Source organism: Hemiscyllium ocellatum, chromosome 2 (genome assembly GCF_020745735.1).
Source record: "Hemiscyllium ocellatum isolate sHemOce1 chromosome 2, sHemOce1.pat.X.cur, whole genome shotgun sequence".
NCBI lineage: Eukaryota > Metazoa > Chordata > Chondrichthyes > Orectolobiformes > Hemiscylliidae > Hemiscyllium > Hemiscyllium ocellatum.
Genome location: NC_083402.1, coordinates 108,231,610 through 108,303,698, shown reverse-complemented (window position 1 = coordinate 108,303,698; position 72,089 = coordinate 108,231,610). Strand labels below are relative to the sequence as shown.

The window sequence follows — 72,089 nt, the reverse complement described above, 5'->3', positions numbered from 1 at the left end:
TGTGTCTGTCTACATCAGTAACAATTAGATCAGATTACTTACAGTGTGGAAACAGGCCTTTTGGCCCAACAAGTCCACACCAACCCTCCGAAGAGCAACCCATCCAGAACCATTCCCCTACATTTACCCCTTCACCTAACACTATGGGCAACTGAGCATGGCCAATTCACCTAACCTGCATATTTTTGGACTGTAAAAGGAAACCGGAGCATCCGAAGGAAACTCACTCAGACTGTGCAAACTCCGCACAGTCAGTTATCTGAGGTGGGAATTGAAGCCGGGTCTCTGGCACTGTGAGGCAGCAGTGCTAACCACTGTGCCACCGTGCTGCCCACTAAAATTTATGTTCTGTAGCCTTTTGTGAATATTATTTACATTTTTTGTGCCCATGCTTGTGACAGCGTTGCTGGCCTGTTAGCAAAACTGAACTGTATTGCTTAAGATATTAGATTCAGTTGGAAACAGGCCCTTCGGTCCAACAAGTCCACACAGATCCTCCAGAGAGTGACCCACCCAGATCCATTTCCCTCTGACTAATGCACCTAACTCTATGGGCAATTTAACATGACTAATTCACCTGACCTGCACATCTTTGGACTATGGGAGGAAACCCACGCAGACATGGGATGAATGTGCAAACTCCACACAGACAGTTGCCCAAGACTGGTATTCGAACCTGGAATCCTGGTGCTGTGATCAGAGAAAAATTGTCAGCTTGGGAGAAATAAGGGGTCCAAAACCAACACAACTTGAACTAGCAGAGAAACTCTACTGGAACAACCAACAAGTCACCAAATTCACTGTACCTCATTGTTTACATACCAGACATCTAAAGTGATCATAGATTTACAGATAATAATTACCAAAAACACTCTCGGTTCTAGAATGGACTGTTCCAACTGAAGTTTGGCAACTGCAATCCCACTATTCAGTAGAGGAAAGAGTGAAAAAGTACAGACCTACTGGACAGTTAGGCTGACATCATAGGAAAGTTCTGGAATCTTGTATGAGTCAGAATAAAGTAGCGAAAAATGGGCATAACTGGTGGGGAATATTGAAACATGTTTACAATTATGTGGTTACAGGAAGATCAGGACTGGGAGTAAATGTCCAAGGGTACTCTATTCCCAAAAAGATAGAAAAGGAGGAGCAGGAGGTGGAGTTGCTTTATTAGTTAAGAATGACATCACGGCTGTATTAAGAAATTATGTTGGTACTACAGACCAAAAGGCCGAATCATTCTGGATGGAAATAAAAATCAAGCAAATAAACTTCTGAGGAATGAGTATTTTACAGGGTCCCGAATAGTATTTCAGAAAAATGGCAAGGCATAAACCAGGAAATAATGAGGGCTTGTGAGAAGGGCACAAAGATAATTGTGGGTAATTTGAGCATGTTCAATGACTGAATTAATCAACTTGGCAAGGGTAGCCATGAAGGTTTATAGACTGTTTGAGGAATTGCTTTTTAGACCAATATATCACGGAACCAGTCAGACAACTGATTACTTTAGACTTAGTATTATGTAAAGAGGATGGATTAATAATGGTCCTATAGTTAAGGATCCTCTTGGAATGAGTGACCGCAACATGCTAAAATTTCAAATTCAGATGGAAGGAGTGAAGACAGAGTCACACACAAGAGTTCTAGTGTTGTGCAAAGGTAATTATACAGGCCTGAGGAAGGAGTTGACCCGAATAGGAAGGAAAAGAATATTAAAGGGCAGGACAGTTTAATAAAAAGTGGCAAATGCTTAGGGAGACACCAAATACTGCTCAATTAAACTGTATACCTGAGAGGAAGAGGAATTGTAAAAAGGTGAAAAATCATTCATGGCTGAACAAGGAAGTCAAAGGACAAATACTAGGGCATAATACAGTGCAAAATTGCATGGCACTCTGGAGCTTTGGGAGAACTTTAAACATCAGCAAAGAGTTACTAAAAGCAAAATCAGTAGAGCTAAGATGAACTACGATAGGAAGCTAACAGAAAACTTAAACACTAATTCCAAAAACTTCTATAAGTGTGTAAAAAGGAAGAGAATAGTGAAAATAAAGCTACCACTGGATTGGAAATATGCTAATGTGAAATCCGTATTCAAAAAAGGAGACAGGCAAACAGTAGAAAACTATAGACCAGTTAGTTTAACCTGTGCAGTGGGGAGATTGCTGGTGTCAATCATAGAGGAGGGAATAACTGAACACTTGGAAAAACAAAGCTCAATTCGCCAGTGTCAGCACAGATTTATGATGGGCAAGTTTTGCTTAAAAATTTGCTGGAGTTCTTTTAGGATGTAACCGGCAAGGTGGATAATGGGGATCCGGTGGATATAGTATATCCAGATTTCCAAAAGGCATTTGACAAGATGCCACTTAAAAACTGATCTAGAAGGTTAGATCCCAGGGGGTTAAGGGTAGAGTATTGGCTTGGATAGAAGATTAACTTAGTGATAGAAATCATAGGATTGGGATAAACAAGTCCTTTTCTGCATGGTGTACTCTAACTAGTGGAGTGCCATAAGCATCAGTTTTCGGAACTCAACTACTTACAACCTATATAAATGATCTGCAAGCAGGGATAGGGTGGAACAAAGCAACTTTTGCTGATGATTCTCAGCTATGTGGGAAAGCAGGCTGTGATGAGCAGATGAAGAGATAATAGATGGATATTGATAGGCTAAGAGAATGGGCCATAATCTGGCAGATGGAGTTTTTAATGTGGATAAGTCCACTTTGGCCAGAAAAAAAAGAGCAAATTATTTTTAAGAAGGAAGCAGATTCAAAATGTGTAAGTGCAGAGGGATCTGGGCATCTTTGTGGATGTATCGCAGAAAGTGGGTCTGCTAATGCAGCATATCAGAAGAACAGCAAATGGAATCCTGGCATTTATTGCAATAAGACTGGATTGTAAAAGTAAAGAAGCGTTCTTGCAAATATATAAGGCACTCATGAGACCACAACTGCAGTATTGTATACCGTCTTGGTTTCCTTACTTGAGAAAGGATGTGGTGTTCTGGAGAGAGTTCAGAGGAGTTTCATCAGGTTGACTGCAGGTCCGAAAGAGCTGTTAAATGTAAAGTAGTTCAATAGACTGGGCTTTTACTTGCTGGAGTTCAGAAGAATGAGGAGGGGTTTGATTGAGGTATATAAAATGCAAAAGGGATTAATCATGTGGATGTAAACATATGTTCCCCCTTGTGGGACAGTCTCAAACAAGAACTCACAAATACAATGTGAGAGGAGGTAGATTCAAAAGTGAGATGAAGAGAAAACATCTCTCTCAGAGGGTTGTGAATCTGTGGAACTCACTGCCCCACAGTACAGTGGAGTTAGAATCAATCAAGAGACTCAAGAAAGAAATAGATACATTTCTGATGAAAAGCAGAATAAAGGGCGATGTGGAGCAGGCAGAAAAGTGGAGCTGAAATCTGGATAAGATCATTCTTGATCACGTTAAATGTTGGAGTGGGCTCAAACAGCTGAATTGCCTACTCCCGCTCCTAATTCCTATGTTCCTATGAAGTAAATTTGAATATTTAATTCATGAAGTTAAAGTAAAACCTGAAAATGAATTGGGTGGAGAAACTATTTGAGATGTTTAAGGATGCAAATATTAGGGCAGACAAGGAATTGCAAGTAAGTAAAATATGCTGGGATTTATAAAAAGCAAGTTTGTGACAGGTGGGCCTGCTCTCCTGCATTACTACTTGATTTGAAACGGGAAACAGACCTTAATAAGATCCACCCCAGAGAAACTATACCAATGCTCATTCTGCTCCCTCTCTATCCAGCTGAGAGGCTGCTGCTCTGAGCACATCCTTTGCACACAAAGTGACATTTCACTGCCTGACAGCAGACTCCCAGCTTCTTGGAAGCCAGTTCTCTTGTCTTGCTCATCACTTGCACAGATCAGCCCTTCCGCGTTGTCAACCTTCACCATAGCATGGGAACAGCTGCTGTATCTACACGGTGAACATCTGATGAGGAACAAGGTAAGCAGCAAAAATAATACCAACAGCAGGAGCAAATCCGGCAGAAGCACCACTGTCATCCTCAGCCACATGGCACTGCACAGGGTAGCCCTGATGGGCATTGAGATCCAGCTGGCAGGAGGTCAGACCCAAAGCATGGTCTACATGCAGAGGGTCAGCTCTCTCAACATGCTAATTCACACTATGTCAGGAGGCTCAGTCTTTCAAGGCAGGTCAGTGCTGGCATCTGCAGCTTCAGGGAACAAAGCCTCCTTCCCAGCTGAACATGTATTGCCAATGATGGTCAAGGTGCCTGTGATTGAAGTATCAACCCCTGGTTCTCAGTTTCTCCCTGCCATTCTGCACTCAGTCCTTTACAAAGAGAGAAAGCAAACACGAGAGTCTTCAAAATGGATTTTGGAGAGCAGAGAACTGCTGCCAGGGTGCATTACTGTCCACATACTGCAGATGTCAGCAGCGAGCTGCCATAAGGTCCTGGGCACACGAGAAATTTTTGACAATTTCACTGTAATATCTCAGACAGCCTCACTGAGTGGTTGGTAAGTCAGAAGTCAATCCCTTGTCTTGCTCCTCCATCACACTGATTTGTCCTCCCTCTGTCAGCATTCACCACCATGTGGGAACAGCTTCTGCAGTCCCACCGTGAACCTCTGATGAGGAACAAGATATGTCGTAAAAACAGCACCACACAACACTAGCAGCAGCAGGGGCAAAGCCAGCAGGATCAGCAGCTGCCTCCTCCTCAGCCACATGGCAGTCCAAAGGGCAGAGCTGATGGACACTGAGATCCAGCTGGTAGAAGGTGGGACCCAAAACAGGGTCTACACACAGAGGGTTAGCTTCTCAACATGTGTGATTCCCAATGTGTCTGAAGGCTCAGTTTGCCATGTCTCTCAGTCCTTCCAGGTCAATGCTGATACCTGCAGCTTCCAGGAGCAAGTCCTCCTTCCCAGTGGACCAGCTGGACATACGTTGCCAGTTGAGGTCAAGGTGCCTGTGATTGAAGTATCAGCCCCTGGTTCTCAGCCTCTCCCTGCAGTTCTGAGGTCACTTCTTCTGCAAAGAAAGAAATCAAAATTTTGGGTGTGAGAAATGGATTGTGAGGAAAGGAGAACATTCTCACCCCAGCCAGAGAGTATAGCAATCCAGATACTGCACATGTCAGCTATGACCTGGCATGATTCCTGATTAGGGGTTTTGCCCAAAACATCGATTTTCCTGCTTCTCAGATGCTGCCTGGCCTGCTGTGCTTTTCCAGCACCACACTCTCGACTCTATAACCTCCAGCATCTGCAGTTCTCACTTTCACCTGGCACGAAAGGCTGACCCTCCTGAAAACTTTTTGACAAGTCCAATGTTTCATCCAGGACATCCTCACAGAGTGGTCAGGAAACGTGACAGCAGGATGTTACTGCCTGGCTGAGTTAGAGTGTTAAGACAAAATCCCCTCCGGTATCAAAAAAGTTCCCAAACTGCTTTTGACCTTCCTGCTCTATGCAAACCTATCAAATGAAAACAGCATACAGCATCCCATTTGTGCTTGAATCCGGGAGGAAGATTCCTGGAGCCACATTATGTATGTGGGGAACACAATAGTCAGGAGAATCAACTGCTCCTTAATCTAGCCTGTATAGTTGATGATCTATACTGAGTTTGTCCTGATGCTTTTGTACATTGCAGCAAAACATGCTTCTACCTCACCATTTACCCTCCCTGCAAACTGTGCTTCTCAGACACCCCTGGTGTTGAATACTGTCAGTCTGAACTCATGGGCACACTGCCGATTGCCAAATAATTTAAGAGCAACCACTTATTTTTATTCTCCCAAACAATTTCCAAATATTACTCAGGGAGACAAGAGTTGGTGATGCTCAGTCACCACTATGTATGGATCAACTGATTGTAACTGATTGGAAAATTCAACTCAATTACTTAGAACTGGAACTTGCCAGTTTCTGATTGCTGTTGAGATGGGTTAACACCATCTGTATTATAATAGTGATGGCAAACACATTGCATGTCTTCCAAATACACCCTTATATGGCATAAACAAGGAAATAATGAGGGCTTGTGAGAAGGACACCATGGTAATTTTGGGTGATGTGAATATTTACATTGCCTGGATTAATCAATTTGCTGAGAGAAGCCTCACAGAAATGCTAATAGAGTTTATGACGGGTTGTTTTTCACAGTGACATGTCATGGAGCCAACCAAAGAAGTGGCTACTTTAGATTTGGTATTATGTAAAGAGGAAGGATTGATAAGTCATCCTGTGGTTAAGGATCCTTTTGGAAGGCAAGAGCACAACATGCTAGAGTTTCAATTTCAGGTTAAAAGAGTGAAGACAGAGTCACATGCAACAATTTTACTGTTGAGCAAAGGCAATTACACAGGCCTGAGGAAGGAGTTGGCCTGATTATACAAGGCAAGAATATTAAAGGGCAGGACAGTGGCAAATGCTTAGGGGGACACTGAAATATTTCTCAAATAAAGTATATTCCTGAAAGGAAAAGAAATTGTAAACAAGTGAAAAGTCATCCATGACTTAACAAGAAAGTCAAGGATAACATAAAGAGAAAAACTAGGGCATATCACACTGCAAATATTAGTGGCACTTTGGAGGATTGGGAGAACTTTAAACATCAGCAACAGCTTACTAAAGGCAAAACCAAAAGAGCCAAAATGAACTACGAAAGGAAGGGAATAATGAAAGTAAATGCTAGCCCTTTAGAGGAGCAAGTTAATGGAGAGGTAATAATAAGAAACTCAGAAATGGCAGAAACCAATATACTGTCTCTGTTTTGATACTGGAAGATAATAAGTTGTTCCCAAGAAGTTACGATAGAGGAACTTGGTGAAATTACTCGAACTAGGGAGAAGTCATTAGGTAAACTGATGAGATTAAAGACACATCAAGTCCCTGGAACCTGACAGCCTGCATCGTAGATTATTAAAGGATTCCACAATTCCCTGGAATCTGTAAAGGTAGATCTGGATTGGAAACATGTAAATGTGAAACCCTTATTTAAACAAAGAGATCAGCAAAAAGTGGGAAATTCTAGACCAGTTAATTTAACCTCCCTAGTGGAGAACTTGTTCATGTCAATCATAAAAGAGGAGTAGTCTGCATACTTAGAAAAACAAAGCTCCATTCACCATTGGCAGCGCGGTTTTATGATAGACCTGTTGTTCTTTGAGGATGCAACCAGCAAGATGGATTTTGGGGATCTGGTGGTTGTGGTATATCTAGAATTCTAAAAGACATCTCACACAACGCCACATAAAAAATTGATCTAGAAGGTACGATCCCAGGAGTTGAAGAACAGAGTTTTGGCTTGGATAGAAGATTGGCTTATTGCTAGAAACCAAAGGATTGGAATAAATGGATCTTTCTCTGGATAAAAAACTGTAACTAATGGGGTGCCACAGGATTCAGTTTTCAGACTTTGACTATTTACAAGCAGGGACAGGGTGCAACAAAGGAAAATTTGAGGAAAGTAAGATACGTGGGAGAGGAGGCTGTGATGGGAGATACAGCAGTTACAGCTGAATATTGAAAGGCTAAGAGAATGGGCCAGAATTGGCAAATGGAGCTTAACGTGGACAAGTGTGAGGTTGTCCACTTTGGCCAGAAAGATAAAAGGTTGAATTATTATTTAAATGGGGAGCAGATTCAAAGTGTATCAGTGCAGAGGGATCTGGCACCTTTGTGCACGAATCACAGAAACAGGGTTTGCTGGTGCAGCATATAAAATGAACAGCAAATAGGATCCTGGCATTTATTGCAAAAAGGCTGGATTGTAAAAGTGAAGAATTATTGTTGTGATTCGATAAGGCATTGATGAGACCACGGCTGAAAATGTGTTGCTGGAAAAGCGCAGCATCCAAAGAGCAGGAGAATCGACGTTTCGGGCATGAGCCCTTCTTCCTCCCTCTACAACTTTCTCCTCATTGATGAGACCACATCTGGAGTATTGCCTCTGGTTTTTGTCTCCTTACTTGAGAAAGGATGTAGAAGGCAGTTCAGAGGAGGTGTATCAGGTTGATTGCAGGTCTGAAAGGGCTATTATATGAGGAGTAAAATCCAAAAGAGGATTGATTAGAGGGACATTAAACATATGTTCCCCATTGTGTGATAGTTTCAAACATGGGTTCACAGACATAGAGTGAGAAGAGGAAGATTAAAATTGAGATGAAGAGAAACCACTTATCTCAGAGGGTTGTGAATCTGTGGATCTCACTGCCCCAGAGTACAATGGAGTTAGAATCAATCAAGAGATTCCAGAAAGAATTAGATACATCTCTAATGAAAAGCACGGTAAAGGGCAATGTGGAGCAGACGGAAGATGGAATTGAACCTGGATAAGATAATCCATCATCATGTTAAATGTCAGAATAGGCTCAAATGTTTCTGATTCAGAATGTGGATGTACGTACTAGAGAAGGTGCAAAATTTGACCTAATCTTGGGAAATAAGGCAAGGCAGGTGACTGAGGTGTCAGTGAGGGAGCACTTTGGGGCCAGGGACCATAATTCTATCAGTTTTAAAATAGTGATGGAAAGGATAGACCAGACCTAAAAGTTGAAGTTCTGAATTGGAGGAAGGTCAATTTTAATAGCATTAGGCAAGAACTTTCAAAAGCTGATTGGAGGCAAATGTTGGCAGGTAAAGGGATGGCTGGAAAATGGGAAGCCTTCGGAAATGAGATAACAAGTGTCCAGAGAAAGTATATTTCTGTCAGGGTGAAAGGAAATGCTGGTAGATATGGGGAATGGTGGATGACTAAAGAAATTGAGAGTTTCATTAAGAAAAATGAGGAAGCATATGTCAGGTATAAACAGGATAGATCGAGTGAATCCTTAGAAGAGAATAAAGGCAGTAGGAGTATACTTAAGAGGGAAATCAGGAGGGCAAAAAGAGGACATAAGATAGCTTTGGCAAATAGAGTTAAGGAGAATCCAAAGGATTTTTGCAAATACATTAAGGACAAAAGGGTAACTAGGGAGAGAATAGGGCTACTCAAAGATCAGCAAGGCAGCCTTTTTATGGAGCCGCAGGAGATACTAAATGAATATTTTGCATCAGTATTTACTGTGAAAAAGCACATGGAAGATATAGAATGTAGGGAAATAGATGGCGACATCTTGAAAAATATCCATAATACAGAGGAGGAAGTGCTGGATGTCTTGAAACATGTAGAAATGGATAAATCTCCATGACCTGATCAGGTATACCCTAGAACTATGTGGGAAGCTAGGGAAGTGATTGCTGGGCCTTTTACTGAGATATATGTATCATCGATAGTCACAGATGAGGTGCCAGAAGACTGGAGCTTGGCTAATGTGGTGCCACTGTTTAAGAAGGGTGGTAAGGGCAAGCCAGGGAACTATAGACCGGTGAGCCTGACCTTGGTGGTGGGTAAGTTGTTGGAGGGAATCCTGAGGGACAGGATGCATATGTATTTGGAAAGGCAAGGACTGATTATGGATAGTCAACATGGCTTTGTGCGTGGGAAATCTTGTCTCACAAACTTGATTGAAGAAGTAACAAAAAGGATTGATGAGGGCAGAGCAGTAGATGTGATCTATATGGACTTCAGTAAGGCATTTGACAGAGTTCCCCATGGGAGATTGGTGAGCAAGATTAGATCTCATGGAATACAGGGAGAACTAGCCATTTGGATACAGAACTAGCTCAAAGGTAGAACACAGAGGGTGGTGGTGAGGAAGTATTGTTTTTCAGACTGGAGGTCTATGACCACTGGAGTGCCACAAGGATTGGTGCTGGGTCCACTACTTTTCATCATTTATATAAATGATTTAGATGTGAGCATAAGAGGTATTGTTAGTAAGTTTGCTGATGACACCAAAATTGGAGGTGCAGTGGACAATGAAGAAGATTACCTCAGATTACAACGGGATCTGGATCATTTGGGCCAATGGGCTAAGAAGTGGCAGATGGAGTTTAATTTAGATAAATGTGAAGTGCTGCACTTTGGGAAAGCAAATCTTAGCAGGACTTACGCACCTAATGGCAAGGTCCTAGGGAGTGTTGCTGAACAGAGACCTTGGAGTACAGGTTCATAGCTCCTTGAAAGTGAAGTCGCAGGTAGACAGGATAGTGAAGAAGGCATTTGGTATGCTTTCCTTTATTAGTCAGAGTATTGAGTACAGGAATTTGGAGGTCATGTTGCAGCTATACAGGACGTTGGTTAAGCAACTTTTGGAATATTGTGTGCAATTGTGTTTGGAATGTTGTGAAACTTGAAAGGATTCAGAAAAGATTTACAAGGATGTTGCCAAGGTTGGAAGATTTGAGCTATAGGGAGAGGTTGAATAGGCTAGGACTTTTTTCCCTGGAGCATCGGAGGCTAAGGTGTGACCTTATAGAGGTTTTTAAAATCACGAGGGGCATGGATAGGATAAATAGACAAAGTGTTTTCCCTAGGGTAGGAAAATCCAGAAGTAGAGGGCATAGGTTTAAGGTGAGAGGAGAAAGATATAAAAGACACTTAAGGGGTAACCTTTTCATGCAGAGGGTGGTGCGTGTATGGAATGAGCTGCCAGAGGAAGTGGTGCATGCTAGTACAATTGCAACATTTAAAAGGCATCTGGATGGGTATATGAATAGGAAGGGTTTGGAGGGATATGGGCCAGGTGCTGGCAGGTGAGACTAGATTGGGTTGAGATATCTGGTCGGCATGGATAGGTTAGACCGAAGGGTCTGTTTCTGTGCTGTACACCTCTATGACTCTATGACTCTGAATGGCTGAATTGCCGACTCCTGCTCCTAATTCTTATGTTGCTTTGAAGGAAATTTGAATATTTAATTTATGAACTCAAAATACAATCCAAAAAAGATAAAATAAACTCTAAAAGGTGAATTGGGGTGGAGAAATTATTTGAGATATTTAAGGTTGCAAATATTAGGGCAGAAAAGGAAATGCAAGCAAATATATTGGGATTTATGAAAAGCAAGATGGGGACAGGTGGACTTGTTCTCCAGCATTACTACATCAAACACCAACTTGATTTGAAACTGGAATCAAATTTAATAGATCATCCCCAGAGCAACTGTGCCAATTTTCCCTGACAGTAAGATGCTCATTCTGCTCCCTCTCTATCCAGTTGAGAGACTGCTGCTCTGAGCACATCCTCTGACAACAGACACCTAGCTTCTTGGAAGTCAGTTCCCCTGTCTTGCTCATTGCATGCACAGATCTGCCCTTCCCTGCTGTCAGCCTTCACCACAGCATGGGGGAGGAGAAAGTGAGCACTGCTGATGTGGAGCTCCTGATGAAGACTTTATGCCTGAAATGTCGATCCTCCTGCTCCTCGGATCTGCCTGACCTGCTGTGCTTTTCCAGCACTTCACCACAGCATGGCAACAGCTTGGCAGTTCCAGTCTGATTAGGAACAAAAGGAGTAGCAAAAGTTAAACCAACAGTACCAATAGCCACAGGAGCAAAACTGATAGCAGCACCATCTGCCTTCTCCTCAGCCACATGGTACTCCACAGGGCAGAGCTGCTGGACACTGACACCCAACTGGCAGGAGGTGAGACTCCAAAATAGGGTCTACATACAGGGGTCCAGCTCTTTTGACACGTGTGAGTCCCACTCTGTCAGAAGCTCAGTCTTTCATGGCAGCTTGGTGCTGACACCTGCAACCTCTGGGAGCAAGTCCTCCTTCCCCGTGGATGAGCTGAACACACATTGCCAGTGAAGGTCAAGGTGCCTGTGATTGAAGCATCAGCCCCTGGTTCTCAGCCTCTCCTTACACTCTATTCTTTGCAAAGAGCAAAAGCAAAATTGAGAGTTTGAGAAATTGATTGTGAGAGGAAGAGATTCTAAACACAGATAGGATATGTTACTGAACAGGCATTGCAGATGTCAGCAGTGAGCTGCCATGAGGATCTCATTCTCTGAAAAATCTTTAACAAATTCACAGTAATATCACAGCCACCTTCACTGAGTGGTTGGGAAATATGGAAGCAGGAAGTTAACTCTGTGATTGAGTTAAACAGCCACAGCAAAATCTGTTCAGGAATCAGATTCCCAACCTGTTATCGACCTCCCCATTATCTGTAGGTTGATGAGGATAAGATTCCACACATTGCTTCCCATTGATTTTGAATCATGGATTCCCGGTGCCACGTTGGGTCAGAATGGGGAACACAACAGTCAGGAGAATTCACTACTCTGTAATCCATCCTGACCAGTAGATGATCCAGACTGAGGTAGGTCTGAGATAATTCCTGTATATTGCAGCAAAACATGCTTCTCAAGATAACCCTTTTGTTTAATTCATTTCTGGGATGTGGTTGTCACAGGCATTTGTTGCCTATCCCTAGTTGCCCTTGAGAAGGTGGGAGTAAAATGCCTTCTTGAAGGGCTGCAGGCCACCTGCTTTGGGTTGACCACAATGCTATTAGGGAGAAAATTCCAGGATTTTGACCCAGCAACAGCTTGGAGGGAAACTTGAAGTTGGTATGTTCCCATGTACCTGCTGCCCTTATCCTTCTAAATGGAAATGATTGTGGCTTTGGAAGATGCTGGCTGAGGATCTTTGGTGAATTTCTGCAATGCATCTAGTAGATAGAATACGTTGCTATTATTGACTTGTTGGTGATGGAGGGAGTGGATGCTTGTGATTGCAGTGCCAATCAAGCAGACTGTTTTGTCCTGGATGGTGTTGAGCTTTTTGAGTGTTGGGGCTGCAACGTCCAAGCAAGTGGGGAGTATTTGATCACACTCCTGACTTGTGCCTTGTAGATGGTAGACAAACTTTGGGGAGTCAGGCGGTGAGTCACTTGGCACAGTAGTCCGACTGTTGTAGTCATTATGTTTATGTTGCCTGTCCAGATGAGTTTCTGGTCAACTTAAACCCCATGATTTTGATTGTGGGGAATTCAGTGATTGTAACACCATTGAATGTCATGGGGCAGTGGCTAAGTTAACTCTTACTGGTGATAGTCATAGACTAGCATTTGTCTAGCATGAACATTCCTTGCCACTTGCCAAACCAACCCTATACGTTGTCCAGATCTTGTTGCATTTGAACATGGATTATTTCAGTATACAAGGGGTCATAAATGGTGCCGAACATTTGCAATCATCAGCAAACATCCCCACTTCTGATCTTATGATAGAGGGAAGGTCATTGATGAAGCTGCTGAAGATGTTTGGGCCTAGGACACTATCATGATGAATTCCTGGATTTGAGATTACTAATCTCCACCAACCACAATCATCTTCCAATGTGCCAGGTATGACTCCAACCAGCAGAGTGTTTGCCCTCTTATATCCACTGGTTCCAGTTTTGCCAGGATTTCTTGATGCCATACTTGATTGAATGCAGCCTTGATGTCAAGAGCTGTTACTCTGACCTCACCTCACCTCAAGAATTCAGGTCTTCTGTCCATGTTTGAACTAAGGCTGTAATGAGGTCAGGAGATGTGTGGCCCTGGTGGAGCCCAAACCGGGCGTCACTGAGCAGGTTATTACTATGTAGGTGCTGGTCACTAGCACTAATGATGACACCTTGCATCATTTTATTGATGATTGAAAGTAGACTGATGAGGCAGTAGTTGGTTGTGTTGGTTTTGTCCCACATTTTTAAGTATAGGACATATCTGGGTAATTTTCTGCATTGTCTAGTAGATACTGGTGTTGTAACTATACTGGAAGAGCTTGGCTAGGGGAGCATCAAGTTCTGGAGCACTAGACTTCAGTATTTTTTGCCAGAATGTTGTCAGGGTCTATAGCCTAAACAACATCCAGAGCCTCTAACTGTTTCTTGATATCACATGGAGTGAATCAAATGGGCTGCAGACTGGTCTCTGTAATACTGGAGACCACTGGAGGAGGCTAAGTTGAATCATTCACTCAGCACTTCTGGCTGAAGATTGTTTTAAATGTTTTGGCCTTATCTTTTGCACTGATGTGTTGGGCTCTTCCCTCGTTGAGAATGGGGATATTTGTGGAGTTTCCTCCTCCAGTTGGTTGCTTAATTGTCCATCACCATCCATGACTTGATGTGACAGGACTGCCATGCTTAAATCTGATCTGTTGGTTGTGGGATTACTTATTTCTGTGTATCTCTTGCTGGTTATGCTGCTTGGATTGCAAGTAGTCCTGTTTGGTAGCTTCTCCAGGTTAACACCTCATTTTCTGGTGTTGTTCCTGACACGCCCTCTTGCACTCTTCATTAAACCTCTTCATTAAATCAGGGTTGATCCCCCTGGCTTGTTGGTAATGGTTGAATGGAAGATATGCTGGGCCATAAGGTTGTAGATTGTGCCGGAGTACAGTTCTGCTACTGTTGATGGCCCACAGTGCCTCATGGATGGTTAGTCTTGATTTGCTAGATCTGTTCAAAGTCCCCATTTAGCACGGTGATAGTGCCACACAACATGATGGAGATATGTGAAGGCCGAACTTCTTTCTACAAGGACTGTGCAGTGGACATTCTTTCTGATACAGTCATGAACAGATGCATATGCAGTCAGCAGACTGGTAGGATGAGGTCAAGTATGTTTGTTTCCTCTTATAGGTTCCCTCACCATCTGCTACAGATCTTGTCTAGCAGCTATGGCATTTAGGACCTGACCAGTTCAATCAGTAGTGTTGTTGCTGAGCCCCACCCAGAGTACATTATGCACCCATGCCATTCTCAGTGCTTCTTCCAAGTGTTGTTCAACATTGAGGAGTACTCAAAGAGAGAACAGTCCATGGTAATCAGCTAGAGGTTTTCTTTCCCATGTTTAACCTGAAGCCATGAGATTTCATGGGGTCTGGAATCAATGTTAATGACTCCAAGGGCAACTCCATCCTGAGTGTATAATCAATGTGCTGCCACCTCAGCTGGCTCTCTCCTGCCAATAAGACAGGAATTATCGAGGGGTGGAGATCCTAGTGTATAGGGACATTATCAGATATGATTCCATGAGTATGAATATATCAGGCTGTTGCTTTGACTGTTCTGTGAGACAGATCTCCCAATTTTGACACTAACTCCTAGATGTTAGTAAGGATGACTTTGCAGGATTGACAAGATTGTTTCTGCTGTTATCTTTTCTGGTGCCTCGGCTGAAGCCGAATAATCCATCCAGTTTTATTTCTTTGAAACCTTGTAGTGGTTGATACAACTGGGTGTTTTGTTAGACCATTTCAGAGGGCAATTACGAAGCCAGCACATTGCTGTGAGTCTGGAGTCACATGTAGGCCAGACCAGGAGAGGGTGGTGGATGTCCTTCGTGAAGGGCATTAGTGAACCAGGTTGGTTTTTCCAACACTTGACAATGGTTTCATGGTCATCAATAGATTCTTAATTTTTTGATTGAATTCAAATTCCTCCATCTGTCATGATGGGATTCAAACCAGGGCCCCCAGAGCATTTGCTGAATTTCTGGATTATTAGTTTAATGATATTAACCACCAGGTCATCACCTTCCCCAGTATTGAATGCTGCTAGTCTCAACATATCAGCCGACAGCCATTTAAAGAGCATTGACCACACTTCTTTAATATCAAGATTCGTTAGTTTCCAAAATGCTGCATATCAATTAGCCAGGGAGACAAGAGCTTTGCTATTTGGTCAAATAAGATCAACAAAGTATTATTCATGGTTGTCAGATCAAGATATCTTTAATCAACCTGTTCAGACATGTTATGACATACTTCTGGAAGCAGGTGAAACTTGAACCCAGGTCCCTGGCCAAGAGGTAGAAACAATACTGCAGCATTACTAGACCCTGGTGTTAGATCCAGATTTTATGGTGGGATTTGAACCTATGTCCCCAGAACATTCACCTGGGAGCCTCAATTGCTTGTCTTGTTGCATTTCGACAATGCCATCAGCTCCCTTCCATTGTCAGATCCAGATATTTTTTAACCAGCCTGTTCAGACGTGTTATTACACAAATCTGGAACAGGTGGGACTTGAACATGGATCTCCTAGCTCATATATAGAGACGCTACCACTGCATCACTACCACCCAAACCCAGAGTCAGATCCATATTCTTTTATCTACCTGTTCAGGGATGGTTTTTACACACTTCTGGAGCAGGTAGGACTTGAATCTAGGTCTCCTGGCTCAGACACAGGGAGACCATCACCAGACCATAAAAGTCCTAACCCAGTGTCAGAGTTAAACCAGCGAGTTAAACTGAATTGCTTTCATCTGGATCTTGTCCGTGACGTTTTGCTGATCAGGCTATTGAGATGGAAATTATTAGATTGGTGGATACAAGCTGTATAAAAACTGTCATGATAGTCACATTATGTGTCTAAAAACACCTGCAAAATGCTGTTGCCTGAACATTTGCAGATACCACCAATCACACTGAAATTTATGGAGAAGTTCTTGTCATTTAAACTTCATTTGCATACATTTTTGACTATTATCATGTCTTCAGTGTCATTTGGATAGTTCCAGTATTCTGTACTGATCACTTCTCTAAAGCATTATGAACTTTACTCCATTCTGCAAGTGACACAATATTGTCCTGTTACCTGATTGTCTCCTGGCAGAACTATTTTCTATGTTTCATTTCCTCATTCTGGGTTTCATTCCAACATTAATAATCAAATGTCAAGAATGAACAGGAGCTGGACAGATTGGGGAAAATGTGTAGGTGTGCCCATCAAAGTCAATGCATTTTAGAAGAAAAACCTTTTTCATGCCATCAGAGGATGGACTCTGATGATCAGGCCCACATTCTGCTCCTTTCCGGCAGTCAGTGTTCTGGAGCTGAAGTTTTCCAAATGGCACCTGGTTCAATAATTGGAATCTGAAACACTGAGGCCAGGACAGCCTCAAGGATTGAGGTCAGCTCCCAAGGAATTTCAGGAACATAATAAGATCCCAGTGAACTAAATGAGTAAGACCCAATTCCAGAGAATTAATTAAATGGGAACAGATATCAGATAATTAAGGTGTGGATTCAATTCCCTTTTTATTTATTCATTCGTGTAATGTGGATCTTAACTTCAATGAGCACTTATTGAACATTCCAAGCTGCCCTTGAGAAGTTGGTGTCAGATAGAAAAGGACTTGAAACATCTGTCGCTCAACAGATACTGCCAGACTTGCTGAGTTTCTCCAGGACTTTTAAGTTGGTGTGTGGTTTGTGGGGGGGGGGCTGGTGGGAACCAGGATTTCCTGGTGTTACTGAATCTGCCGCTCTTGCCCTTGTCAGTGATGGAGGCGATCCAAATGGTTACTTTGGAGGAGGCCTTTAGTTGTTGGGGTTGGTACATACTGCAGCTCGATTACACTACTGATGAATATGTGTGAATGTTTAAGGTGGTGATCAATGTGTCAATGAGTTGCTTTGTACAAAATAAGTATTTTATTTTAATTCACCCATGGGACATGGACATTGCTGACTGGCCATCATTTATTGCCCATCCCTAATTGACTTTGAGAAGGTGGTGGTGAGCTACCTTCTTGAAATGCTGCAGTCTGTGTGCTGTTAGCAGACCCACAATATCCTTAGGGAATGAATTCCAGGACTTTGTCCCAGTGACACTGATAGAACAGCTGTATGTTTTCAAGTCAGGATGTGAGTGATTTTGAAAAGAACTTGCAGGTGGTGATGTTCTTACGTATCTGTTGCCCTGGACCATCTAGATGGAAGTGGCAATGAATTTAGAGGGTGCTGTCTAAGTATCTTTTGGTGAATTTCTGCAGTATACCTTGTAGATAGTACATACTGGTGATGGATGAAGTGGATGCTTGTGGATGTGTGTCAATCAAGTGAACTCCTTTGCCCTTTTGGATGTAGTTGGAGCTGCACCTATTCAGGCAAGTGGGGAGTATTCCATCACACTCCTGACTTATGCCTTATGAATGGTGGACAGGCTCTGAGGAGTGAAGATGTGAGTTACTCACCATAGTATTCCTGGCCTCTATCCTGCTCTTGTAGCCACTGTGTTTATGCAGCAAGTCCAGTTGAGTTTCTGGTCAATACAACACCCAGGATGTTGATAGTAAAGGATTCAATGGTGGTATTTGAATGACAAGGGGCAGTGGTTATATTATCTCTTATTGGACATTGTCACAGACTGACATTTGTGTGGTATGAATGTTACTTGTCATTTATCAGCCATAGTCTAGATATTGTCCCAATCTCATTGCATTTGGATATGGACTGCTTCAGTATCCGAGTAGAAAACAAATGGTGCTGAACACTGTTCACCAATGATCGCTCATCACCTTTTCTGTATTTATGATGGAGCAAAGGTTATTGATGAAGCAGATCAATTTGTTCTATCACATGCCAGATTTTTGTCTTATAAGTGGTGAACAGGCTACAGGGAGATAGGGAGTGAATTACAAAACACCTAACTTCAGAACTGCTGTTGTGACCAGAGTATTTTTGTGTGTTGTCAAAGCTGGATGTTAATGATGGAACTTCAGTAAAGTTAGTTACAGCTGTTTCAAGTCAGTGTCATACGTTTTTAAGGAGGACTTTTCAGGCTTAAGTAGGTTGCATGTGCCTTTGTCATGCCCACATCTGATACCCAAGTGAAACTCCAGCGGCCGAGCCGATATAATTGATTCTGTGATTTCCTGAAGTGCTTTTGGTACAAAAGTGTGAATTTGTCAGGCCACGCAGAGTGGGTGTGCAGTCACATGTGGACCAGATTGGTTTAGGGAGCAGATTTCCTTCCCGAAGGTCTTTCACCCAAAGAGTTTTCACAAACCTGCTCACTTCATGATGAACATTACTGACACATGATTTTATCCCAAAGTTTTATTAATTAGCTGAATACAAATTCGCAAAATGCCATTGTGAGAACTGAAGTCACATCACCAGATTGATTATTTACCCTGGACCCCAGTAATCTAACCACTAAGGTTCTATACCTGAGAGTAAAGTAAAATCAGATCCCTGTGAATTAAAGGATGTTACAACTGGCACTTTTAAAAATAAATTGGATTGGTTGTGTTCAAAGTAGAGTAACACAGAAATGATCCAGAGCTGAAGTGATGAATGTTGGAACCCACAACAGTGTCTGCGGGGTTGGCATGGAAAAGCAATCACCTCATAATGCATGATCTTAGAACCAGAGTGAGCGCCTGGATTCATTATTCATCACTTCAGGAGGTTGGAGAGGAATTTTCAAGAAGTAGGTTTATTGAAATTAACCCTATTTTATTGAATCTCCCATATTTTTAAAACTATTTTGGTTGAACTGAAATTTGTGTTGTGTGCTGATTAAACCATTGTAAGTACATGGAACAGGCTGGAGAGACAACAACATTTTTTCATGCCTGTCATTTCCCTATGTTCCAATGATTTGTTACAATAACTTAAATATGAGAACTTTAATATCTATAAATGAACATGGAAAGAAAATGAATGAACTTTGTGTGGTCTGATTTATGTACAAATCATAGCAAAGAACAGAAAAATAAAATGTTGAGTTCTAGTGCAGGGGAATGCAATCTCAAAATTGTTACATGGTTCAGCTACAGACAGGTAAACTCTCTGAGCCATTTACCAGACAGGGTCCAGACACAATACACAGTCTGCACAAACATACAAATGATCAGTGAGTACAGGTTATCAAGGTCATCAAATATAATCCATCCTGTAGACAGTGTTTACTTGCGTACCCACCAACTAGGAGAGCTGTCTCTTAGAAAATGACCATTTCAAGAAAAACTGAGCAAACATTCCCATATTTCCTGAGGCTCCAGGAAAGCTACAAAGCAACCTAGCCATTAACTCTCTATCACAGAAAATGTTCTCTCAGGAACTTGTCATAATAAGGACTGTGGTGACCGTATTCTCACTACATGTTGCTTACATTTCTTCCAGAACATGGCATTCCTGTAACAAGTTACAGCATTTTGTACCTTTCAGTAGAACTGTCAAAACTCATAGGCAAAGAATGACAGAATGCTAAAGTCTTTATTTATTTAATCAGTTTTTATTTACAAAGATATACATCCCATACCAAAAGAAACAACACTATCAGAATCATTACATATTATTACATATAATAAATACATATTTTTATCCATCTGTTTGGGCATGTCATGACACTCCTCTGGCAAACACTTGAACCTTCTGACCCAGAGGTCAGGGCTCTACCACTGCACCCTTTTATTTGTATGGATCTTCTCACAAACCTGAATATCATCCTTGCACATGGACCATGCTAACCTTTTCTATATTGTTCCAATTTTATTATGTGTTTCTTAAACAAGCACTGCATATAAAAATATGACCCCAGCTGAGACCTAAATAACTTCCACTTGAATTATAATCAATACAATCAAAATTCTTTCCTCTCTTAAAAGTAACAGAAATAGTAAATGACCAAAATGTCAAAAAGTTAAAGGCCTCTATAACCTTTATGAAGCATTATGTTTCATTAGCTCTTTGTGCTGTCAGTTTTTGATAAAACTAACAGTTTATGATTGGTAACTATCCATTAACATTTAAGACTTCTTCTATAAGAATTTGTTATAATGGAGCAAAGTCAATTAAAAATTTTTCTCACCTCTCAAGTCTCCATTCTTCCATAATGAGTGATCATCCACATAACACTGTGTGTATATGATCTTCCATACTCCACTGAACAGAATAATATCTCTGAAGATGTTTGCCACATTGCATCACAAATCCATCATTTCTCTTTAGATTGTAATGCTTTCTGTCTGTAAATCAGGATGGACAAATTACCCTCTAAAGAGGCTATTGATATAATGTTGCTCCACTTTGCTTAACACTTGAATAATAGCAAATAGGCCAGGCTCCAAATGTTAAATTATGTTCTTATCTCATCAATGACAATGTTCTCAAATTCCACTGTGTTACCTATCTATAATCACGAAGATGTCTGAATGGTTGAAATACCAATAAATAATTGCAATCTCCTAGTAGTTGAACATGTCTTTTTCAGTAAAACAGATCTCACAAAAAAAAAATCCTTTGGAACAGATGTCTTATATGTGTCCAGTAAGAAAATTGTTTAGTGGGTGTGATAGCCCTACTATGAGTGTCATGAGTATTCCCATCACCACATTCAGTTCTTGACCTATTTCATCTCAAAATAAACATGAGCATTTGTGGCACAATGGTTGGGTTAGTGGCTAATTAACTAAATAAAGTGGCACAGTCAGTCAGCCTATAGGCTAGTCTGTCCTCTCTAACTCTCCATTCAGCTGACTTTCCCAAAGATGGGGAGAGAGCAGGAAAGTTGCCATGTCAGAAATTGGATTTATGGAGTACATCAAGATCTCATTTCTGATTTCACAGATGTTCATGGGGATAAGCAGCCATTAGGAGCTTGGTGAGCCTCAGCTTCTGGAACAGGGATAGGAATGCTGAAACAGTTTAACTTAATGAAAAAATATGAATAGTTAAAGAAAAAAATCAGTAATGACATTTTGACATCTATTCCCTACCCTTTCGCAGATTCCACCTCTCAAATTAACCTGGCTACTTTGAACATTTCATCTTTCTTTTAAAAATCCATGGACATTACAGTATGCACAACAACTCATGATTCAGGCCAGAATGTGACCTAGTCCCCTGATGCCCTTCTCCATTCCCACACATCACTCTCCAAACCACTAACTAGCCAGCAGGCTTGAATCTAGAATGTTTAAGATCCTGGCCACATGAAAATTGCACTTGAAGGCAGTGTGCTAAGGGAGGCAGGAACATACTGCGAGATTGGTCCTACCTCTTGTTTTCAGTTTCCAATGGGAAAATCCAACCCTCGATCTTGATGCTTGTATGAACTGCTCAGAACCATTGATTGTGTAATTTATTCCAATTAGTTGTAATTGTTATTTTTGGCATGTACAGTGTTGTCATCAAGATATGTTTCATCACCAAAACCTTTCCATTCTCAATGACGCTCTCTTTTACAGTGTACGCAATCACCCAACTAGAAATTTCTCTTAGGTAGGTTAATAGAATGAATTATCTCTGATGCTGTAGCCCTGGTAAAAACTTGTTTCCACTGCCTTCCCAGTTCTTCCCAGATTGCTTTCCCATGGTTGCTGCCAGTTGAGGCCCTATTGTGGACAAATAATAATCACCATTTACCTGGCTGAGTGCAGCTCCAACTGCATTCAAGAAATTTGACACCATCCAGTACAAAACAACCCACTTGATTGATATCACATCCATAAACATCCACTCCCACCACCACAAATGCTTTGTAGTTGAAATGTGCACTATCTGCTGCACTGCAGCAACTCAACAATGCTCCTTTCACAGACCCTTCCAAGACCTTGTCCTGGTCTTGGACAGCACATAGAAACACCATCAACATCAGATCCCCCACCAAATTTCACAGCATCCTGGTTTTGAAATATATCGCCGTCACATCACTGTCATTCTATCAAAATCTTGGAACTCCGTATCTCACAACTGTTTCTGTACCAACATCACACGGACTGGAACCCTCCATAAGACAGCTCACCATCAACTTCTCAAGGGCAATAAAATAGTCAGCTTACCGTCGCTGTCAACAGGTCGTGAAAAAATAAATTAAAAATTCATGATTAAACTTGGATATTGTGATTATAGAACAGTGAAGTGTGCAATTAGTTTTTTTTTATTTGCAGAATTATATGTCATACAGCATGCTCCTCCGAGACCAACGCTTCAGAATTGCTGCTTTGAGGACAAAAATTCAACCAAAACCACAATTAACAAAAATAATTAAACCTTCATATTATTTTCCTACGAATTTGCAAAGCCTGCCTCTAACACATAATTAACTCTTTTGTTTTTGATCAAAACCTCTCATGTTTTCTATAACTTCTTTTGTTTCAACACCCATGCTGCATTTACAATAGTTTCTTTACATTTGATTTATTTGTTTCTGGCACACCCCCTCTTCCTTTACAAATACTCAGTTTCCTTTCGCCGTTTACTCGGTCATAACGCACATTGCTTCTCACGATTCACTTCCTTCCCACAAATCACTTAATGATTTAAAAGGATACGGTGCGGGAAGCGGATATCGGACCTGTGTGTATCCTCCCCTCCGCCATGAATTTTCATGACCAACATCAGAACAATTTACCTGAAGGCAAATTGCATATCTCTTTACTGACGAACTCTGACAAAGCACGACGTACACTCCCCTATCCTGTAACATTGGGCTAGTTCCGTGTAACCCTCGGGATTGCTCTAGTTTCAAGTGACAGCACTGGAAATTTCTCGAGGCGGCGCCGGACACCGAAAAATTACCGTGACTACACACAGTTGTCAGGCAACAGTTTTTTTTTCCTCAAAACGGACCTGCAATCTGAAATTCTACGTTGGGGGAAGTGATCTGTTTGGTCACATGTCAAAACGCAAGGAGTTGCTTATTATGACAGCTGATGTCAGCGTGGGCGGATCTTAAAATTTTTCATCATTAGAAATTGCAGTTTTGGATTTCCCATTCTCTACTTGATCAATTACTCCAATTGTCTTGCCTGCCATATTCCTATCAATAGAATATCACTGTCCTTGTGTCTCAGTGGTAGTGTCTCTAACTTTTTATTTCACAGAGTTCTTCTGTGAGTATTAGGAACAGCATCCCGAAAAATGGCCGAGTTTGAATTTTGGTGCTAAGTTTCCTTGAACTGGATTTCTACAATAGTAGATATAGCTTCTAACTGTCTAGTCTCACAACTTGTTCTATCATCTTAACATTTCAATTAGATCACTCCTTACTCTGCTGTATTCAAGGTAATATAAGGTGGGTTTAGGAAAACTGTCCCCATAATTTAGTGGACCAGGTTGTAAGGATGCTGAAAATGTGTTGCTGGAAAAGCGTAGCCCGCTCATGCCCGAAACGTCGATTCTCCTGCTCCTTGGATGCTGCCTGACCTGCTGCGCTTTTCCAGCAACACATTTTCAGCTCTGATCTCCAGCATCTGCAGTCCTCACTTTCTCCAGGTTGTAAGGATGGTCCTTCATTAAAATATTAGTATACAGGTAGACTCAAGACCACTTTGCCCCTTGATACACAAGTTTATAATGACATGTAGCAATTCTTAGAAACCAAACCAATCTCTTCCCCACCAAGTACATGATGTAGGTTTATAGGGTAAATACTTGAAAAGCAAAAGAAGTTCAGGTAAAAAAGAAAACCATCTCAAAACAAGATGCAAACATTAATTCAATTCACTTTTGAAATACCATTTTTCTTCAATATTTTAATGATAAAAACCAACCAATCTGTGCATCAATGATGGCAACTGATAATTTAAATTTGTTACACTAATTTTGCAGGGTTATCTCTTAATCTCTCTCTTTTACCTTTGGTTTGAACTCTATGTGTTATTGTTTTTTTCCTGATCTTTAAGCCCAGGACAAAGGTATTCCATGTCCTGCTAAGGAATATTAGCCCCATTAAATTTGTAAGACCCAGTACCCCATAGCCTCATTGAAGTAGTTAATATTTCTATCATGCGGCAGTCATGCAGTCAGATGCTCTTTTAATTTTGCAGCTGGGGCAAATCGCTTGTGTAGTCCATGGCAAAACACATACTTCTGCACACTTGGATCAGTATATTGTTCAAAACATGTTTACCCATGTACTTTCTAAATCAACATGAGACTCAAGTTGAATGCCAATAAAACAGTTGCGCCTTCATTAAACAAATAATCAAAAATAAGCAAGTTGTTCAAAGTTACTCAACTCTTTTTAACTAGCCGAAGTTCCAAGAAATAATTCCCATGCCCATTTGAAATTGAAGATTGCTGTTAAACTCTCTGGGTAGAATATTATTTCACCGTGAGCACCTTCAGTCAGTCAGTGCTACTCTTCCAAAGCAAAGTCCAGAATTATATACCTTTCTGGCATATTTCCAGAAAGTTTTGCCAAGTCCTCTAATCAGAGTGCAGTTCTTACTCAATGGAAATAGTTTTGATGTTCCCTGCCAGGGGGTAACAATCCAGATACTATTCTGAAAGGATAGGCCCTTTGTATCCACTGATACCAGGTAACATTTGTGCCCATTAGTACTTAGGCTCAGAGGTCCTCATTCACATCCTGGTGGGGTCACCTGATTACATTTGTAGATTGCCTGGAGTTTGCAGAGAGGTTACTCAACAAATCTTTAATCATTTATACTCAGACCCCTTAATTCCACTTTGTTGGCCAGTCTTAGGCCTGGGTGCCCAGCAGCCTCCTGGCTACACTTGTATGTGTAAAAATGCAGTGATACACCAGAAAATGTGCTTCAGGAAAAGTGGCCTACATTTGCTCCTATTTTATATGCTCATGTATAGGTTTAGTCTGAGTGATCTTATAGGGAAAGAGCTAGGATAAGGATACTATCAATTTAAGGCCAATCACTTTATTATAAAAGAAACAATTCAGAACCAAAAGGGATATATGTACTGAAGCTCTTGTCATAAAATCTGGCTGAACTTTTCACATAATTAAATGGGGGATAATTTACTTCAAACCTCATCCATTATAATAAGCTCAATATTAATTCCCAGTGAGGTGCAAGATAAATTTGCACAGCATGAAAATCTAAGATTAATTCTACTCTGTCAGTGTCCTACTCAGCTGGTTAGGTTAAACTGACTGTTATGGTAGTCACATAAGGACAGATTGATGTTGCCCAGATCTGTCCTGTCAGCTGTTAGCAATATACTTGACTGAACCAAACAGATATCACAGACCAGATTTCCCAAAAATCTACCCAAAACATCGATTTTCCTGCTCCTCAGACGTTGCCTGAACTGCTGTGCTTTTTCAGCACCACTCTAATCTTGACCTGAACTGACCAACCAATATTACAACTCAATTAAATCCATTTGATGGACTATATGGAAACAATAGAGTATTGTCAGGTCTGACTCAAAAGAAAGACTTACTTCGCAGCAACATCAAGCCTCTCTGGTGGAAGCACAGAGCCAGTGTCAGTCAAGGTCACTGCCACTCTCAGCTTATGTGCCTTTATCTTCTTCCAGTCCACAAAAGAAGTTATCTGCACTATGAGTCAAATTGGTGTGAATAGATGTATGAAATAGATGATAAGTAGACAGATCTGCCCTGTGAATATTCTGATCTTTTTCCTTTTCCATAGAGCTGCCACAGCCCTTTGAGAAACCTGAAGTCTTTCACTCAGACTGCAAGCCATCAGGACCATCTGCTTAAATGATGAGAAAAAGTTTCACCCCCATCTATGACCAATATGTCACAAGGGTCAGTGTCCACTTTCAAGCTAGACATTAAGCTTCTAGGAATTAAAAGACCATCTTGCATGAGTGGCTGAGGTGGAAGGAAGGTCTCTGGTGATGCATAAGAAGCCAGAGTTAGATGACTGGAATATTTTAAAGGCTTCTGGGAGGAAGGAATTTACAGAAGTGGGAGAGTTTTAAACAAACATTTTAAGTTTGAGAAATTACTGTAGGAGAGGTGAATGGCCAGAACTGGGGCAGGAATAGACAATGTTACAATGCTGGAATCAGCTACGTTTTGTGATGGCAAGGTTACATGACTAAATGTCATCCCAAAGTCAAGTGTTTCATCTTGTTTTTCATACAAAAATCTAATTTTTTACTACTTCTATAATAGCCCCTCAATTTCCTATATTTCCAATCATACTTGTAAATCTTACAATGTCTCTTTCAATTTTATGTTGTGGTGACCAAAAAAAAATTGTTTACAGTATTACGAATGTTCAATAAAAATTTTAGCATAATTTCTCTACTTGTCAACTCCATTCTACTAGAAATAAACTCTAATGCATTTTTAAATGGCCTTTTAACCTTTACCTCTTTTCAGCTTTATTTTCCATATAATACACAACCTTCTTTTCTTCTTCCCAAAATATACCTAACATTTAAGTGTTGAAATTCACTTCTCAAATATATGCCAATTATGCAAATTTAAAATTTAATTTAAAATAATAATTAATCCCACTGATTCTTCCTTCTTTCTCAAACATGTGGCTCCAGGCAAGTGCAGCAGGTATCACCTGGAAATATTTGTACTGTTCAAAGTTTGTGCGAAGATTTGTAGCTCGGGTGCTTGTTGTAGTGGTTCTGTTCGCCGAGCTGGAAGTTTTTGTTGCAAACGTTTCATCCCCTGGCTAGGAGACATCATCAGTGCTGTGGAGCCTCCTGCGAAGCGCTTCTTTGATATTTCTTCCGGCATTTATAGTGGTCTGTCCTTGCCGCTTCCGGGTGTCAGTTTCAGCTGTCCGCTGTAGTGATTGGTATATTGGGTCCAGGTCGATGTGTCTGTTGATGGAATTTGTGGATGAATGCCATGCCTCTAGGAATTCCCTGGCTGTTCTCTGTTTGGCTTGCCCTATGATAGTAGTGTTTTCCCAGTCGAATTCATGTTGCTTGTTGTCTGAGTGTGTGGCTACTAGGGATAGCTGGTCGTGTCGTTTCGTGGCTAGTTGGTGTTCACGTTTGCGGATTGTTAGCTGTCTTCCTGTTTGTCCTATATAGTGTTTTGTGCAGTCCTTGCATGGTATTTTATAAACTACATTAGTTTTGCTCATGTTGTGTATTGGCTCCTTTGTTCTAGTAAGTTGTTGTCTGAGCGTGGCTGTTGGTTTGTGTGCTGTTATGCGTCCTAGGGGTCGCAGTAGTCTGGCTGTCAGTTCTGAAACGCTCCTGATGTATGGTAGTGTGGCTAGTCCTTTTGGTTGTGGCATGTCCTCGTTCCGTGGTCTATCTCTTAGGCATCTGTTGATAAAGTTGCGCGGGTATCCTTACTGTATTCAGTTGTAAAACAATTACTGTAATTTGAGGATTTACCCTTTTGGTATTTTCCATTACTTTCCTATTATTTCCTATTAGTTTCCTATTCAGGACTCTTGAAACATTGACTTCCCCACCTTTTGATGTTGCCTGGCTTGCTGTGTTCTTCCAGCCTCCTGCCTGTCAAACTTCATGGATTCAGCAAGATTCCCACATGTAAGACTATTATTCCTGATAGCAAACACAGTACTTTTTCCCCTCTGCTGATACAACAAAACTACAAGGAATGCTGCTTGCATAGATATCTTTAACTGAGTTTTAATTTAATCATGTAGAATCATAAAACTGAATTAAATTTAAATTCAGCTCAACCAAGTTAGCCTTGAACATGCTTCCAGTTCAAAACTCCACAGCTGGTGCTTACTGCTACCTGAAATAGCCTAGTGAAACATGCCATTGTCAAAGAAACTAGCAATGGGAAATAAATGTAACCTTAATCGCCTAGTTTAGACTGAAGAAGAAACAAAATATTTTGCTTCCATTTTTTTTTCTGTAAATGAAAGACCAGTTGTGACTCTGTTATTCAAAATGTGTTGGAAGAATGCCAGCATATTATGAACTATACAATTCCTGCAGGGTAACAAGTAACTGAAAATGGGAAAAATATGGGATCCTCCAAAAATGTTTTTTTTTAAGTGAGCAGAGAAATAAAAATAAATACATTGCAAAACTCAAATGATTATGTGTTAAAGTTCATGCAATAGTGCACATTACTGAGGCAATATGCACTTTTACATACATGTTGTAGAGTCAGAGCAATGGATTGTGACAGTACGCACTCCAGTCTCTTTCATGATGTGGCTGAGCATGAATCTCTCCCACTCTTATCAGCTGCTATTGGCATGTGCTAAACAGATTTGCAAGTTGAGACTCATCCTGTTTAGTCAATGGTGTAAACTTGACCATCAAGGTCCTAAGATGGAATTTGAGGCTGCAGATTTTGCTTTGGCTGGGACATGCCCAACTGTGTCAGAAGATCTCCTCAGAAACTAGACATAGCAATGGAAAATTCTGTCAATGTAGCAACAAGTTTTTTTGTAAAGCATATGTGTACCTTAGGAATATAATGTTCTGAAGAGGTAAAAAAAAACACCTTTAATTGCAATACTTTGATTTTATCTGTGTAGATTGTTTGACTGATTAGTTTAAAGAGTAAGTCTATTGGTGGGATTACTTAGTAGATGGTGCCTGGTGCACAAACAGACCCACCTACAGCTGCTCACAGTTGAAGACACTGGAGGGTGGAGGGTGATTGTGGTGAGCAAAAATTACAGAATGGGGTCCCAAAAACAAAGTTACCCTGACTGAGGAGGTTGCTTCTGTGAGGGATGGGATAGAATTGATGGGAGGAGAAATGGAGTGAGCAAGAGTATGACAGAGATAACATGGAAGAGAGGAATGGGATCGCAAAGACAGAATGGCATGGAATGAGAATGACATGGAAGGGGTGACATGGCAGTTGTAGACAAAATGAAGGAAGTGATCCTGTGTGTCAAAATGGTAGGGACAATAATTTGATGTAACTCTTTTTTTAAAACTCTCTCTTGTGGTAAAATGAAGATTCACAGGACTGAAATGTAAATATATTGATTAAGCTGTCAGAGGAAAGAGCATTATGACATTGTTCCAAAATATGGATACTAACATGGGAAAAGATTGACAGCTGGGAAGCTGTTTCTTTCTGATGATTGATACTGAAATGGTAACAGGTAGATTTCAAGATAATCAAGATCTGCATTTTCAAAGTTGAGGCAGGTGTTACTGAACTGGGGACAGGCTAGAGTCAGGGTGACCATCTGTCCTGCCAGAAGACAGCACAATCAGTGGTGGAAACTGTTTCGGGTCCAGAGATGGATCCATCAAAGTCAGATTATTGATTAAAATGGTTCCTTTTTCAGCTCCTATGCACAGTCTTTAAATCATCTGATTATTTTCTGGTATCAACTACAGGGCAAGCAGAAATTTCCTCTATTTCCAAATTGGAAAATGTCCACTGTTTGAAATGTTTGAACCACAGATATCATTCACTAATGACTGGTTCCATTCCTCTCCCTGGCAATTGTCTGACACAGACCCAGCCCATTCAGAAATCAAGTGACATATTTTATCCCATGTTGAGTTTCCAACCATATCCATATCATCATTAAGACCACAGAGTTCCATCTTCATTACATTCATCACCTCTGACTATCCCACCCCCAACTCAACTCTTTTGCTGCTGAAGTCCTCATCCATGCCCTTGTTATCTCTACCCTTCGTCATTCTACTATAGCCTTGGCAGATCTGTCATATACTGCAATACCTTTGCTCCTTCATGATGCTCCTCAATTGCTACCTAAGTTAACCACACTTTTGATGACCTTTCCTAAAATCAGTAGTGGTAGTTTGACCAACTGACCTCTATACCTCTGAAGCCAGGCGTCACCTCGCAGACACCTCCTCCTACTGCACCATCAACCATGACCTCATCTCCCATCACCAAACCATCCTCTCCCAGACTATCCACAACCTCATCACCTCTGGTTATCGCCCATCCACAGCTTCCAATCTCATTGTCCGTGAACCCCACACCTACCAAAGATTCACAAACCTGACTGCCCCAGTCAACCCATTGTCTCAGCCTGCTCCTGTCCCACTGAACTCATCTCTGCATACCTTGACACTGTCCTGTCCCCCTTAGTCGAGGAACTCCCCACATTCAGGACACCAAACCTGGTTGAACTGGTCCTCACCCATAACAACCTCTTCTTCCAATCATCCCACTTCCTCCAAACAAAAGGGATAGTCATGGGCACCCGCATGGGACCCAGTTATGCCTGCCTCTTTGTCGGGTACGTGGAACAGTCCATCTTTCGCATTTACACTGGCACCACACCCCACCTCTTCCTCCACTACATTGATGACTGTATCGGCACTACCTCATACTCCCATGAGGAGGTTGAACAGTTCATCAACTTCACCAACACGTTTCACCCCAACTTCAAATTCACCTGGACCATCTTGGACTCCTTCCTTCCCTTCCCAGATGTCTGTATCTCCACCTCCAGCGACCAACTGAGCACGGATGTATATTACAACCCCACTGACTTCCAGTGACCTAGACTACACCTCCTCCCACCCTACTGCCTGTAAAAGCATCATCCCCATTCCCAATTCCTCCACCTCTGCCGATTCTGTTCCCAGGATGACCAATTTCACTTTAGAAAATCCCAGATTGCCTCCATCTTCCAAGAGCGCAACTTCCCTTCCCACATGGCCGACAATGCCCTCCAGTGCATCTCCTTCACTTCCTGCACCTCTGCCTTTGGACCCCACCCCTCCAAATGTAACAAGGACAGAAACCCCCCTAGTCCTCACCTTCCACCCCCCCAACCTCAGCATACATTGCATCATCCTTTGCCACTTTCACCACCTACAAACAGACCCAACACCAAAAATATATTCCCCTCCCCATCCCTACCAGTGTTCCGGAGAGACCATTCCCTCCATGACTCCCTCATCAGATCCACGCCCCACCACCCCCACCCCCAACCCCACCCAGCCTATACCCACTCCTGGCACCTTCCCCTGCCACCGCAGGAAGTGCAAAACCTACACCTACACCACTCCCCTCACCTTTGTCTAAGGCTACAAAGGATCCTTCCGCATCCAACAGAAATCTACCTGTACCTCCACCAATGTCACCTACTGTATCCGTTGCACCCAATGTCATCTCCTGTACGTCAGGGAGACAGGACACCTACTTAGGGATTGTTTCAGAGAACATTTCTGGGATATCTGCACCAACCAACCCGTAGCTGAACACTTCAACTCCCCCACTCACTTTGTCAAGGACATGCAAGTCCTGGGCCAAATCCAGCGACCAGGAGCCTGGAGGAAGAATGCCTCAGGATCCTGGACCAATGTAGATTTCAACAGTTGCCTCATTTCCCCTCTCCCCATATGATCCCAGTCCCAAGCCTCCAACTTGGCACAACCCTCCTAACCATCCATCACCTTTCCCATCTTTCCGCTCCACCGTCCTCTCTGACCTATCACCTTCTCTCCTCACCTTCATCTACCAATTACATTTGAAGCTATTTCCCCCAGCCTCACCCCCCATTTCCCCCCCCCCCCCCACCCATAAGCCTCATTCCTGATAAAGGGCTTATGCACCGAAATGTCAATTCTCCTGCCCCTCGGATGCTGCCTGACCTGTTGTGCTTTTCCAGCTTTTTCAAACAAAGCTCAGTGTCAAGTGTTGCATTGTAACATGTCTGTGATGTGTTGGAGTACTTCATTTTGTGAAAAATGCTAAATAAATCTGGGTTATTGTTATTGTTGTAAGGATCAATTGGTACTCATCCTAGTGCCCTTACTGTAAACACTAGCTGAATGACAACCACTAGACACTTTACTGGATGAGTGGATGGAGCTAGATACCACAGAACTTCCAGATTCCTTTTTGAAAGCTTCTGGAGAAGGGAACAAGGCAAGAGGAGACCAAACAGTGAAACGTAATATTCAGTGGAACCAGTAACTGGAGAACATCATTTAAAAAAAAAACAAAATATACTAGATGGGAGAACTCAGATAAGAAAGAGACAAAGAAAAGGCTGGAATAATTCAGAAGGTCAGGCACCATCCATGGGGTGAGACAGAGTTAACATTTAAGATCGACTACTTTCGTGGTTGTATTTTTGCAGCTTTTGCTTTTGGTCTTATCCTGGAGAACGTCAGCTTGATTTGCTTATTACCGAAATTGTCGTCCAAACATTAATTACATTTTTCGGGGGATTCTGCGAGTCTACATGAACTGAAGATTGAGTCAGACGGCGCACATCTACTAAATTATAAGCCCGTGGAGAGGGAGGGGGCAATGTGGGGACCGGTGGAGAGGGGGCTGAACCATTCACTTACTGCCGAGAAATCGGATACTTCCCAGAGCCACTCGCAATAAGGCATACATACAAGTTCCAAATGAAGTCAGATTTCGAAGAACCGCAAAACCACCATTTCATGACATGCAGAAAGCAATGATTTTCCTGGCACATTGAAACCGGAAATGAACACGTGAACAGTTAAGCCGAGGGAATTTCTACGCTTCATGTTACATATAAAGAGAGGTAGAGAATCCCAGTACACCTACACTGGAGATACAACTGGTGACATACTGATAAGCATTAAGTGGAGAGCCTGGTAAGTTAGGTTAATGTGCCGCATATGTCCTCAATGTATATACTTCAGAGTGACTTTTGTGCACTTTCAAATCAGAATTAGTTGCTGATAAAGGCACACTGTTTCAGGGGATCATACTGGAGATGGAAATGTGTGATTATGGAGGGAAGCGTAATCATTTTACGATTTCAATGAAAAGTCTAGTGTGCAATTCTGATGCTTTTCTTTAAATACAGATAGGGGCTGAAAGGAATTAACGCAGGGAGGAACTGTTGAGCTTTTTATTGCCGTCCGTGTTATATAACTAATGTTTGATGATAGTTCCTTTGCTCCAGCACTGCAACTGAGGATGCATACTAAGCCTGGAAATGCAGTCGAATACCCATTCCCAAAATTAAACGACTGTTCTTGTCGAAACGAAATTGTAATGGATCTTGGCACGGTTGATCGCCACATAGCATAAGGCAGTAATTAATGATATTATATGTATACTACTGTAGGTACAACTAAGTGTTCAGATAATGTAATTCAACATTTGAAATTTGATGGAACAAATTATATATTTCAAATTGACCGAGGTGTTTAAATCTGAGATTGAGTGTTCTTGCTGTACTAAATTGCGAATTTAGTTTCTCCCAATGTGAAACATGTACTTTGGTCATTATAAAGTAGTAAAATAACAGTGACAGTTGGACTTCTAATAAAGGGTCCAGTCATTTTGTTCTGTTAAGCTTCAAATTTCTATGGTGTACAATGTTGTCCAGTACAAAACCGACCTGGGTGCATTGCACTCCCAACAATGCACGCCCCCACACCCGTTCATCCTCACATGGATGGGAAAAATTACCAGGACGTAATCATATTCTCGAGCTCAGTCTAGGAGCGCCGGGTGAGGCGTGGGGGATAATGTTCGTGGTTGTTGATGTGCTAGCCAGAGCAGTTTGGAATATTTCCCCATTCTCAGACTTGTAGCTTTCTCTGCAGAAAAGGGGATACGTTCTCGGAATAAGATGTGTCAGGGAACAGTTGGTAATAAGGAGGACGAGGATTGAAATTTGCAATGCTATTCGCATGAAAGTCTACTCCTCTGTGTTGAGATAGAAATAGGTGGATTGAGTACCTGTGGGTCCCATTCTGGTCACATTGTGCAATTAATCACGCCCGACTGTGACAGAATTAAGCTGGACTTGTGTTTCTTGGACGCTGGGCGCAACTATCGGCATCATCAGTTAGTGACTTGTAGGGCAACAGCAGAGTTCAAGTTTGTTTAGGACAGTAAATATTTGGTGTATTTTTCTAATTTTTAATGATGATTCACGAATACAGCAGTTGTATTTTTGCCGCTGTATTATGTACTAATGTAGTAATAGTATCTGGTGGTAGAAAATGTTAATCACAGAGTTGATGTAACAAAGTAATTTCAATAAGTCACAGTTGTAACAATGTGCAGAAACTCAATGACACTTTGCTACTTCTGGTTACAGAGCCAGGTTTTATTTTGCACTATATCATAGCACATTAAAATAAAGCCCGAAAATCAAACGCCATTGTTTCAATTAAAATTGATGATCATCTAATGCAAACACAATATGCAAAGACGATAGTATCTTTAGATGTTTCTCCATGTCTCACAGTTTGACATAAAAATTGAATGAGTTCCAGTACGATTTGGAGCATTGAAAGATCTGAAAGTTGGGTTTGTTGTATTTCACGCTTCGCAAGCAGCTACATTTCCGCGTAACAAAGTCTGCTTGCACCGCCTACTGTTTTTCACGTTTCTTTAGATTTATCTCCTTTTCATTTCTAATTTTACATAGAAATGAAACGGTACTCCTGGTGGTTTCCAATGCAAATTAAAACGCCCGCCTGACTTGGGTTTGGTCTGGCTAAATGTCACATCGTATTCCTGACATTCTGTAGACCATTGATTCTGAAAGTTCTATAGATTTCATACTTGCTTTCATTTCCAGGCTTCCATGGAAAATTTGTTTGGCACCCCTATTCATCCCCACTCCCAGATCATGTGGCATTGGCTCAAAGCTTAAAAATTGAGGAAACACTTTTTTAAATATTCTCTGACAAGATACAACTCTGACTCACCTTTCTTCCCCGCTAACCAGTTGCTCGTAAACAGCTGTTTTGGAAATTTAAACCATGTGCTGAAGCGCCTGAAAATTATGATTCATTCTTGCTGTAAATGGTGCAGGACAAAAGTCCTTACCCTTCAAAAGAAAAGCCCACTTAATTTACCGTGAAATTGCAAGTGAGCTCAAAACACTGTTCGTTTGATAAATGGTTCTGACTTCCTGCATGCGATGCTAAATTTATTATTGTGTGAACTTTGACAGCAACTTTACAGTCCATTAACAATAATGAAAACCTTCATGGTCACAATGAAATCAGACACAATTAAATAGGTTTACTACGCTGATTAGATCAAAAGGGGGGATTTTTTTAAGTCTTGTAATATCGTAGATGTTAATCTCGGTAGTATAGCTGGTGACTTTGTACAGTAAAATTAAAATTGTTGCAGAAAATGATGTTTTCGAGGAAATTGAAACTGCTAAAGTTAAAATACGCAACTCTGTGTGGTAGCAATTTATCTACTCCAGTCACATTAAGGAAGTTAAAAATACACACTCTGTTGTTAGCAATGGGCTATTCACTGACCAGTCTGAAGTATGTTGTACAAAATGGAAAAGACATTTGCATGATTGCATATAGCACACAGACAGCACAGCCAGGGCCAAGATAATTTGGGGAATAGTCTTGATACTTTTTGTGCTGCTGGGATAGCAATATTCCGAATTAAGTGCAGCAGTGAACTGTGAGACTGGGTTAATGTCATTTGCAGACCTTTTGCCTTGTGCAGACGTTTGCTCAAAATTTGCTGACCACATGGTATTTCTGAAGTTCCAGAAAGAATCTGTATATAATGAAATTTACTTATCACTGGTTTTGTTTGCTGTATTTAATCCTTTAAAGGTAGGATTTATAGGGTGGATTATAATGCTAGATTTCTATTCAAGACTGCAACATTTACATATTTTGATTTCGAGGAGCTGCTGAATCACTTTCTATTTTCATGATGATACTTACAGTGACTTGTGTTGAACATTTTAAATATTATATCAGTTTGATAGGGCAAACATAAGACAATGATGACATATAAACACAGAACGGTGCCCCTCAACACATAGACACTGTACACAGCAAGGGGATGGGAAGGTGATCAAAGTGCAGAGTGATAGTTAAGCATTTTTATTCTTCATTCTCCTCTGTTCCAGAATGTAATCATTCCTTTTCTCCATGGTAATCATGAGATAGGTCAGCAAGCACAAGTTGGACCAAAGGGTCTTAGGTTAGATTTAGATTAGATTACAGTATGGAAACAGGCCCTTCGGTCCAACAAGTCCACACTGACCCCCGAAGCACAACCCACCCATACCCCTACACTTACCCCTTACCTAACACTACGGGCAATTTATCGTGGCCAATTTACCTGACCTGCACATCTTTGGACTGTGGGAGGTAACCGGAGCACCCGGAGGAAACCCACTCAGACACGGGGAGAACGTGCAAACTCCACACAGTCAGTCGCCTGAAGCGGGATTTGAACCCAGGTCTCAGGCACTGTGAGGCAGCAGTGCTAACCACTTTGCAACCGTCTGTTCCATGTTGTACAGCTCTATGACTCTATAACTATCCAATTAACTGCTATAACCCATCAAAAGCCATAGCATCAGTTGGCCAATTAAGTATGTGGGATGGGAGTGTTTAAATAGAACTTGATACTGTTCAGAAACCAGATAAATTGAAAGTTAATGACTTATCTATAAAATAGAACCTAACTAAGAAAAGCATGTTTTTGTTTCAGATCATTTAAGAAATATGAAAACTCTATCGGTATTGATTGTACTGGGAGCTCACTTACCCTTGGTGACAGGTAAGATTTTGCACACTAAATTCGATACGGGTTTTGCCACTTCAGCAATAAAGTGCAAAACACAATTGTATGTTGGGACCTTTAGATCTTGGTATTTCCAGGTAATAAGTTAATGAACCATTAGAAGTTACAAAGAACAAAGAAAATTACAGCACAGGAACAGCCCCTTCAGTCCTCCAAGCCTGCATCGATCCAGATCCTCTATCTAAATCTGTTGCCTATTTTCTAAAGATTTGTATGCCTTTGCTCCCTGCCCATTCATGTATTTGTCTTGGTACATCTTAAATGAGACTATCATGTCTGTCTCTACCACCCCCGCTGACAGCGCAGTGTATCCTACTGTTGAAGCACCAGTAGATAATTGATTCAGATTTTTCAGCCAATTGCTGGTTAACCATAAAAACATAGAAGTAGATTACATAGGAGTAGGAATAGGCTATTTGACTCTTCAAACCTGTTCCACCATTCAATATGACTATGATTGATCATCAAGCTCAATATCATAACTCCATCGTCCTCCCATATCCATCAATCCCTTAAGGCACAAGATCTCTATCTTCCTCCTGCTTGAAAACACAATGTTTTGGCCTCAACAACTTGTGTAGCAGTGAATTCCATAGGCTCACCACTCTCTGGGGGAAGAAGTGTCTCCTCATCTCAGGGCTAAAGGTTTACTCCTTATCTCTAAACTGTGATGCTACATCTGGACTGCCCCACCTTCAGGTACATTCTTCCTGCATGTAACTTGTATAGTCCTGTTAGAATTTTATAGGTTTCTGTGAGGTCCTCCCTCATTCTTAACTCCAGTGAGTGCATTCCTAACCAATTCAATTTCTCCTCACACATCAACCCTCTTATGGGCTTCAAAGCCAACAAACACCAGATGTCACAAGGGTCAATATAATATGCTGTGGCAAGAATACTTCTCAATGTTCAAAAACTTTTTTTTTAAGAACAATGCATTTATCTCACTACTTGTGATTTTGCCAATTCAGATGTCTACTATCTGAGTCATACAGAATAAAAATTAATCTGGGATTGCTTTCCAGTGAGTCCATAATTAATTCATTATTCACCAGTATTTGGGTAGACTTCAGCACTCCTTGTGTCAGTGATGGGTGAAACATGCAATGCTCCTGGTACAGCATGTCTGCAGGTCAGATGATTCCTGCAGGTCAGGTGATTCCTGCATGCTCAGCCCACAGCAATGGATGTCACTAACACTCAACTGTCTTATGCTGAAGAAAAATTAATAAAAAAGGAAAGATGGTGAGAATATTGTGCACTTGTTTGACACACTTCTCCATGCTAAGTTGCCATATTGGAGTGGAAAGACAAGATACAGAAAAAAATGTGACTTGCTTAGCTGGATGTTCTATTTAGGACAAACGTTAGCAAAACAGAGTAGCCTCAAAAATAGCTTTAAATACCAAACTATAAACACAGGCAGAATTAGTTTAATTACATTTGCTGATATACAATTAGCTAGGACTTGTATAGGATCTAAATTATCCTAACTGATTTAAAATATGTCTAATTTAATCAATGTCCCTGGCTTCTGTTTTATATCTCTGGCACTCCTTATTCTCCAGGACAAATGTGAATTGTTAACTTAAATTAATCAATGGGGTGAATTTCCACAGGTTTTTCTCCTAATTATCTACTGTGGAAACCTTGGAAAATATTGTGTATACAATGTTAATGCTGTTTCTCAGGGAGCTGATTATTATGGCAGCAGTCAAGAAAACTATGACAAGTTCAATCCCTATATCTATTTAAAACCATTGAATAATTCCACATTCTATCATTTCAGGTATTTTTATGGTCACTGCTCCCAGAACGAACTATATTGCATCCTATGGAAATAACATTACAATGGAATGTCAGTTTCCAGTTGAATCCAACTTTAATGCAAACCAGATAAAGGTGTACTGGCATTATGTGCTTGATGATGGAACTTCTCGATTAGTTTATCAGTTGATGAACGGGAAACCAGTTCTTGAGGCCCAACCCCAGGAATACCGAGAACGAGCATTTCTGCTGTTGGATGAACTCCGCAGAGGTCGTGCAGTGCTGGAGATTAATCAAGTTAGAGTTTCTGATGCAGGGATCTACCGCTGTCTTATTGATCTCAATGGAGTGGATTATAAAGAGACTGCACTGGAAGTCAGAGGTGGGCAAACTTTTAAAATTAAGATTTAAATTGTTCTTAAGTGTGAGGCTGTGTCAGTAAGTCCCTACGCAAGGAGCTGTTGATCTCAAGTGTCCTGTCACATGGAGGCACAGGACTCAGGCAGACTTCAATAGAGGCCAACATATGTGTTGTGATGTTAAGCCACAAAGCTGTAACTCAGGAACAACCTAAGCATCTCAAAGCATTAGTGCTTGAAAACTATAAAAGTGGAAAAGTAAGAAAATGTAGCAAAGAAATAAGTTTTGTACTGATTTTAAATCAAAACACTTAAACTGTACACAGTGAAAGTAAATCTTCCTGTAAAAATACAATAACTTCAGAATGTTTAAAATCACAGCCAGTTTAAATGACCCCATATCTTTTCTATTTTACAGCTTCTTACAAACACATAGAGACCATCAAAACAAAAGAAAAGAAAGAGACAGAGTTTGTCTGTCAATCCATCGGATATCCTTTAGCTGAGGTTATCTGGTATTATGCAAATGGATCTGACATTAATGAAACAGCAAATACTACCCACTTTACTGGCACCGATGGATTGTACAATATCAGAAGTGTACTTAGAATAAAAGCAGAGACTAATGATGCTTATTTGTGTATGTTCTGGAATAAGGAACTTAATATGAATACTTCAGCTATTTTACACATTAAAGGTAGGTCACTTTTATTACCTTTGTTTGATCAATGTATTTCAAGCAGAATGTGAGGAATTTGTATAGCTAGCAATTTCAATCTACAGTGACTAATATTTTCATGCAAAGTTGTACAGCCACACTTGAATCTAGGAAGCTTTCCTAGTAGCTTATCTTTGCATTCTAATCTTATAAACACCACGTAATGATAGATTCTTTGTTCACACACACACACAATGAAAAACTGCAGACTAAATCTGATTGTACAAAGGATAGTTTATTTCTTCCCATGACATCATGTAAGCCCTTTGTCACCTCTTGTCAGACCTGACTGACTGCTTACCATTGGAAAATCTCCAATGCAATATGACTGGTGAGAGATTAATTAGGCTTCCTGATTCCAGCATTACAGCTTTTGCTGGGTGCTTATGAATATTTGTCTCAATATCTACATTAAGGGAGAAGACTTGCGGCAATAATGGAGAAAAGGTTACTAGATTGGAAATAGTTCTGACCACTACATTTTCATCAGGATTATTAGAAATCCTTTTTGTGTAGCAATATGGTGAATAGTTCACTGGTTATACATAATGTAGTCTGTTACATGAGAGCAGAATGCTAGCTAGGAACCAGGAATCCAGAGCCAGTGAGTTTCTGATCTCAACAGACTTGTCAAAATGACAGTTCCTTGTATATACTAACAAAGTGAGGCAACTAATAGAATAAACATTACATAAATACAAGTCACCCTATTTCACATTGATAAATTAAAAACACCAACAACTTGTTATTACCTAATAAAGGTAAAATGGCAATAGTCCTAACTATATAGGACTGCTTTCTCACTGGAGAGGGAGATAGATGACTGATGATGGTTTAACCTGAGGGTCACCATTCCTCTGGGGACGGACAGGTTAAGAGGGAGAATCCTTCCTGGTGATTTCAGCAGGTGCAGGAATTGAAGCCAGGCCCTCAGCATCACTCTGCATCACAGATCAGTTGTGAAACCAACTTCGATGCAATAAGGTCTCCCAAGATACTTCAACAATATGAACAAAAACAAATTGATAAAGTTTAGATAAGATACATATCCCATTAGTTATGTATGTATACAAGCTGGTAGTATTTCTACTAGCTACAGTTACTGATTTCTATTTTAAATGGGTTGCAATGTTTGTTTGTAAACTAGGCTGCTGTTTTAATTACCAAGTTTTAATTACCACTGCTTTTAACTTTTAGAAGTGGAAAAGACGGATGAAAATTTTGATAAGTTCCCTTCAAAGAAGAGGAGTTATCTCATTGCAGCAATTGTTGTTCCCGTGACAATTCTACTTGGATTCATTATGATTGTGTCCTGCATCCTAAAATCAAAACAAAGTGAGCAAGGTAAATCCCTCTGTACATGATGTCATTATCACTAGAATACATGCAAGTGAGCATTCAAGAACTTTAGAATTATGAACCGTGAAAAATGCTCAACCTGTATTTCTGAATTTTCATTTATGCATTGATGCTATCATTCAAATCAGTTGAAACATATTTCTTAATTGTGTTCAATTTTGCTTTTATCCATCAAACAGTAAAAATAGGAATGGGGTGGGAAGAAAAAGTTAAAAATACAAATGTAGAATTTGCTGTTGCTTAGTTATATTTTCCCACTCTCCTGTGGGAAGTAAAACACTGCATGAGAAACATAAATTTGAAATTGAAAATATCAACAAACCCATGAAATTAATTTTTCAAGAAACCGTCATTTTCTTGGGAACCCCTTCCAGTGCCCTCCATATATTTAGATCACAGACTAAGGAGCAATGTGCAAAAATCAGTCAAGATTCCTACTCCTGATTGCTTCCCAGTGATCACACCCCCTTTTTTTTTAGGAAAGTACACTTGTGAGAATTTTATGGGAAGACAGGATTATGTTTTTCTGTGATGCTTTTAACAGTTGAAATTTGCTGTCTGTGTTATTACAACATTAAAAAATGGCAACTGGAGGATTGTAGGTACTAGTGCAATCAACTGCTAACCTTCCTTAACTTTTGGTCTGAGTTAGTTCCTGTGACAAAGATCAACCTTGGTAGAGCAAATGGATAGTAGCAGATCAACTGCCCATGTGCATCCACCAATGAGCTCCCAATGGGTCTGTAGCAAGTGGTCAATCAGTGAACACATTTTTCATCATCATGAAAATTTGGCTTTTACTTTCCCATTCCCTCCATTTGGAAGAGATTTATCTCATCATTTTACAAATGGCATTTTGTTGTTTCTGCCCTTGCAGTTGTCATCGATCCAATGATTACACCTGCAGAGACGGAATGTGAACCCCCTTAAAATAGGCAAACAAAAAAGGTTTTAGAATGGCAACTTATTGAAGCCAAAGGTAAGGTGGGCTATTATTCTACTCTGGGAATTAAGTAGCCTGGTAGAAAACTATAGCTAAATAACTTTGCCATCTGTCAATTGACTGTTTTGACATTAGAGCACTGAGGGCTTTGTATGTGAACTAATCAAACTAAATTATCATTCTTGATGTTGCAGTTCATTCTGAATCTAGTGAAGGACTGTAAATATCTTTTAAACCTTGATAAAAGGACGGGCAATCTACAAGTAACACAATGTAAGAAATAAGGTGAACTACTGAGAAAATAAGAGTCAAAATGTGGCACTGGAAAAGCACAGCCAGTCAAGCAGCATCCGAGGAGCAGGAGAGTTGACATTTTGGGCATAAGCCCTTCATCAAGAATGCCATTCCTGATGAAGGGCTAATGACCTGAAAGCAGACTCTCCTACTCCTCAGATGCTGCCTGAGCTGCTGTGCACTTCTAGTCCCACACTTTTTGACTCTGACTCTCCAACATCTGCAGTCCTTACTTTCTCCTAGTTACTGAGAAAACAAGACAGCTAAAGTGGATTAAATAATATATCTTATTTTATTTGAAATCTCTGGTATGTCTAAGTTTAGGAACAGACTGTATCAATTCAACATATTCAAGTAAAATCTTCCAGTTGTTTATACATGACCTTGTCTGACAGATTGGTTTGTATGACAGTCAAAGGTATGTTAAATAATTACTTGTGTTTGCATGTTTCTTCCATATGTTTAGGTATCAAAAGAATCTCTGACACCAGCTCATTAATATGAAGCCTTCACTATCAAAATTGGGAAGAATGCTTTCAAATCCTAAAGTATGTGATTTGCTTTTGGAAACAGAATTGTGTATTTTTCTACAATACCAACTGACTGTTCAATACCATACAAACTCTCAATTTTATTTTGGCGGTGCAAAGAAAATGCAAAATTATCCATCAACCACTTAATTAGCCAGCATTCTACTTGCTCAGCACATTGACTGATCTGCTCTTCAGATGCATTGTGAAAAACTACTCCATGTTTGAATTTGACTCTGCCAGTATGGTGACAATTGGCTACACAATGCTCTGAAATTGGTAACTTAACCTGTGGAATTGGAGCCAGATATAATGCTCTTTGGAGTGGTTTCCAGAAGTTTCAGAAATCCAGGCTTCATGTATGGCCTGCTTTTCTCCTACTAAACTATCATGGTTGCCTGGAAATATGTGAGGAAGAAGAAGTTCTGCAACATTATTAAATTCAACTCAATTTTACTTACAAGACAAAAATTCCAATTAGAATGATGTCACCAATGTAAAGAGTCAATGTAAATTCTTGAAACCAGGCAGTTGGGAAAGTTTGTTTTGTAGGGATTTATGGAAGGGGACTTTCTTGCTACTTGTTGAAGCCACAGCCAGCATGTGGAGTTATTTTATCAATGTGACTCAGTTCAGAATCTGAGGAATATCTGAGCCAAAAGCCAGTGGTCTGTTGTGCTGGTGCATTGGACTGTTGGGGATTTTTGTGAGCAGTGTGTTCAAACACAATAAGAAGAAGAGGAGCAGAAAAACATCTGTTCTGAATTCTTGGATCTGCTACTGCATTTGCAAAATCTCTGAAGTTGGCAATCAATTTGAATGTGCCTCGTATATATACCTCCAGATTTTTGTTACTCTTTCTCCCTTCCAAAGTTCTGTGTGACTATTCCCAGCCAGGGGACTTTGAGACTTCGAGCCTTTTGTTCTTAGTTTGGGCCACAGTGAAGCTCATGGCTGCTACACCTTTCAGAGGCTTCTCTCCTTCTTCAAGTGAATATCAAAAATATTTATCTGCTCAATTGCTAAACCTGACTATCGTTGGAAACCACTGACTCAAACAGAAAGAGACTTCAGAAGAAGACCCAGAGCCAAAGTTTGAAAGAGAACAAAAACACCTGTCATGAGGCCACTATTCAAGTTTTCAATAAACAAAACTTCAGCGCTATGAACCAAAGTCTGATTGTTTTGGCAGAGGCAGAGTGAAACTTTGTTTAAAAAGGTTAGAAAAAGTAAGTGACCTATTCTCATGCACTGAAATATTTATGTAAACATGTTGAAGTTTTTGAAAGTACTTTTTTTTTAAGATGTAGAATGAAGTAAACTAATATATGGTCATATGTAGGCATATTATTTTGCCAGACAGCAATTCTGTTTTTTGACTTTCATGACGTTTGTAGTTTATCCAAACTGAATTGTTTGTTTTTTAAATTATCGGTTTTATTTGCAAGAAGATGGTTTGAACTTTCTGCCAGTGTTCTTGTATGATTTAATAATTTGCAAAGTTTGGATTGAGTTTTCTGCCTAGAAGAAGTTAAGCAACTTTTTTTTAAAGCTAACCTGCCTCAATTCTGCCTTGTGGATTCTATGGATAAGCTTGATTTGTTGTAAATTATTAATGACTGTGAATTTTTTGACTTTGTGTTTAAATAGATTTTATTTATATATTTTTGTATGATTCTGTAAATATATTAAGAAAAGTAAACTATATTTTCAAAACCTATAAGAATACATGTTGAAAATAAATACGTAAAATCAATTGGCTTGAGTATTGCACTCAGTGTTCATATTGAAGGGTTTTATATATATACTGAAGATTATATTTATCTAAAAAATTGCTTTCTCAAAAGTAAGGCCTGATTACTCAACAGGGAACACATTCAGAATTGTTTAACACTTGATTAGGTGCCAGTTTGCTCAAATTGGAACTTCTGCCTCTTGTCTGGAGAGGATGTCCTGTCTTAGAGTCCTGCTGGTCATTCTGATTGGCTATAGCACATTTCTCATCTAATAGTATCAGGTTTCAGTGGTGGCTACTGCTGGGACTACAGGCAGTCTGAGGAAGACGTTGTTATGGAGGCCAGATTACAAATTGGTACAGGAATTTGGCAGGGTCTGACTAGTCAGTCCCAAGAAGGAAGTTTTGAGGGGGTGAGGTGTGTGGTTTGAGAGTCTGGTGAGAAGGTTTAAGAGGTCATGAGCTTTTATGGAGGGTGAGGTCAGGAATGCCACAAAAGAACACAAAAAGACCCAAAAGGAAATTCTTCCACTGAAAGTTGCTGGGAACCCACCTGGTTTCAATGTTCTCTGCTGTGGGTAAGTAGTGACAAAGGTGGATTGAAGCACTCAAGTGGCCCATACTTGGTTACTTAAGGACTTCAATAGGCTCCAGACTGGGTAGGACACCCAGCACCTCCTCTGGCTCCTGCAAAATGTGTGATAGGCCAGAGCAGGTGAACAATCCACACATCTCATTCTAGAAACCTTTCTCTTATGGGCCGTTAAATACTGTCCATGCAATAGGCAACTATTCTATGCCTGTTTACTGGAATGAAGACAGAAAACCAACTTCATGCCTTGGTGCTAGGGACTCGTGTGGCAGTGATTTGTTTTTCAGCCTCTGAACTATGAAGGCTCACTTTTAAGTCTCATCTACTCTGGAAATATTTTATAATGCATCTGAGCAAGTTGATAAAGCAAGATCCAGCAAGAAAGAGTTTGGGTGATGCAGTAGTAATGTCCTTGCCTGTGAGCCTGGAAGCCTGAGTTCAAGCTTTAACTGAGTCCATGGTGTATAATAACACTTCCAAGCAGGCTGATTAAAAAATATCTACCAACTCTCCAGGTTGTGGGTCATGGAGTCTAAATCCCTCTATACTCATTATGATGACTTCTGGTTATCATCATCACAGCCCATACTGTTCATTGGCTGCACACATCAGAAAATGCTCATTATTTTTAAGTTTAAGTACTGCAGAAAAGTAATATGCACTTCTTAAAGGGAAGTTACACTGTGGCTGGCTGCTAGAGGTGCTAATACACTGAGATAACTGCAGCGCATTAATCTACAATGGCTGACAGTGGGATGGCATAAACACCAAGATTTCCAAAAACTATTCTGAAAGTCTTGTGGAAGAAGATGAATAATGGTGAGATGTTCTACATCCTCAGGAACATATGCTTAGAAGGCAGTGACAGGAGATCAAGATTTCCAAAGTCAGGAATTCAGTTTCATGGAACATGGTTGCAGCCCAGGAAGAACCTGTGGTCATCTTCAAATGCTATGTCCTACCTACTCCAACTTTTAAGCACTGCTTAGTACACCCAAATACATATTCAGTCCATCAAATGCTATTACTCTGCTAGTAACCAAACAGCTTTACCAGTCCGGAATTCTGCTCAATATTCAGAGCATCACCTTGTTCTCTCACTCTTAGCATTACCAAATGCCTCAAACATACATCTCTGTTTAAACACACACTTATCGACTATTCAATCATGATATATACTTCACCCAAACATACAGCACTACAATCACCTCCACATTTTCCCCTCTCTTTCAGGAGAAAATGTCACACAATCAAAGGTAGCGGGATCAAAGAGGGGAAATATCACAATTCAATGTTTTCACCTCAATGGAGAAGGCAATGGTGATTACTCTAGAGAAGGGAAATCCATGCTGACAATCCCTAATCAGATCTTGACTATCCAGTTGTTGATTTATCCTGTCTCTCCGTATCCACTCCAACAACTTGCCTACATTGATGCCAGCCTCACTGGCCTGTAGTTCCCTAGCTTGTCTTTGCTACCTTTTGTAAATAAAGGAAAATTAGCCACCCTCCAGTCTTCAGAAATTTCACCAGTGGCCAAAGGTGAAGCAAAGATCTTTGCAATTTCTTCCCTAGCCTCCCACAACATCCGAGATGGACGTGATCAGGCCCGGGGGATTTATCCACTTCAATGTGTTTTAAGGCTGCAAACACCTCTTCCTGATAATATGTATATAGTCCAAAACATCCCCATTTGTTTCCCTTATTTCCTTAGCATCCATGCTTCTCTGCTCATTCATTAAAAATCTCTCTCCATCTCATGTGGCTCTACAAATGGACAGCCATGCTGATCTTTAAGGGGACCTATTCTCTCCCTAGCCACCGTTTTACTCTTAATATAGCTACAGAGTGTCTTGGGATTTTATTTAATGTTTTCTGCCTGATCAATGTCCTACCTGTGTTTACTCTTCTGATACTCCTACATTTTTTATAGTCATCTAGGGATTCACTTGAGCCCAATACTTTTACCCAATGTATGCCTTCTTCTTTTTCCTGACTAGAGCCTCAATATCTCTAGTCAGCCAGGGATCCCCAAACCTGCCAGCTTTTCCCTTTTCCCTAACAGGGACATACTGTCCCTGGACTGTTGATATCACACTTTTAAAAAGCCTCCCATTTGCCGGTCATTCCTTTTCCTTCAAACAGACTCACCAAATCGACCTCTGCTAGATTCTGCCTAAAATTGGCCCTGCTTCAGTTTAGCACCTTAACCTGTCCTATTTTATTCATAACTATCCTAAAACAAAGAGCATTATGGTCACTGAACCCAAGTGCTCTCCGGGTGATGCTTCAGTCACTTGCCCGACCTCATTTCCTAAGAGGTCCAGTGTTGCACCCTCCTGAGTAGGGCCCTCTACATATTGATTTAAGAAACTTTCTTTGACACATTTGACAAATTCCACCCGGTCTGGGTCTTTCACACTGTGTGTGGCCTCGTCAATAAAGGGGAAATTAAAATCTCCAACCAAAAGTACTCTACTATTCCTACATGTATCTGCAATCTCTCTACACACCTGTTCCTCTAGTACCTGCTGGCTATTTGGGGGTCTATAATACAGTCCCAACAAAGTGACGTCTCCTTGTTGCTAATTTCTAACCACATGGTCTCATTTGATGACCCGATACGAATATTGAAGAATAAGACTTCTTCTCAAACCCCATTACAATCCTACCATTTTGCATTTTTCTTTCAGATATCTAACAATAGAATCAGCCCAGGCAGTGGAAGAACTGGCTGCTTTCATAACCCTCAACCCCACTGTTCTGCCTTTTCCATGTGACTCGTGATTTCCTGACTGATTAAAAATATCTCTATGTCAGATTTGAATATATCCCAATAATAAAGTTTGATGGTCCTTTGTGAATCATTCCACAGGTTAACCACCCTCTGAAAGGAAAGAGATTCCTCTTCCTCAGTCTTAAATTGGCATCTTACTCTGGAACTTTGCCTCCTCGTTCTAGATTCTCCCACAGGAGAAATAATATCACCACAGTCAATGCCCCCTCTAAGAATCTTTGAAAGTTTAGAAGGGTCAACTCTCACTCTTCCCAACTCTAGTGAGTAAGGTAAAGTCACCATAGTCCAACTGGACTGCTCTCCCATTAGAGAGGGATGACTGGTGGTTGTTTAACTTGAGGGTCACCTCAAGCAAAGGGAAAAGTCAAGAAGGCAACACTTTTATGGTGACCTCAGCCAGTACAGAAATTGAACCTGTATGTTGGATGCTATGTATGTTAGACCAATGGTCCAGCCAATTGAGCTTACAGAACCCTGAGCTACAAGGCAAGGTTTTCTTTACCAAAGTGGATATTGGTGGGCTTTCAGATTCACATATAACTCCAATATTTTAGTTACTTCATTGTGGTCCTATTTAGCTACTTTGGTATTTGCAGTAATTTGTGCATTTACAAGAAATGCACTCTGAAGTTGTTTTGCAATTAAATGTTAAATTTGGATTACATAAAGAATAAATCATTCCAAATTTGAATTATACCTCTTCCATATTTAATGGCACAAGTCCTATTTTGTATCACATGGTGCATACATTTAATTACTTAGTTCATGATCAGTTAAACAATAAATTTTCTCCTCAGCCAGAATGTTTCAACAACAATATTCTTTAATACATACAGCTTCCAGGAAAACAATTGGTCTGACATGCTTCCTAAGATTTCATTAGAATCAGAAGATTGGCTAATACTGAATGATACAAAATGAAACTTTGAAATAAAGTCTTCAATTGCCAAAATTGAAACAAGAGAGAAACTAGTGATAAATAACGAAAGTAGGGGAATTATATTCATTCCATTAGCTTAGTTGAAGTGTTTGATGAAGAAACCAGATCATTAACTCTTAATAATAAGGACAAGTCTGTTAAATTTTCATTACATGGAATTGGATTTTAACTCACGTATAATGATAGAATCTCCACAGTGTGGAAGCAGGCCATTTGACCCTTCGAGTCTACGCTAACCCTCTGAACAACATCACACCCAGATCCATCCACCTGTTCAATTCATGTAGTCCTGCATTTCCCATGGCTAACCCACTTAACATGCACATGTCTGGACACTATGGGCAATTTAGCATGGCCAATCTACCTAATCTGCACAGTTTTGGAACGTGGGAGGAAACCAGAGCACCTAAAGGAAACCCATGCAGACATGGGGAGAATGTGCAACACCACACAGACAATCGCCTGAGGCTGGAAGTGAGCACAGGTCCCTGCCACTGTGAGGCAGAAGTGCTAACCACTGAGCCACCATACCACCCTTAACTCAACATATGCCTTTTCAATTAGAAAGGTTAAGAGAAATGAATCATGAGTGAAGTTTGTAATGGCTGTTAGGAATTATAAAGACCCATAGAGGAGATCTTGTGATGCTATGTAATGAGGGTAAAAAATGAGGTCTGCAGATGCTGGAGATCACAGTTGAAAATGTGTTGCTGGTTAAAGCACAGCAGGTCAGGCAGCATCCAAGGAATAGGAAATACGACGTTTCGGGCATAAGCCCTTCATCAGGAAGCCATTCCTGATGAAGGGCTTATGCCCGAAACGTCGAATTTCCTATTCCTTGGATGCTGCCTGACCTGCTGTGCTTTAACCAGCAACACATTTTCAAATGCTATGTAATGACCTTGCCACTGAATGCGAAACTCTGAGTTTCGTTCCCACTCCAGCATGTGACGGCCAAACAGGTTGAGTTTCAACTTATAAATACATGCAGAATATAGGAATGAAGAGATTCCTGGTCAGCCACATGGTAGAAAGAAATGGGAGACTTTACCATCATTATTCATAGCTACACCATGCAAGTAAAATTATATGTTACCACAGTAATGCAGAATCCACAGGGAATCAATTGACCAGAAAGTTGGTGTGGGTCAGATTAATGCCATTTTGATCCCCATTCTGGCTGAAGTGCTGTCTGGGATGTGCTTTCTTGCTGCATTCATGATGGAAATTTTGGCTTTGTGGTTCGGTCCTATCTTCAAGCAGAGAACTCGATGGCGCAAAGCAAGACTGAAGGTACAAGCTTCAGAACTGCAATGGTTCAAAATTTTTGTCCAAACCATCAGCAGGTGTGCTTGTAAATCTAACTTTTTACATGTATTTTTAAGTATTGTTGTGTATTGTATGCTTTATAAACCCAAGACACTTTACTTGAATGTTCTGCAATGTTTGAAATCTAGCCATAAACAAAGCCATAATACGACATTTAAATGTCTTAACAAAGCTGAAGGTGCATATATGGCAAAACCTTCCCCTTGTCTTTTAACACAATGTGCAGAAATCTGCCATACCCTCAACATGGGCCATAGAAGAAAGTTGGGAAAATCATTTAAGATGGTCAACAAGGAGCTTCCCGATGGTGAGAGTGAAATGTCTTAATTTCCAGCCATTTGTTGAACCCCCAAGATGATTTTTGTTTTGCATTCATGAGTACATCATTGGTTGGGTAGCATTTTCTGTCTGTGCTTAGTTGCTCTTGAGGAGGTGCTGATGAGCTGCTGCCTTAAACAGCTGCAGTCCATGTGCTTCAAGTGAATCCATAATGTTGTTCAGCAGGAAATTCCAGGATTTTTATCCACTGACACTGAAGGAACAGTGATATATTTCCAATATGGTATGTGACATGGAAGGGAACTCGTACATGGTGATGTTCCAATGTATTAATGGGAACTAATTGCAGAACGTTAGTTTGCACTTGCAGAAAGTAATGAAGAAAGTAAACAGAATGTTATGTTTTATTTAGAAGGGAATTGAATGGACATCATGCTTCAGTTATACAGGGCATTGTTGAGAACCCATTTGGAGTACTGGTCATTATGCTTACAGAAGAATATAGTTCAGAGAAGGTTTACTCGACTATTTCCTGGAATGAACAGATTGCCTTATCAGGAAAGGCTAGACAGGCTGGGCCTGTATCCTCTGGAGTTTAGAAGGGCCCAAAGTGACATAATGCAGGGATATAAGTTCCTTAAATGGCTTGACAGGATGGATGCAGAAAAACATGTTTCCTCTTGTCGGAGAATCTAGAACTAATTTATAAACGTAGAGTGCCTAGGTAAGGCAGCGATGAGGAGAAAACAGTTCTTTCAGAGGATAATGAGTATTAGGTATCCCCTTCCTCAAAAGTAATTAATTTGGAATCTTTAATTATTTTTAAAGGAAAGATAGATAAATCCTTGATTACTAAGTGAATAAAAGATTATTCGGAATATGCAGGAACGTAGAGTTGAGGTTAAATTCAGATCAGCCATGATCTCATGAATAAAAGGATGACTAGGGTATGTATCGGTCCAGTCAAGGACAGTAGTGGGAAGTTGTGCGTGGAGGCGGAGGAGATTGGAGAGACACTAAATCAATACTTTTCATCAGTATTCACTCAGGAACAGGACACTATTGCTGATGTGAATATTGAGTCACAAGTGATTAGAATGGATGGCCTTGAGGTATGTAGGGAAGAGGTCTGGGGAATACTGGAAAGGATGAAAATAGATAAGTCCCCTGGGCCTGATGGCATTTATCCTAGGATCCTCTGGGAAGCTAGGGAGGAGATAGAAGAGCCATTGGCCTTGATTTTTATGTCGTCATTGTCTACGGGAATAGTGCCAGAAGACTGGAGGATAGCGAATGTGGTCCCCTTGTTCAAGAAGGGGAGTAGGGATAGCCCGAGTAACTATAGGCCAGTGAGTCTCACTTCTGTTGTGGGCAAAGTCTTAGAGAAAATTGTAAGGGATAGGATTTATGAACATCTGGATAGGAATAATGTGATCAAGGATAGTCAGCATGGTTTTGTGAAGGGCAGGTCGTGCCTCACAAACCTTATTGAGTTCTTTGAGAAGGTGACTAAGGAGGTGGACGACGGTAAAGCAGTAGATGTGGTGTATATGGATTTTAGCAAGGCGTTCGATAAAGTACCCCATGGTAGGCTAATGCAAAAACTACGGAGGTATGGCATTGAAGGTGCATTAAAGGTTTGGATTAGGAATTGGTTGGCTGGAAGGAGACAGAGGGTAGTAGTTGATGGAATAGGTTCATCTTGGAGTGCAGTTACTAGCGGTGTTCCACAAGGATCTGTTTTGGGACCATTGCTGTTTGTCATCTTTATAAATGATCTAGAGGAGGGGCTTGAAGGCTGGGTGAGCAAGTTTGCGGATGACACGAAAGTCGGTGGAGTTGTGGACAGCGAAGAAGGATGTGGCAGGTTACAGCGGGATATAGATAAGTTGCAGAGCTGGGCAGAAAGGTGGCAAATGGAGTTCAATGTAGCTAAGTGTGAAGTCATTCACTTTGGTAGGAGTAACAAGAAGATGGATTACTGGGCTAATGGTAGGCTACTTGGTAGTGTGGATGAGCAGAGGGATCTTGGTGTCCATGTACACAGATCTCTGAAAGTTGCCACCCAGGTAAATAGAGCTGTGAAGAAGGCATATGGTGTACTGGGCTTTATTGGTAGAGGAATTGAGTTCCAGAGTCCTGAGGTCATGTTGCAGTTGTATAAGACTCTGGTGCGGCCTCATCTGGAGTATTGTGTGCAGTTTTGGTCGCCATACTATAGGAAGGATGTGGAGGCATTGGAACGAGTGCAGAGGAGGTTTACCATGATGTTGCCTGTTATGGTAGGAAGATCGTATGAGGAAAGGCTGAGGCACTTGGGGCTGTTCTCATTGGAGAAAAGAAGGTTTAGGGGAGATTTGATAGAGGTGTACAAGATGATTAGGGGTTTAGATAGGGTAGACACTGAGAACCTTTTTCTGTTAATGGAGTCAGCTGTTACTAGGGGACACAGTTTTAAATTAAGGGGTGGTAGGTATAGGACAGATGTTAGGGGTAGATTCTTTACTCAGCGGGTTGTGAGTTCATGGAATGCCCTGCCAGTATAAGTGGTGAACTCTCCCTCTTTATGGTCATTTAAGCAGGCATTGGATAAGCATATGGAGGTTATTGGGCTAGTGTAGGATAGGTAGACTTTGGTCGGCGCAACATCGAGGGCCGAAGGGCCTGTACTGCGCTGTATTTTTCTTCTATGTTCTATGGCTGAGCAGGTCCAAAGGTCAGCTGGCCTCCTCCTGTTCCTCGTTTGTATATTAATATGTTCAGGGACTGTGTAATGTTATGGATTGAATTCCACCCTTTCATCTTCAGAACAAACAAGCCCAAGTCAAGGGAGTAAACATTTCTTTTGTTGATAATGATAAGCAAGTTCTGAGATTAGTAAACTCTTAAGCCCTAAGAGCACTTAAGCATCATTTGTGGGGACATGGAGTCATTGCGTTCCTCTCCAGTCCACCCCATGTAGATGTTACCAAGCTTCGTTTCTATCTCTGCCTATATTCAGATAAGCAAACTGTCTTCCTCGCATTCCTTATAGAAAGAGTTCCTTGTTTAGGTTGGGAAGGGTGGTTTATTATAGCTTCCCTAACATTACAGAAATGAATCTACAATTTGAGGCAGATGCATGCTGCAGACTGGAGTGGAAAGAGTTCTTAGGCAACAGTGTTCTTATAAATCGTTACCAAAGCTTAATATCAACAAGCATTAATTGATCAAATATGCACCCAATTAACAACAAGCTCTTGGAGGTATATTTTAAATGTCAGAATAATTTATATCTGTTTTAAATGACATGTTTTATCCACGTGCACACTTATTCAATCTCATACCTGATAGAACAATGTATTAAACATTGGTAATTCCAATACAATTGAAGCAAATAACTTGGAAACTAACTGTGTGGTCAGAGATTAATGATGTTTCTATTCATGTATCTATCCAAATATCTTTTAAATGTTATAAATATACCCACATCCATCAATTTCTCAGGAAATTCATTCCACGTGCAAACAATCCTCTATGTAAGAAAATTGCTTCTTATGTCTTTTTTTAAATCTCTCTCCTTAAAAATGTGCCCCCTAGTCTTGAAATCTTCCATCCTAGGGAAAAGACCCACAACCATTAACTCTACCTATACCTCTCAAGACTTTGTAAATTTCTATCAGAATGCCTCTCAACATCCTATTCAGTTTTATTTTGTTCAAATTCTTCCTATCAGCAAGATTTCTGAGAAAAGGGAAATAAAAAATGATTCGATGGTACTTTTCATGTTCATTTCCCCTACTCACTGTGGCGGTAGTTTGATTATTTCATCCCACTCTGCTGAGTTCCCAATAGTATTCTAGTTCCTGGTTTTTTTTGTACAGTTTCCCATTCTGATGGTTTCCCATCAATGTTATAGCTGGGTAAATGCTTTCTCAATGTTCAATAACTTAAAGGATTCCACGAAAATTTTGTGATTAAATTCATCAGTGTGTCGGGAAACTAGAGAGCAGAAAAAGAATAAAAACCTTTTATTAACACATCTCATAACAAGCAGAAAAGGATGCCCACACTTTGATTTGGAGCCTGATTTTGAACTTAGTGCTGTGTGTTTCAGAAAGCCTAGGAGACCCAGCAGTGAATACAAGTGCTAGCCCTGGAAGATATACGCTTTTTTCACACTCCTAGTGGACTGGGAGGAACAGGGATGCTACCACCACCTCCCCCAGCACCTCCACCTTGACCCTCAAGGAAACTTTCAGACTCTGGAATGCTGATCACAGTCTGTCTTCCCCATCCCTGATCATAGATCATACAAACCCCCAAAGTCTCCAGCTCTGATGTCCAATCTTGCTTCCCTGCAGTGCCCAGTCCTCCACCAGATCACATGAGCCGTACTCCAATGAAGTTCAATACTCCCATCCCAACGATGTCTGTTCTTCATACAACCCTACTCTCAACTGCCCTAAAGCCAGGATATGCTTTCATTGATGTTTCCAGCAGTCTGGTGTAGTCTGTACAGTCACAATGACTCCCTTGATGTGTAATTTATTGAAGGAGCAGATGGGTGTTGCTGCAGCTGCTGATGTTAACACTACATGCTGTGTTGTCTCGCTGGTTTCAAGATGAAGAACACATTGAATCAGAGAAGAACATGCTTGGGGTGAGGTGGGGGTGGGGCAAAGGTCAACAACCAGATATCATAGACTGTGTTGGAGTGAATATTGACAGTAGAATAAAGTTTAGGTTTTCAGACATTTTCAGGGCACCCTTTTTATTTGTTCGCAGCATGTAGCTGTTACTGGCTAGACCATGAATTATTGCTCATCCCAAATGACCCTTGAGGTGTTGATGGTGAACCGCCTTCTTCAACCATTGCAGTCTGAGAGGTATAGGGACACCCACAATGCTGTTAAGGAGGGAAGTCCAGGATTTATACTCAGCAATACTGAAGGAATGATGATATATTTCCAAGTCAGAATGGTGAGTGGCTGGGAGGGGAATTTGCAGGGGATGGTGTTCCCATGTATCTGTTGCCCAAGTCCTTCCAGATGAGAGAGAATGCAGATTTTGTAGGACTGCCATAGGAGTCTAGAGAATTGTGAAGAAGTGATAAAAAGGATTTCTAAAGTAGAAATCCCTTAGCTACCCCAACTGTCATGCAAAATTAGAATATGCCTAACAAGGTAAAGAAAGTAAATGCAAGTCAGGACAAGTGGTGCAAGAAGGGAGCATTTCTTGACTATTAAAGCCAATTCTTGCTAAGAAGGGATATGATCTAAGTAGCACATTGACTCTAGCAGAGCTGGGATCACCAACCAAACAGTTCAGTGAGGAAGGATTTTAATTAATTGTGTAAATGAAAGCACACAAGAAAGGAGCATTAAAGGGTAGGCCCAAAAAGTAAAGACTGAGTGATGCAGCATTAGAATTCAGCTTAATTCAGGCATAAGAGGAAGCAGACTGGACAAATATAAGACAAAGAGTCTACCAGGATTACTGAGACATGACCATGGGAAATGTCCACTTAAACCTGCTGCCCTTACTCAGAAATATAATATCTGGGCTCCCTACTGCTGCAAATCTACCCACAACTCTGCCATCCTAGCCAAGATGGAGCAGTCTGAGCCACCTCTAGGCTTAGAGCTACTCAAGGATATTCTTCAAGGATTGTCAGATCAGCTATGATCTCATTGAACAGCAGAGTAAACTTCATGAGTTGAATAGTTTATTTGTGCCCTAATGTTTTATGATTCTAAGGCCATGTGCAGTCTCCCCATTAAATTTCAGCAGTTTTCCACCAGCCAAGCTGCAGCCACTGTTGTAGCAGTGTGGGCTGGCAACCCAAGACAGGTAAAGGCACATGAGAGATGCTAAAAAATGGGATAAAGTAGTTAGATAGTTGTATCTGACCCCTGCAGACTTGATGGGCCGACGTGCCTTTATCTGCAATGTAGACCTTTGTGAATGTGACTCTCTGAAAATAAAGTAATTGACTTATGATTCAGTGTCTATGGTCACATCCTAGCTGGATATTGAGAGAGTAGAATCTTGACCAGTTGCAATACATGGCAGATACTGGGCATCAGTAAATCAATGTGCATGCAGTCCAACAAGGACAAATCTGAAATTCTGGCAATCAGGTGCTCTTTTAATCATTTCTATGTAGGAAAAGAGAATGAAATCTACACCTCAAAGAATAAGAACTGTCAATGACATCCCTTGCACAATGACAAACCACATAATGGTCTAACAGCTCCACTCTAGCTACATGCATATAAATGGTGTCCACTGATCTGAAATTGTAATAATGGGTACAACTGATCACAGATATTTGTGACAATAACACAGCCATAGTATAATTTGGTCCTCACTGCACTTCAGGTTGGACAATTGCTCCCTGAACATCATGCACTCTTTTCTCCCTCTTCCAACAGCTTGTCCTAGTTTGTACAACCTCTGTTGATTCTTCAAGGTAAGCATATGCCAAGTGGAGGACCCAATAATGCATCAGTATCTTGAAGCAGCTGATTCATCCAGAAGTCTTTAAGTCAGCAAACCTCAATCAGATCTTTTCACATTACCCCAAATAGGCTTGGTCCTCAAAGAGTCCACTGGTACTCCCAAATATGAACACTATCAATTTCATTTTTGCTCCACAATGAAACAAAAATGAAACAGAATAATGCAATTGCTACAACAGTGATGGGAAGGCCTCTGTACTAACAATTTGTCATGGGAAAGGGGTTTCACCACCAATCTTCTTTCTATGCTGGTCTAAGGGTCTTCTGGTAATCTATGGTAGAAGATGAGCAACAAATAATTCTCAGCAGCAAAGTCTTAGAACATAGAACATAGAACATAGAACAAAGAACAATACAGCACAGAACAGGCCCTTCGGCCCACGATGTTGTGCCGAACATTTGGCCTAGCTTAAGCACCTATCCATGTACCTATCCAATTGCCACTTCAAGGTCACCAATGATTCTGACTCTTCCACTCCCATAGGCAGGGCATTCCATGCCCCCACCACTCTCTGGGTAAAGAACCTGCCTCTGACATCCCCCCTATACCTTCCACCATTCACCTTAAATTTATGTCCCCTTGTAACACTCTGTTGTACCCGGGGGAAAAAGTCTCTGACTGTCTACTCTATCTGTTCCCCTGATCATCTTATAAACCTCTATCAAGTCACCCCTCATCCTTCGCTGTTCCAATGAGAAAAGGCCTAGCACTCCCAACCTATCCTCGTACGACCTATTCTCCATTCCAAGCAACATCCTGGTAAATTTGCTCTGCACCCTCTCCAAAGCTTCCACATCTTTCCTAAAATGAGGCGACCAGAACTGCACACAGTACTCCAAATGTGGCCTTACCAAGGTCCTGTACAGCTGCAACATCACCTCACGACTCTTGAATTCAATCCCTCTGCTAATGAACACTAATACACCGTAGGCTTCTTACAAGCTCTATCCACCTGAGTGGCAACTTTCAAAGAGCTATGAACATAGACCCCAAGATCCCTCTACTCCTCCAACTTACTAAGAACCCTACCGTTAATCCTGTATTCTGCATTCTTATTTGTCCTTCCAAAATGGACAACCTCACACTTGACAGGGTTGAAATCCATCTGCCATTCCTCAGCCCAGCTCTGCATCATATCTAAGTCCCTTTGCAGCCGACAACAGTCCTCCCCACTATCCACAACTCCACCAATCTTCTTATCGTCTGCAAATTGACTGACCCACCCTTCGACTCCCTCTTCCAAGTCATTAATAAAAATTACAAACAACAGAGGACCCAGAATTGATCCCTGCAGAACTCCACTTGTAACTGGGCTCCAGACTGAATATTTACCATCTACCACCACTCTCTGACTTTGACCGGTTCGCCAGTTCTTTTGTCTCTCATAACAGAATGTGATTTATTACAAATGCAAGTAAAATACTGCAGATGCTGGAACTTCAAAATAAAAAAAACAAGAAATGCTGGAGATGGTCAGCAAGTCTGGCAGGATCTTTGGAGAGAGACACAAAGTTAATGTTTCAAGTTCAATGTTTAAAAATGTTTCCACCAAAGAATGTTTGGACTCAGAACGTTAATTCTGTTTCTCCCTCCACAGAGTTTCTCCAGGTTTTTTTTTTGTTTTCAGTTGTCCAACAATTTCTGTTTTTGGTACTACTTTCATTGATTTTGTAACAGTGCACATAGATGTGTCTGCTCTTCAGCCACATTCTGAGTCTTAATTTCCAAAAAATATGTGGTCTCCTCATTCCTTCTACCGAAGTACAACATCATACACTTATCCACAATGGCATTCATTTGCCAATTAGTCACTTGATCTGTCAAAGAAAATTCATTCTAGAATCTTGTTATCAGTTAGTTAGTTAAAGTTTGATAATGGCAAGCACACACAACTAAGTATGTTGCTAGTATGGGTGAATCTTCCTGGATTCATAAGATTTCCAGCATGCCATAGTCCCAGAAGGCCATATTGCTCCTCCGTCATTAGAAAGAGAATCCTGGTGCTGCATTATGTTTCATAAGGCTATTTTGCAGAAACAGAAAACTGCTGAGCATAAACTGACTGCATTTCACACCACACAGACAGGAAAAGATTAAGGGGCATGCGAATTTCAGAAAGTAGTTACAAACACATAAACCGGAGAAATAGATGACCATTCACAACACAGAAAGGAAAAGCAGAGGGGAATAGGAAATCCCTGTGGATTTGAAACTGTTCAATGTGCTATTTGGATACTTGTAATGAAGACATAGGGCCATAGAGTCATAGAGTCAGAAAGCATGGAAACAGATGCTTCAGTCCAACCAGTCCATATCTAATATAATTCCAAACGTAACTTGTCATGCCTGCCTACTCCCAGCCCATATCCCTCCAAATCTTTCCTTTTCATGTACTTATCCAAATGTCTATTAAAGTTGTAATTTTGCCCACATTCACCACTTCCTCAGGATGTTCATTCCATACGCAAACCACCCTCCGTGTAAAAATTTGCCCCTCATGTCTTTTTTAAATCTCTCTCCTCTCACTTTAAAAATGGGCCCTGAATCTTGAAATCCCCCGTCCTAGGGAAAAGATACCTGCCATTAACCCTATCTATACCCCTCATGATTTTATAAACTTCTATAAGCTCATCTCTCAAATTCAATGTCCCAGCCTATCCAGCCTTTCTTTATAACTATAACCTTCCATACCCAGCAACATTCTGGTAAATCTCTTCTAAACTCTCTTCAGCACAATAATACCCTTCCTATAGTTGGGTGACAGGAAGTGGTCACAGTACTCCAGAAGAGAATCATGAGGAGTAGGGATAGCGTAAATAGGCAAGGATTTTTTTTTGCTGGGATGGGGGAGTCCAGAACTGGAGGGCATAGGTTTAGTGTGAGAGGGGAAAGTTTAAAAGGGATATAAGGGGCAACTTTTTTCATGCAGGTGGTGGTGCATGTATGGAATGACTGCCAGAGAAAATGTTGAAAGCTGGTATAATTACAAGTGCTGGCAAATGGGACTAGATTAATTTAGGATATCTGATCGGCATGAACGAATTGGATGGAAGGGTTTGTTTCCGTGCGGTACATCTCTATGACTTTATGACTCTAAGAGGCCTCATCAATGTTCTGTAGAACCCTAATATGACTTCCCAAGTCTTGTCCTCAATGGACTGAACAATGAAGGCAAGTGTACTGAACACTTCTTAACCACCCTGAGTATGTGTGATGCAAACTTCAAAGAATTATGTGCCTGAACCCCTAGGTCCCTCTGTTCTACAGCACTACCCAAGGCCCTATCTAATTGTATAAGTCCAACTCTTGGCTGTTGCAAGAAAATGTAATACTTCAGTGATCAGAGCCTCAGGGACAGACATAAGCATTGCCATGGCATGATGAAATGGCAAAACAAGTCAATACATCAGATGGGCCTAAGAGAAAGAATGATGGTGTTGAGAGATTTATCTAATGCAGAGATCATCTTTTTTGCATTCATGCAATGGTCTTTCATGAGGTGCTGCTTCAGTAATGCCAGGGAAATTAGAAACATCTTTAGAAAGAATGGGATAACAATCATAAATTGTGGTACACTTGGATCCAACAACACAGTAAACAGTAGCATGGATGTTATGTGGACATATTTTGATTATATAAGGTCAAGAATGAAGAACGAAATGCCAAATGTGGTAATATTCATATTACCTCCTTTGCTGTGTTGTAGCTCAGTTAGTGAAGGCCATTTATGATTCATTAATGATTGGATGAGATGGCGTAAGGAAGCTATTGGATTATAAGGATATTACAAGCATTTCTGGGACCTAAGGAATCTATTGAGGGAGCTATTTCACCTGTTCTAGAGGTAGAGATGTTAATTCAAAATCATGTGACCGTGGGTAAAGAAATGTCAAACAGATTGTCAGTTTCGAATAAGTAAGAATATTAACAGGAATTTGATTTAGTAAGGGGAGGTCGTGCCTGACAAACCTGTTGGAATTCTTTGAAGAGGTGACAAGTAGGTTAGACCAGGGAAACCCAGTGGATGTGATCAATCTAGACTTCCAAAAGGCCTTTGATAAGGTGCCACATGGGAGGCTACTGAGCAAGATGGGGGGCCATGGTGTTCGAGGTGAGCTACTGGGATGGATTGAGGATTGGCTGTCTGACAGAAGGCAGAGAGTTGGGATGAAAGGTTTTTTTTCAGAATGGCAGGCGGTGACAAGCGGTGTCCCGCAGGATTCAGTGTTGGGGCCACAGCTGTTCACATTATATATTAATGATCTGGATAAAGGGTATTCTAGTGAATATTGCTGATGATACGAAGTTAGGTGGACAGGCAAGTAGTACTGAGGAAGTGGGGAGGCTGCAGAAGGATCTAGACAGTTTGGGAGAGTGGTCCAGGAAATGGCTGATGGAATTCAACGTGAGCAAATGCGAGGTCTTGCACTTTGGAAAAAAGAATAAAAGCATAGACTACTTTCTGAACAGTGAGAAAATTCGTAAAGCCAAAGTACAAAGGGATCTGGGAGTGCTAGTCGAGGATTCTCTAAAGGTAAACATGCAGGTTGAGTCCGTGATTAAGAAAGTGAATACAATGTTGTCACTTATCTCAAGAGGGTTGGAATATAAAAGCACCGTTGTGCTATTGAGACTTTATAAGGCTCTGGTTAGGCCCCATTTGGGGTACTGTGTCCAGGTTTGGTCCCCACACCTCCGGAAGGACATACTGACACTGGAGCGTGTCCAGCGGAGATTCACACAGATGATCCCTGGAATGGTTGGTCTAACATACGAGGAACGGCTGAGGATCTTGGGATTGTATTCATTGGAGTTTAGAAGATTAAAGGGAGACTTAATAGAAACTTACAAGATAATACATGGCTTGGAAATGGTGGACGCTAGGAAATTTTTTCCGTTAGGCGAGGAGACGAGGACCCGTGGACACAGCCTTAAAATTAGAGGGGGTCAATTCAGAACAGAAATGCGGAGACATTTCTTCAGCCAGAGAGTGGTGGGCCTGTGGAATTCATTGCCGCAGAGTGCAGTGGAGGCCAGGACGCTAAATGTCTTCAAGGCAGACATTGATAGATTCTTGGTGTCTCAAGGAATTCAGGGCTACGGGGAGAATGCGGGTAAGTAGAGTTGAAATGCCCATCAGCCATGATTGAATGGCGGAATGGACTCGATGGGCCAAATGGCCTTACTTCCACTCCTATGTCTTATGGTCTTAATATGAAAAAGTTGAGGTGGGGATGATGGATGTTTAGAGAAAAATAGGTGTAAGAGTGGCTGAATTCTGACTGATGTCAGAAATTAACCTGCATTACTTAGTCTATTTTAGAACAACTGATTATTTCAGATATGATGTGAGGCGACTTTCATAGTTAGAATGGGTATAAGTAGAGTAAAGTGGATACAATTAGGGTACAGTGAAAGGGGATTTTTTTGCTTAAATGTTGGTAATAATAAAATGCCACAAGCCATCAAGTAGTTGAAGAGACTGAGGACGTTTTCTGGAAGATGAGGCAACATGTGAGGCTCACGTCATCTGTAATAATGTTGGGATTATTACTGTTGATTCATGTGCAACAGGAACACACTGCACACAATTGGAAATTGAATAAAATTCTGAGGGACTTCACAGAATCACGCAATTGTTACGGAGCAGAAGGAGGCCATTCAGCGCAGTGTGTCTGCACTGGCTCTTCAAATGAGCAATATTATCTTGTGCCAATCTCTTACATTTTCTATTTCTGTCCAAATAATTATCCAAGGCCCTCTTGCATCCTTCAATTGAATCTGTCTCCACCATACTTCCAGGCAAGGTATTCTGTACCTTAGCCACTTACTGAGTAGTTTTCTCACATCACCCTTAATTCTTTTGCACATCACTTTAAATCCCTGTAATCTTGTGCTCATATCCTTTATAAATGGGAACAGCTTCTCCCCATCTACTCTACCCAGCCTATTCATGATTTTGAAAACACCTATCAAAACTCCTCTCAGTCTTCTTCTCAACAAGGAGGACAGACCCAACTTCTTCAATCTAACCACATAACTGAAGTTTCTCATTCCTGGATCAACTTCCATTATCACTTCCTGTACTCTGTCCATTCTCACTAATTGCTTCTTCATTCTTTCCATTCTTCTAAGTTCTTTCTCCATTCTCGTAAATCACTTCTGTATTCTCTATTTGTGTAAATCACTTCTAGGGTCTCTAGGACTTGATTTTAACCTTATCTATTAAGGAATCTGCAAGAGGTAATATTGTATTGGGTTGAGTTTAAATAATGCTGAGGGCCTACCAGAGGTTGCATAGGTACAACAAATGGTTTGTTTACCTCATCAAGGAGTCAGAAGCAGAAAGATGCCTTTTCTGATTCTACAATAATGCATGGCCTGCAATCTGCTAATCCCACCACTGGATATATACCAGCTCAGTCCCATATTTTACAATGTTCCAAAACAATATTGAGATGCCAACCCACTTTGGGCCAATTTTCTGCATAAAACTATTTTCAAATCCTTGGCTCATGGTTTCCCTAAAAATGAAAAAATGAGCCAGTTTCAGATCAATCATATTTGATTACAGCCTGGAAACAGTACTTACTATTTTAGATGTTTCAGTGCAGAATCGTGATGTGTCGGGATACATACAGTTGTTGAATATCAGACCATGAGAGTAAGGAGAATTCACTTAAAATGTCAGCTATCTAACAATCAGTTTTTCATGTGCCACTGTCCTCCCTATCATCCTTAAACCTGAACAGTGGCTTCCTGCTGGTCAGGAAAGACTGAAATAAACTCTTACAGGATGTGGTTAAAACAGTGGTAGATAGGACAGGTGTGAAATTAGTTATGCAGTCATTTCCTGTGCCCCAGATTAAGCCCTAGTTTTCAATTCCCTAGGACAAGATATTTTTGATTTTTAAATCAACAATCCACTTTACTTCAACTTTGCCTGGTTTTAATTTAGCAAGAGTGTTTATCCTGTTCCTCAGGTTCTCTGCCTTTGGAAGTCTATGCATAGTGAAGGGGAATTAGATGCTTCCTCAGCATGATTACTAGTGCACTATTTGAAGTAGAGAATGGAAGTTGTTGCAGTGTCCTGGCCAATATTTAGCCTTGTCTGATCACTTTGACAGATTGTCTAGACATTGATCCTGTGCTTTTAAAGGATCTTGTTATCCACAAATCGGTTACTATTGTGATTTCTATAGAGTCCAATAGAGTGTTTAGTTTTTTTTCTTAGAATTTGACAACACAGGTATTTACTATAAGAATGATGCTACAAGGCTCACAATGTAAACAAAATAGTTTTATTTTTCCAGACTCAAAGAACATGAAAACGTATCTTTCGTAAATAGTTAGTAATGTTAAAGATACCAAAAATACAATGTTCATAATCGCATAAACTAAACCAACCTTCTAAAAGGAATTTTTTTTTCTGCAACTATTTGTTTCAAAAATTCATATGAGTTGAGATTTTTTTGAACTTCCATTTACTTCCAGCAAAGTTGACCATTTAAATCTCCTCCAGTCAGTTGTGGACTCTCAATTCCACAAGTATTTATAGCAGCTTAGATACAGCCATCCCAGGTCATTACACCCAAACTTGGAGGTATGCACCTAAGACTTTTCCTTTCACACAGCCTGACTATCCTACAATTTCTTCTCACTATTAGGAGTCCTTCAGTTATCAAGAGTTTTGAAATTCTGTAGCCAACATACAAAACTCCCAAATCCTGCTGGAAAGAGATGTTTCCTGCACTAAGCTTGTTCTGCTTGAAAGAGAACCAAACCCATAATCTACTCATCCCAAGAAATCACTATGGGTTGACCCTGTTATTCTATTAGTTATCTCCCAGGCAAAATGGTCACACAATTATTTACTAGAAGCCAAGTCCTGGAGAATTGTAACTCTTAAAAGGGAGCATCACCAAACAATATAAATTGTAATTTTCATTTTCCCCAAAGGCATAAGCATCATTACACTACATAAGAAAAATAATTTAAAAATAAAGTTCCTTGATTATCTGTAAAGCAATTTGAACAGTACTGTATCAATGTAAGGTTGTTTTTGAAGAGGATAGCCATGACAATTAAATATATAGCAAAAAGATATAAAGGGTTGACTAATCTATGAGCAGTATACAACATTAATTTGCAAGGGAGATGTTACGTATACAGGCAATAAAAATAATTGATCTCTTATGAACATTCTTATAACTTCTGATGAGGTAGAGGTCCAAAATCCTAAAAAGAATAAATACCAACTTTACGTAAAAGAAGCACAAATGAGAACAATATTTTGTAACACAGCAAGTGGTTAGGCTATGGCATGGACTACCTGGATATATGTAGGAGGTTCAACTGAAGCATTCAAGAAGGCATTGGGTGAGTACTTGGTTAGAAATAGTGTGCAAGGATATGGGAAAATGTAGGAGATTGACACAAGGCAATATGTTCATTTGAAAAGCAGATGCAGTCACAATGTGCTGAATGGTCTTCTTCTACCCTCATGCCAATTCTGTGATTCTGTGAAAGCTAAGACAATCATAATGAAGGATTCAGAGACCTCAAATCAGGAGAATAGTCTATATGAGTCCATGCAAAGTAAATAAATGGAAACAGAACCAAAGAAGGGGGTGTATAACATCTTGAATAGTCTTGACAAGGTGGACAGAAAAAGGATGTTTCCTTTTGCGGGTGAGTTCAGAACTTGGATGCACTTTTGATAAAGATGTTTTTTGATAGAGATAAAAGAATAAAGATTTTCTTTTAATAGAATGATAATTGTTAATAGAAATGTATGCAGATCAACTTCTGAGTCACTTGTGAAGAGTAGATAGTAGAACATTGCAGCCATTACATGGAATGGTACTAATAGTGTTGATAATGGTAGCTGGTCATCAATTTCGAGATCCTTGGCTATTTGCAGGTTGCCTGAAATTCGTTTATCTTGGTGCCCTTTAACAGTGACTGGCTGGCAGCACTCAGAGTACAAGAGTATTATTTTCTTTTATTACTTGCAGGGCAGGGATGATTAATTCTCAAATTGTGATCTTCACAGCACACTAATGTACACATTGGTATTTCAAGCCACTAACACACAAAGAGCAGGCATTGTGTGAAGTTTTTAACGCTTGTTTTGTATATCTCGGGAAGGATCAAACACAAACATGTCTGCAGGTTTGTGCTAAGAGGCAGGGAGAGAGTTGGTTAGTCATGCTCTTGTTATCTCTTCCATGGAACTCTGCCCCAAAATCATTGAATTTACATCCACAGTTGTCTTCTTGTTGCAGCAGTCTTCTAATAATAAAAAATATGCAAGTTTGAAATTAAAACTTTGACATTTCTAGCACTAGAGTCAATGAGTCATAGAAACAGAGCTATCAGTCCAATTCGTCCATGCCCCCCGGCTTTCCTAAACTGAACTATCCCCATTTGCCTGCAGTTGGCCTATATCCCTTTAAACCTTTCTTATTCATGCACTTGTTCAAATGTCTTTTAAATGTTCTAACTGTATTTGCCTCTACTACTTCCTCTGGCAATTCATTCCTTACACACCACCTTCTGTGGGAAAAAGTTGACCCTTTTAAACTTTTCTGCTCTCACCTAAAACTTATGGTTTGAACTCCCCTACTCTGGGGAAAAGACCTTGGCTATTCACCTTAACTATTTTTTCATGATATTATGAATCTCTATAAGATCACCCCTCAGCCTTCTACATTTCAGGGGAAAAAAGTCCCAATCATGACACTGGCTACAATTTTACACCAAAACATCGAATTTTGAATGTTTTGGTCTAGTATTAGTGCTTAATCAAGAAGTGACACAAATAATATTTTACAATGCATTACCTTCTTCACTTAGTAAAGACACCATCACGCAACACTATGAAGCAGGAGTTTGCATTTTGGAACAAGACCCCAACATCTGAATTAAATGCAAGCCCCAAGTCCACATTGTGTTGGGAACAATTATCCAGCAATGATAGTCTAGATTCCCAATTAATGAGTAGACAACATACTTGCTGACACATTAAGAAAATGAAAATGGGCTTCTGAAGGTGAAGAGCAATCAGGATGTCTTTAACCTCATCAGAAGGTAAGACTGCCATTTCAGACAAAGGAGAAAGAGAAACTATGCCTCCAACTTATGGAGCCCCCTCAGAAACATTAACACATTGGAGTTAACAAATGGCCATGGTTGTCAGGCTACTATTGTGGAGTCGAGACCCCTTCACAGGATGGCCTATGGCCAGAGTTGTGACAGGGGGATATTAAAGTTCTCCTGGAGTTCTGCTCAGGATTACCTAAAGATAATAAAGGAAGAGAATTGGGTGGAAAGGTGGGAAAGTTTGATTTGAAAAGGGAGAACAGGACATTGCAAATGTCTGCAATCCTTCTGCTCAGGATTATCTGATGCATAGCTTTAAATGGCAGTGAATTTGTTCAATCAGCTTTCCCCTGACCCTGTCTCTAACACTCAACTTGTGGGCAGGGAGCCATTCCATCCCCAAACTAGCATCCAGATAAATGACTCAGATGCAATGATACTGACAAACTGGTACACCAGTCAGTAGGCATGAAATCACACCACCCACCCACTTCCATTCTCACCCATCTGAGAGGGTTAAAATCCTATTCATGACATAACCACCAAGCGTGTAAAATTTCATGAACAATCTAGTGCATTTAGTGTATAAGAAGCTTCTTATGAAGGTACTGATCCCATTTCCCTAAATAAACACAGAGGACTGCAGATACTGGAAATCGGAAACAAAGAGAAGAATGGTTGAGAAACACAGCATGTCAGACAGCATCTGTAGGGAGAAAAAACAGAGTTGATGTTTTGCATCCAGTGACCTTTTGTCTGCCCTCTGTTTTTGTGGCACCTTTCTTTCTCAGCCTGAATGGTGGGTCTCAGTCTGAACCATTAGCCATTCTGTTCAGACATTTGCAATCCTTCTGTGCATTTCCTGTTCTCCCTTTTCAAATCAAACGTTCCCACTTTTCCACCCAATTCTCTTCCTTTATTATCTTCAGGTAATGACCCTGTGTAGCAACACCTCTTAAGCAATCATTTATCTTTTACAACACTGAGCGTCACATCCAAATCCATCTTTGTAAGATCTGATGGTCATATCCTCGTACATTCCAGCAGCTGCATTTGAATAAGGAGGGACATTAAAATTGTCGGAGATACCGAGTGACACATTTAAGATCAAGGGATCTTTTCTGTTATGTTTCTTATATTTTGGAACCTTTGTTCTTTGCACTGCCAATAAACATAATGATTTTCAACAGCCAGTTGTTGGCTGATTCATTTTCCTCTAAGAAATAAGCAAATACTAACCTTTAATTCAAACGTAACTCTGCAAGTTGAACACGGGAGTCTATTGAAACACATAGCAGCATGTAAAGCCACAAACTTGCATATATTCACCTGACCTTTTAGAAATAAACTTGATAGAAAATTCTAACAACATTGGTGAGCTTTTCATCAGCCTACCACCAGGCTTGATCTGCACATATATGCTGCCCCAAACCCACTCACAAGCTGTCATTATTTTAAAACATAATAAATATTGTTTCTCACACAGAAAAACCTCCAGCATATGTGACTTAATTAAAATGAATTATTATTGTAAATGTCTGCAAAACATTATGCGATATAACTTCAGTAATCTGACTGGCAATGCATACTGGAGAGTGAAGCTTAAATAACATGAAAGTGAGTTGGAGAAGAAATAATGAATGCAATTAATTGACACTGATTTTTTTTCCCATTGCTGGAATTATTTTTACGTAAGCACGGATGTATGACATGCAAAAAACATTAGGCCGGAACTTGCTAGAATTGGCATTTTGCAATGAGCAGGATATCATCCTCACCCTTCAACTCCAACTAAATTTATGTTGATGTATTGCTGAAAGCGCCAGTTGTTAATGACATAACAAGCTCATTTGGGTGGCTCGGACTTGGTACATGATGAACCAAAAGTCTATCTCCTTAAGCAATGAAGTTTAACAACTTGAACGGTCAGCATCACTCAGAATCAGCTCAGGCAGCTGAAGTACAAGCATACAATGCATGTTTGACCTCATTGTGCTGATGGGATATTGCAGACAATGTGAATATGACAGAGCCCTGGCCAGAATTCAGCTTGTTAGTCTCCATGAAATTCAGGAAACTTATTCAGTTGTTATCTTAACATGAAATTTGCATGTTTTAGCATATGAATTATGCTACTTGGACAAACAGTACAGTACTTTTTGGCTACTCGAAATTTGTGAAACCACGTATGTTCAAGATAAGATTGATGAGGTGGTACAGTATGAGTAACCTGAAATTCAGCCAAATTGCTGAAGATTCAACAAAACATCCTGCCAATACCCATCACAAATCAATTTGATAAATCATGCTGGTGAGACGAGTTGGACTTATATCCTAATTACCTGCTGTGAATTATTTTCAATCAAACTACTCAGGCATGTTATGATCCAATTCCAGGGCAAATGGGACTTGAACCCAAACCTTCTGTTTAGCAGGGACACTATCATTGTGCCACAACAGCCCCAAATATTATTTCCAATGAACCTATTATGACATATATTCTGGGGCAGCTGGAACTTGAATCGAGAAGTTCTGAGCTGAGTTTCTTGTTCTATGTATGTAGAGCAATTATTTTTCAATTTCTTATTGATTTCAAAAATTAACAGCTTCTGGAGAGATGAATAGCTATTATAAAGGGAATACAGCGTGAAGTAATTTATTTTAAAAGTATAAATGTAGGCATCTTGACAAACATGGGGGAGTTTCTGGCAATTCCCAGCATTTGAAAGGCAAATAATGGAGCTGCAGCAATTATCCTACAATTTGTGATGATTCATAGTTCACAGGATAAAACTTCCTCGTCACAAGTTGCCTGGACTTTTGCACACTCATCGCATCATTCACCCCTATCAGATTGACAGTAAATTCTGGCCTGTCAGTTCTCCATATGTATAATCCAAAATTAGGCACATTTTCTTATTTTAATTAATTTTCGAGCCTATTATAGCGTAAATTGCTTGTATACAGCATCTACCTCCAATAACAGTCAACTGTTGCATCCCAGCATTACCTCACCTGCTGTACATTTTTGTCCTGGTTGATCTATCATATTTAAACTGGGAAAATCTATTAATAGGTAAGACAGCTGAAGAACCTTGGAGGATGTTTAAAGAAATATTTAACACAATACAAAACCAGTTCATATCACGGAGAGGAACGACTTCCACTTAGAAACACAGTCATGGACAATGAAGGAAATAAGCCTCAGCATAAACCTTACAAAAATGCAGATAAACAGCAAAGATCCTACTGAATGGGCAAGATACAAGGACCAGCAAATGGCCACAAAGCAGCTTATAAGAGTTACAAAAAGGGATTATAAAAGGAAACTTACAAGGGACATCAAAATCAATAAGAAGAAATTCTGTACTGTAAGTAAAAGGAAAGTGGGTGGTCAGCAGCAGTATTGGTCCATTTCTAACCTGAAAGTGGGGATATTTTCTACGACCATAAGGAAATGGTAGACATTTTGAATTCTGAAGATGGGTCACTAGACACACAATGTTAACTCAGATTTCTCACCATAGATGCTGCCAGACCTGCTGAATTTTACAGCAATTTCTGCTTTTGTTTCTCATTACCAGCAACTGAAATTCTTTTGAGTTTTTTTTAAATGTTGAATAATTACTTTGCTTCCAGTATTTACAATAGAAAAGGAAGATATATTGCTGGAAGTCCCAATGAAATTAGTAGAGGATTGGGGACAGGGACTAAATAAAATTATTGTAAGAAGAACATCAGTAATAAGCAAGTTAACGGAATTACAGCAAGGCAAATCCCCAGGACCTAATGGTTTCTGTCCAAAGAAATTAGGAAGGAAGTAGGGGAGCATATTATAAGCAACCTAATTATAATCTTTCAGAGTTCCCTACATGCAGAAGTTGTCCCTCTGGATTGAAAATTTGCGCATGTCACTCTGCTTTTTAAGAAGGGTGAAAGAATCTGGTCCAGAAAATGTTGGAGTCTATAATCAATGGCAGGATATCTGAACAGCTTGAAAATTTTCAGTCAATCAAGGAGACCTAGCGTGGTTCATAACAGGATGTATGAAAAAGTGTGGTGCTGGAAAAATACAGCAGGTCAGGCAGCATCCAAGGAGGAGGAGAGTCGACGTGTCAGGCATAAGCCCTTCATCATGAATGTGGGTGGGAGGGGGGCGGTGAGATAGGGATGCCAAGGAGGCTAAGAGATAAATAGGAGGGGTGTGGAGGTGGGGGGAGGGTAGCTTGAAAGGCGAAAGGTAGATGAAGGTGGGAGATGATGGTTATAGGTCGGAGTGAAGGGTGGAGCAGATAGGTGGGAGAGAGGATGGACAAGTAGGACAGTTCAAGAGGGAGGTGCTGAGTTGGAGGGCGGGATCTGGGATAAGGTGGGATGAGGGAAGATGAGGAAATGGTGAAATCAACATTAATGCTGTGTGGTTGGAGGGTCCCAAGGCAGAAGATGAGACTTTCTTCCTTCAAGAATCAGGTGCTAAGATTTGGCTGTGGAGGATGTCCAGGACTTGTATGTCCTTGATGGAGTGGGAGGGGGAATTGAACTGGTAGGACACAGGGCGGTGAGGTTGTTTGGTACGTGTGTCCTGTAGATGTTCTCTGAAATGTTCCGCAAGCTGGCCTCCTGCCCCAATGCAGAGGAGACCACATCGAGAGTAATGGACACAGTAGATGAGGTGTTTGGATGTGCAGGAAAGTCTCAGCCGGATGTGGAAGGATCCTTTGTTGCATTGGATGGAGGTCGGAGGGGGAGGTGTGGGCACAGGTTTTACGCCACTTGCAGTACTAAGGGAAGGTGCCAGGAGTGAAGGATGGATTGGTGGGTGTTGGGGGGATGGATAATGCACCTAACAAGTAAGTCATAACAGGATATTCACCTCTATATTCTCCCACCCCAATTATATTCTCTTTCGCCCTCCTCCATCAGGCAGAAGATACAAAAGTTTGAAACATGTCCCA

General features: G+C 40.6%; 1 protein-coding gene and 1 non-coding gene across 3 annotated transcripts; one reads left to right on the top strand and one right to left on the bottom strand.

Moving 5' to 3' along the window:
- Window positions 1-20,115: 20,115 nt before the first annotated feature.
- Window positions 20,116-20,218, bottom strand: LOC132829995 (U6 spliceosomal RNA). The gene has a single exon (XR_009646299.1). It is a non-coding gene; the product is annotated as a U6 spliceosomal RNA (small nuclear RNA).
- A 12,675-nt stretch (window positions 20,219-32,893) lies between these two features.
- LOC132828464 (programmed cell death 1 ligand 1-like) lies at window positions 32,894-42,911 on the top strand. Of its 2 annotated transcripts, none has more exons than XM_060845628.1 (6): window positions 32,894-32,935; window positions 36,792-36,860; window positions 38,674-39,033; window positions 39,429-39,707; window positions 40,926-41,072; window positions 42,791-42,911. In XM_060845628.1, the coding sequence occupies exons 2-6, from the start codon at window positions 36,806-36,808 to the stop codon at window positions 42,826-42,828; spliced, it is 879 nt and encodes a 292-aa protein (XP_060701611.1). In that variant the 5' UTR covers window positions 32,894-32,935; window positions 36,792-36,805; the 3' UTR covers window positions 42,829-42,911. The 2 variants fall into 2 exon arrangements, with proteins under 2 accessions (XP_060701611.1, XP_060701602.1); XM_060845619.1 differs by lacking the exon at window positions 42,791-42,911 and adding an exon at window positions 41,965-42,063.
- Window positions 42,912-72,089: the final 29,178 nt, after the last annotated feature.

What these genes read in the sequence shown, in the direction of transcription:
- LOC132828464 (XM_060845619.1), top strand. Translation starts at nt 36,806, where the DNA reads ATGAAAACTCTATCGGTATTGATTGTACTGGGAGCTCACTTACCCTTG. An exon ending in TCACTTACCCTTGGTGACAG is followed by an intron (nt 36,861 to 38,673) that starts GTAAGATTTTGC and finishes CTATCATTTCAG; the next exon opens with GTATTTTTATGGTCACTGCT. An exon ending in GACTGCACTGGAAGTCAGAG is followed by an intron (nt 39,034 to 39,428) that starts GTGGGCAAACTT and finishes TCTATTTTACAG; the next exon opens with CTTCTTACAAACACATAGAG.